This window comes from Somniosus microcephalus, chromosome 4, assembly GCF_052327205.1.
Source record: "Somniosus microcephalus isolate GS21.2 chromosome 4, FLI_Smic_1.0, whole genome shotgun sequence".
Lineage (NCBI taxonomy): Eukaryota > Metazoa > Chordata > Chondrichthyes > Squaliformes > Somniosidae > Somniosus > Somniosus microcephalus.
In genome coordinates this window covers 20,148,634-20,220,722 of record NC_140990.1, presented here as the reverse complement: position 1 = coordinate 20,220,722, position 72,089 = coordinate 20,148,634, and the positions used below count along the sequence as shown (strand labels likewise).

Here is a 72,089-nt window from a genome sequence, read left to right as displayed (position 1 = left end):
AGAAACTGCAAAGTGCTACAGTACAAAGGGATCTGGGTGTCCTGCTGCATGAAACACAGAAGGTTAGTATGCAGGTACAGCAGGTGATCAGGAAGGCCAACGGAATTTTGGCTTTTCTTGCAAGGGGGTTGGAGTATAAAAGCAGGGAAGTCTTGCTTCAGTTATACAGGGTACTGGTGAGGCCACACGTGGAATATTGCTTACAGTTTTGGTTTCCATATTTAAGAAAAGATATACTTGCTCTCGAGGCAGTTCAGAGAAGGTTCACTCGGTTGATTTCGGAGATGAGGGGGTTGACTTATGAGGAAAGGTTGAGTAGGGTGGGCCTCTAATCATTGGAATTCAGAAGAATGAGAGGCGATCTTATCAAAACATATAAGATTGTGAGGGGGCTTGATCGGGTGGATGCGGGGAGGATGTTTCCACTGATGGGTGAGACTGGAACTAGGGGCATAATCTTAGAATAAGGGGCTGCAGTTTCAAAACTGAGATGAGGAGGAACTTCTTCACTCAGAGGGTAGTAAATCTATGGAATTTTCTACCTCAGAGAGCTGTGGAAGCTGCGACATTAAATAAATTTAAAATGGAGATAGACAGTTTCCTAGCTGATAAGGGAATTAGGGGTTACGGGGAGCGGACAGGGAAGTGGACATGAGTCTAGGTTCGGATCAGCCATGATCCTATTGAATGGCGGAGCAGGCCCGAGGGGCCGTATGGCCTACTCCTGCTACTACTTCTTATGTTCTTATGTTCTTATGTAATGCCCAGAATTGGATAAAATACTCCAGCTGAGGCCTAACCAGTGTTTTATAAAGGTTTAGCATAAATTCCTTGCCTTGATTTATAAAGCCAAGTATCCCATCTGCCTTTGTAACAGTATTCTCAAGGAAGGCAAATGGTATGTTGGCTTTCATTGCAAGAGTATTTGAGTACAGGAGCAAGGATGTATTACTACAATGTAGAGGGCCTCGGTGAGACTAATCTTGGAGTACTCTATGCAGTTTTGGTCTCCTCACCTAAGCAAGGACATACTTGCCATAGAGGGAGTGCAGCGAAGGTTCATTAGACTGATTCTTGGGGTGGTAGAGCTATCGTATGAGGAGAGATTGGGTCGACTAGTCCTGTATTCACTAGAGTTTAGAAGATTGGGAGGGGATCTGATTGAAACGTATAAAATTCTGACAGGGCTAGACAGGCTGGACGCATGAAGGAAGTATTCCCTGGCTGGAGGCTTTAGAGCGAGGTCTCACTGTCTCAGGATACGGGTAGGACATTTAGGACTGAGATTAGGAAAAATGTCTTCTCTCAGAGGTGGTGAACCTGTGGAAATCTCTACCACAGAAGGCTGTGGAGGCCAAGTCACTGAATATATTTAAGAAGGAGATAGGCAGATGTCTAGACACAAAAGGCATCGAGGGGTATGGGGAAAGAGCGAGAATATGGTATTGAGATAGAGGATCAGCCATGATCATATTGAATGGCGGAACAGGCTCGAAGGGCCGAATGGGCTAGACCTGCCCCTATTTTTCTATGTTTCTATGTTTCTTAAAGGCGCTGCAATAACAGAGATGCCTGTGCATGTTTGTGCACAAATCTTTGAAACTGGCAGGGCAGGTTAACCAAGCAGTTAATAAATCATATGGAATCAGGGGTTCTATATATAGAGGCATAGAGTACAAAAGCCATGACGTTATGCTAAACCTGTATGAAACATTAGTTCAGCACCAACTGGATTATTTTGCCCAATTCTGGGCACCAGCCATTTGGAAGAACGGGAAGATTTTGGCGAGGGTACGGAGAAATTTAATAGACTTTTTCCAGGGCTGAGGAGTTACCTCACGTGCATAGTCTGGAGAAGCTGGGTTGCTCTCCTTAGAGCAGAGGAGGCTAAGAGGAGATTTGATAGAGGTGTTCAATATCATGAAGGGTTTATATAGAGTAACTAAAGAGAAACTGTTTCCAATGTCTGAAGGTTCGATAGCCAGCCAGCACAGATTTAAGGCGATTGGCAAAAGAACCAGGGGCGACAGGAGGGAAAATATTTTTATGCAACGAGTGCCTGATAGGGGGTGGAAGCATTCAATAGTAGCCTTCAAAAGGAATTGGATAAATACTTGAAGGAGAAATGATTACAGGGACATGAGGAAAGAGACGTGAATGGAACCAACTGGATTTCACTTCGAAGGAGACAACGCAGGCTAGATGGGCAGAATAGCCTACTTCTGTGCTGTGCTATTCTAAGATTCTAAGATTACACTGCCCCTGCTTCAGTCCAGGAATTTCATTCCTAGGGCCGCCTAGATTACAATTCCCCCACCACAGTGCAGGAATTTCATTCCTAGGACCGGCTAGATTACACTGCTCCAGCCGCCGTCCAGGAATTTAATTCCTAGGGCCGCCTAGATTACACTTCTCACGCCGCAGTCCAGGAATTTTGTTCCTAGGGCCGCCTAGATTACACTACTCCTGGCTCAGTCCAAGAATGAATTTGCAGGGCCGCCTAGATTACAATACCCCAGCCGCAGTCCAGGAATTAATTCCCAGGGTATTCTCTATTACCTGAAACTAGAACAAGAGCAACAACAACTTGTTTCTACCCAGCCAGAAATGTTGTGGTGCTTAATAGAGGGGAAGAGAAAATAAAAGGAGCAAAGGGTTGACACCAAGGAATGAAAGGAAACATTTTAAAATATTAGCGAATTACACAAATATCCTTTAAACATCTATACACGCCATGAAACCCACTGGAAACATTCGAATTCTTGCATAAACATACTCAGGGAACCATGCCTATCAGTCAACATGTCCGACATCTCCATCCCCATCGCTGGGTATGCCCTGTTCCACCAAAGGTAGGTGACCAGTGGAATGCTGTCGGGTGGGAGAGACCCTGGGAGTCCTCAACATTGCACCTGGCGATAATGAAGTGTCATGGCTTCAGGTCAGACATAGAGAGGGAAACGGCCTGCTGATTATCACCTACCGCCCTCTCCCAGCTGATGAATCTGCACAACCACATGCTGAACACCTTGATGGAAGCACGGTGAGCGAAAGGCCACAGAATGTACTCTGGATGGTGGTGGGACTTCAGTAATCATCAACAAGTGTAACTCCGTAGTACCAACACTGACCGAGCTGGCGACGGCATGAGCAACATATCTGTCAGACCAGGTTGATGGTAGGACGTGAGAATACTAACATGAGAGAACAGCCTGCTTGACCTCGTCCTCACCAATTTAGCTATTGCAGCTGCATCTGTCCATGACAATATTGGTAGAATTGACCACTGCACAGTCCTTGTGGAGAATACGCCTCACCTTCACACTGAGGACACCCTCCATCATACCGTGTGCCACTACCAGCATGTTCAGTGGGATAAGATCAGAAAGGGCCTAGCGCTACCAGATCTAGCACATCAGCTTAGGTCAAAGCTCTGCAAACCCTGTCATATCCAGGCGTGAATGGTGGTGAAAAATTAAGCAATTTCCCCATAGCCCTGCAAAACGTCACCTTTCCGGGTACAGATCCAATTCCCTTTTGAAAGTGACGATTTAATCTGCTTCCACCACACTTTCAGAGAATTAATTCCAGCTCATAACAACTCGCTGTGATAAAAAGAAATATTCTCGTTTCCCCCATTGCCCTCCTTATTTATTCTATTACAACCCCTCATAATTCGAACACCTCTCCTAAACCTCCACTTAATGTTCTGTGTTGTAAGGGAAAGAACCCCAGCGTCTCCAATCGCTCCACCTGATTGAAGTCCAGCATTCCTGGTGTCATTATGTTAAATACACACTACTCAAGTGCCACACAATGACCAGCACCAACACGTGAGAGTCAAAACCACCTCCACTTCAGATTCAATGGCATTTCCATCTCCGAATCAGCCACCATCAACATCCAACCGGTCGGCATTGATGAGAATCTCAACTGGAACAGCCACATAAATGTAGGCATGACAACAGCAGGTCAGAGGATGGGTATTCTGTGGTGAGTTGCTCACCCCCTGCCTGCCCACCACCTATAAGGCACAGGTCAAGAGTCTGAAGTAAAACTCTCTGTAGACATACCTAACACAAAGGAAGATGGTTGTGGTTGTTGGAGGTCAATCATCTCAGCCTGAGGATATCGCTGCAGGTGTTCCTGGGGCCAGTGTCCGAGGCCCATCCATCTTCAGCTGCTTCATAAATGACCTTCCCTTCAACATAAGGTCAGAAATGGGAATTTTCGCTGATGACTGCAGTATTCAGTACCATTCACAACTCATCAGATAAGGAAGCAGTCCATGTCTGCATACAACAAGACCTGGACGACGTTCAGGCTTGGGCTGATAAGTGGCAGGTTATATTCACGCCACACAAGTGCCACACAATGACTATTTCCAATAAGCGAGCGTCTAACCACCGCCTCTTGACTATCAACGGCATTACCATCGCCGAATCCACCACCATCAACATCCTGAGTGTCACCATTGACCAAACATTTAATTGGACCAGCCACATAACTACTGTAGCAACAAAGGCAGGTCAGAGGCTAGGTATTCTGCGCCGAGTATCTCACCTCCTGACTCCCCAAAGCCTTTCCACCATCTACAAGGCACAAGTCAGGAGTGTGATGTAATACTCTCCACTTGCCTGGGTTTGTGCAACTCAACACTCAAGAACCTCGACACCATCCAGGACAAAGAATCCCGCTTGATTGGCACCCTATCCATCACGTTAAACATTCACTCCTTCGACCACCAGCACACTGTGGCTGCAGTGTGTACCATCTAGAAGATACACTGCAGCATCTCGCCAAGGCTTCTTCGGCAGCACCTCCCAAACCCGTGACCTGTACGACCTAGAAAGACAAGGGCAGGAGGCGCATGGGAACACCATCACCTACATGTTGCCCTGCAAGCCACACACCATTCTGACTTGGAAACAAATCGCCGTTCGTTCATCGTCGTTTGGTCAACATCCTGGAACTCCCTCCCTAAAAGTACTGTGGGGGTACCATCTCCACAAGGGTTGCGTCAGTTCAAGAAGGCGGCTCACCGCCAACATCTCAAGAGCAATTAGGGATGGGCAATAAATTCTGGCCTTGCCAGCGACGCCCACATCCTAGGGACGAATAAAGACAGAGGGAGGACAGGTGGGAAACACCCTAATAATTAGAATAGTTTTATTGAACTTTTTTCAATATTAATGACACTTACACATATTAAACCTAAGAATCTGCAAAATAAGTAGGTTCTAAGACGTCGTAACCTGGACATGATTAGAACCTGCTGAACAGACATTAATGGAGTAATAAACTAGGAATGCACATGGTGCGTTCCAGGCTCCGGGCCAGATAGTCAGGAGAACAACTGGATACAAACGACTTAAAACGTATTAGAAAAGGTGAGACAATGAGGTACTAACCGTGAAAAGAAGAATCGACAAAGAATAGCTAACATCGTGCAGACTCACTAACGAGAATTATAACATTTACGAGGTGACCTCATATGTTAACGTGTTTCATATTAATAAAAAATAACCAGAACGTGTTGACACGTTATCATCACTTTAGCAACACGTTATTTGGACTATCAAAGGTACGACACACAAAAGTTCAGGGGGACTTGAACCTCTAGCTTTGACCACTCGAGGAATATTAAAACTAAAGTCTTAGAACTTTTCCTGGTGAGTCCTCCCATCACCACCGCATGGTCACTGTAGGTAGGGACATGTGCAATATGAATGAAAACCTTAATTCAGACGATTCATAGTTTCCTAGTTTATGAGCTTGTTCGACGGGTTCTGGATACGGACTACACTGCAAAAGTCCAAATGTATATTTAGCCTATTATGGGGCAAAAACCTCATACTCTCCACTTACCGAATGCATGCAGCTGCAACAACACTCAAGAAGTCAGGAGTCAAAATTGGACGCAATACTCAAGCTGTTGGCCTAACTAATGTTTTACTAAAGTTTAACTTAACCTCCTTGCTTTTATATCCTATGCCTCTATTTATAAAGCCAAAGCATTTGTATGCTTTTTTAACAGCCTTCTCAATTTGTCCTGCCACTCTCGAAATGTTGTGCACGTGCATTCCCGGGACACTCTTTTCCTGCACCCGCTTTAAAATTGTACCAATTAGTTTAATTTGCCTCTCCTCGTGCTTCCTTCCAAAATGCATCACTTCACACTTCTCTGCGCTAAATTGCAACATGTGACACCTGTTTATACCTGTATTTTTGTTCGTGGGGTTCAGCAAAGATTCCCTCTCCCTCTTTTTCCGGCAGCTATGCATCGTCACAATCTCTGCCCAGCGCGCGCTATGACTCATTTCCTTATACTGCAAATCTTAAAGCAACTGCGAGTGAAGTTTTTGGCAGTTTTGTAAAGCTCCCGTTTGAAAAATAATATCTTATAGATTGAAATCTGGAATGAAGGACATACTCATGGAGACAGGACTGAAATCCGGATGAGGTGGTTCCCCCGTGGCACTGACCACCTTACCCATGCGATTCATTTCAGCATAGTGGAATGGCGCCTGTTTTAGTTTTAGTCTGATGGTAATCTAACGGGTTCAGCAGATATTTGGTGAAGGTGCTCGTATTTCCCTTCGAGAAATTGCTAACACAGTAGTCTGGTGACGGTACGATATTATTTTGAAGTGACAATATATCGGTTTTAATATAGATGAATATGTTCAGTATATTTCACTCACTCTCACTGAGACTGAGCTCGTTGACGAGTGGTCGGGTTTGATTAACCATCTGTTGGGGACACACAAGGGAAAGACTTCCTTTGGTCTTTCTGTGGAAATCTCGACTGAAAGCTGTTTTAACGAAATCGTAAGCTTATTGTTTTAGAATGCCTTCACCAGCCCGTTAGAAATAGCGACCAGAGGAAATCAGTCGCACACTGCGGAAAGCTCACTGTAACCACGAAATGTACATGACAATGAAGTTCAAGTTCTCGCTGAGCCGTCACACACCGGCAGAGAACCAACAAACACACAGTGTGACAGAGTCGGGCCCATTAAATAAAGCCCCAACCCTCAGCAAACTTAAAGCTTTCCTCACATCAGAGGCTCCCACTGAGTGACTGATTCCACCTTGAGATACTTCAAGCTATGTCTCAAAGGGCTTCAAGTGACACAGGACCATCATTTGAATCTCCTTTCAATATATGGCGGGTGAATTGGAGATTGCCTCATTGGAGCGGAACAATTAGACCAGGAAGTGACGTTGAACCAATAGGAGCCTCTGACGGGGTCTATTCCGGTTCGGGATTGGACTTTTAACCCGACGGACAGGTTCGGGCTCGGCAGCGGCCATGCGGATATTCAGCGCCTGGGTTGTGTTTCGGGTATTTATTGTCGCTAAGGATAACTCCAATCATATCGTATTCAAACTAGGGTGGTAATATTATTTAATTGACAACAATTAATACTCGGTCTTATCTTGTTCCTCAACACATGTTACAGATCAGAGTGATGGAGATTATCTTACTCAGTCCCAGTCTTCAGAGAGCAGGAGAGAAGGTGAAGAAGTGACTATAAGATGTACCTATAGTACCGCAGCCAACATCTATTATTTATATTGGTACCGGCAACAATCGGAGAAGGAGTTCCAGTTTGTAATCAGGATATGGACTTTTAATTCAGAAGAAAAGAAAGGAGAAGGTTTTGGAATCCGTTTCTCTGCTGAGTTCCAGACCTCGTCTAACTTCAGCAGTGTAACCATCTCCGGGCTGCAGCTGACTGACTCTGCCGTGTATTACTGCGCTCTGAGACTCACAGTGATGGAAAGCCGTCTCACCCCCGTACAAAAACTGCCATTGGACTGTAGGGCGGAGCTCCTGTCTGTTGGGGTTGTGTCGAATCGCGGGCAGATGCAGCCACAGTGAGCAGTGCGCCGTCAGGCGCTCAAACACACACCGAGAGGAAACCAAATTAACCTCGGATCAAACTGTCATCCAATTGTTTCCAGGAGCGGCCGAGAAAACAAACTACAGAATCCAATCGGCCCGAAAGATCGATCACAGAATCAACCGACCGCTTAAACTGTCCTTTCTGCTTCTAATCGGCTGTTTCCCTTAAAATTGTGGATCGATTTTCAGATCAGCTCCGAGAAAGAGTTTGGTGGCACCGCCAAAAACTTCCTGTTGGTCGCTCCGCTAATGGGCCGGGCTCTGGTTCCCATATTCTGCCTGTGTTTGCGATTTATTTCGGCGCATTCATTCAATACCGAATATTTAATCTGTTGAGGTGCTCGGGAAATCCGTTGACACTTTACTTTATTTTAGTTTCACCTAATGATAGATCCCAGTTTCTGAACTTGTAAACAGAGCTGTTGGAAACACACACCCGAATGGGAGAGGATATGAAAGGGAAAAATAGTTGAATGTTTCTGGAGGCGTGTGGGGGAAATAGATAGATTTCTGAACCGTTTCACTGTTCTTGCTGTTCGGTCTCTGGCTGCATCATTTAACGTCCGTTCATTAGTTAACCTTCAAATAAATCTGGAATGGTGCTATTGATCTGTAAGGAGAGCGCTGTCCTTGTGGCTGTTTCCCCTCAGGAGGCTGGAATAAATTGGCATTCAGTGGTTCAGTTGAATTACATCCTGTCAGTGATTTGGTGGAATATAAACAAAGACAATGGAAATTCGGTGGACATCTGGAACCTGCGGCAGCCCATGAGGCGGTGCTGTGAATTCACGGTTCCAGGCTCTTTACCACAATAAGGCCCCGTCAAAGCTCAATAGAAATACTGCAGGAAAACTATTCTTTTCATTAAAAACTGTGAGCAATTATCACAGTACAATACAAGTGTGAATTAGTAAACTTTAGAACAACAGCGATTGCCACTAACTAGTGCAAAGTGCAGTGCAGTATTTCTCACCTTTAGTCCTGTCCCTCAACCCCAGTGCATCTCTGGGTAATTGTTCCAAGATTCATCCCATCCTTTCAACACAAATGTTACCGACATAATACCCGATCAATTAGACATTGTACGCAGCTGCTGATAGCTGTTAAAAGACTAAACGCATGCTTCCAAACAAACCATATTGCATCCCCCACCCACGCTGATATACATCCTTGTTTATGTTACTATCTATCCTTCTACCTACCAACTGCCTATGTATCTATATGACAGAGAAATGTTACAGTACAGTAAGAACAGAAGTAGGGCCTAGTGTGATATTGACAGAATCAGGGTTTAATGCAGTAATCGAAGAAACGGGGTCTAGTGTAATATAAAAACAGACATGGTCAAGTGCATTATTAAATGGATACTGTCCTGGTGTGAAATAAAGAGAGACAAGGCTTAGTGTCCGATAAACTGTGTAATATAAAGGTAACCAGGTACCAGGGCAATATTTACAGAGACATGGTCAAGTGCACTAATAACTGAGACAGGGTCTATTGTAATATAAACAGAGACAAGATGTCGTGCAGTAATAAATGAGACAGGGCCGATTGCAATATCAACAGAGATATGGTCTAGTGCAGTAATGGGTTGAGAAGGGGCCAAGTGTAATATAATCAGAAACATGGTCTAGTTTCTTTTCATTCGTTCATGGGACGTGGGCGTCGCTGGCAAGGCCGGAATTTATTGCCAATCACTAGTTACCCTTGAGAAGATGGTGTTGAATCACATTCTTCAACCGCAGAGGGCAGTTAAGAGTCAACCGTGGTGCTGTGAGTCTGGAGTCACATATAGGCCAGACCAAGTAATGACGACAGATTTCCTACCCTAAAGGACATTAGTGCACCAGATGGGTTCTGGATTAGCTAGTCCAGTAACATAACCACAATGCTAGTGTACCCGCTGAAGTCTAGTACAGTAATAGGTTGAGACAGGCTCCACTGCAATACAAGCAGAGACATGGTCTTGTGCAGTGATGACTGAGAGGGGGTAGTGTAATATAAAGAGAGATATAGTCCAGTGCAATAATAACTGAGCGAGGTCCTACTGTAATATAAACAGAATCAGGGTCCCGGGTAATATAGACAGAGACATGGTTTAGTGCAGTAATAACGGAGACAGAGCCTGGTGTAATATAAACAGAAACATGGTCCAGTGTGATAATAACTGAAACAGGGTCTAGTGCAATATAAACAGAGACATGGTCTAGTGTGATAATAACTGAGACAGGGTCCAGTGTAATGTAAGCAGAAACATGGTCTAGTGTATTAATAACAGAGACAGGGGGTAGTGTAATATAATGAGTGACATGGACGAATGAATTAAAGACTGAGTCAGGGGATCGTGTAATTTAAACAGAAACATGTTCTAGCGCAATATATGCAGGGACATAGTGTAGAGCAGTAATAAATTAGACCGGGTCTAGTGTAATATTTAAAAAAATCCAGAAATAGTGGGGAACCAAGGGTTTAGTGAGAATCAGGAACTTAATGAAATTATTATTAGTAAAGAAATAGTACTGGTGAAATAAATGGGACGAAAAGCCAACAAATCCCCTGGACCTGACGCCCAGCATCCTAGGTTTTTAAAAGTTGTGACTGCAGAGACAGTGGTTGAATTGGTTTTGATCTTCCAGAATTCCCTATATTCTAGAACGGTGCACGCGTATTGCAAGATAGCAAATATAACCCCGCTATCCAAGAAAGGAGGGAGACAGAATACAGGGAACTATAAACCAGATAGCCTGACATCAGTAGTCAGGAAAACGCTAGAATCTATTATTAGGGACGTGGTAACAGGGCACTTAGAAAATCATAATATGATTGCGCAGCGTCAACACGGATTTATGAAAGTGAAATAACAACAGAAAATGCTGGAAAAACTCAGCAGGCCAGGCAACATCCCTGGAGAGAGATTAGAGTCGACGTTTCGGGTCTAACCCTTCTTCAAAACTGGAAAGGAAATGAAATAGATCGAACGGCAGGGTTGCGAGAGAGTTTTTTCAGCATTTTCTGTTGTTATTTCGGATTTCCAGCTTCTGCAGTTCTTTGCTATCATATTTATGAAAGGGAAATCGGGTTTGACAAATGTAATAGTGTTGTTTGAGGTTGTAGCAAGCAGGGTAAATAAGTGGCTGCAGTGTATTTCGATTTTCAGAAGGCATTCCATAAAATGCCACACTAGTGGTTATTAGCCAAACTTAGGGCTCATGGGATTGGGGGTAATATATTAGCATAGATTGAAGATTGGTTATCGGACAGAAAACAGAGTAGGAATAAACGGGTCATTTTCGGGTCGGCAGGCTGTAACTAGTGGGGTACTGCAAGGATCAGTGCTTGGGCCTCAGCTATTTACAATTTATATCAATGACTTAGATGAGGGGACGGAGCATAATTTATCCAAGTTTGCTGATGATACAAAGCTACGTAGGAGAGTAAGTTGTGAGGAGGATGCAAAGAGGCTGCAAAGGGATATAGGCAGGTTAAATAAGTGGGCAAGAACATGGCAGATGGAATGTAAACTGGAGAAATGCGAAGTTATCCACTTTTGTAGGAAAAAGAGAAAAGAAGAATATTTTTTATACATTGAGAGATTGGGAAATGTTGGTGTTCAGAGGGATCTGGCTGTCCCTATACACGAATCACTAAAAGTTAACATGCAGGTATAGCAAGCAATTAGGAAAGCAAGTGGTATTTAGCCTTTATTAAAAAGGGATTGAAGTATAAGAGTACTCAGTCTGTAGAATATGTATTTTCTACCTTGTATTTTGTTTGGTATGATTTTCTGATTTTAATCTTAATAAGTCTTACTGCAATTATATAGGGACTCGGTGAGACCACACCAGGAGAACAGTTTGAATCACCTTAACTAAGGAAGTATATACTTGCCTTAGAGGAAGTGCAATGGAGGTTCACCAGACTGATTCCTGGGATGGGGGGATTGTCCTTGAAGAAGGATTGACGATACTAGGCCTATATTCCCTAGAATTTAGAAGAATGAGAGGTGATCTCATTGAAGACTCTAATATTCTTACAGGGTAGATGCAGGGAGGATCTTTCCCCTGGCTGGGGAGACTAGAACCAATGGCCACAGTCTCAGAATGTGGGGTCGGTCATTTAGGACTGAGTTGTGGAGAAATCTCTTCACTCAAGGGTTGTTAATCTTTGTAATTCTCGTCCCCAAAGGGATATGGATGCTCAGTCGTTGAATATATTCAAGACAGAGATCGATAGATTTTTGGATATTAAGGGAATCAAGGGTTTATCACCTGCAGGCTGCAGTTTTCCGTAACACCAGCTACAGAAATGCCTGCAAAGGCAAAATACAGCGGATGCTGGAAATCTGAAGCATTAAAAGAAAATGCTGGAAATACAAAACTGTTCAGGCAGCACCTGTGGCGAGAGAAGCAGAGTTAATGTTTCAGTTCGAAGACCTTTGGTCAGAACTGGAAAATGTCACAGATATTACAGGTTTTAAGCAAGTACAGAGGCAGTGAAAGTGGGGGTGGGGAGGAAGGAACAGAAGGGAAGGTCTGTGATACGGCTGAATGCAGGAGTGGTTAAATGACAAAAAGGATGATGGTGTAAGGCGAAAGGAGGATTTTTTTTAATTAATTAATGGGATGTGAGCATCGCTGGCTGGCTAGGTCTGCATTTAGTGCCCATCCCTATTTGCCCTTGAGAAGATGGTGGTGAGCCGCCTTCTTGAACCGCTGCAGTCCATATAGTGTTGGTACACCCACAATGCTGTTAGGAAGGGAGTTCCAGGATTTTGGCCCAGCGACAGTGATGGAACGGCGATACAGATCCAAGGCAGGATGGTGTGTGGCTTGGAGGGGAACTTGTAGGTGGTGATGTTCCCATGCGTCTGCTGCCCCTGTCCTTCTAAGTGGTAGAGGTCGCGGGTTTGGAAGGTGCTGTTGAAGGAGCTTTGGCGAGTTGCTGCAGTGCATCTTGTAGATGGTACACACTGCAGCCACAGTGCGCCGGTGGTGGAGAGTGAATGTCGAAGGTGGTGGATGGAGTCCCAATCAAGCGGGCTGCTTTATCCTGAATGGTGTCGAGCTTCTTGAGTGTTGTTGGTGCTGCACTCATCCAGGCAAGTGGAGAGTATTCCATCACACTCGTGACTTGTGCCTTTTAGATGGTGGAAAGGCTTTTGGGGAGACAGGAGGTGAGACACTCGCCGCAGAATTCACAGCCTCTGGCCTGCTCTTGTAGCCTCAGTATTTATATGGCTGGTTCAGTTCAGATTCTGTTAAATGGTAACCCCCAGGATGTTGATAGTGGGGGATTCAGCGATGGTAATGCCATTGAATGTCAAGGGGAGATGGTTAGAGTCTAGCTTGTTGGAGATGGTCATTGCCTGGCACTTGTGTGGTGCGAATGTTACTTGTCACTTGTCAGCCCAAGTCTGAATGTTGTCCAGGTCTTGCTGCATATGGACACGGACTGCGTCAGTATCTTAATAGGACATTAAAAAAATAAAAGATGAGTCTAGAGGAGGTATAAATGGATGCAGAAGAATTAATACCAGCATCTGCTGTCCTTTAAAATGGGAGCAGTGGTTATGATCTGAAATTTTTGATCTCAGCGTTGAGTCCGTAAGGTTATAATGTGCCTTATCGAAACGGAACTATCCCTTTGTATCTACTGTTCGCTTTTACTGCCACCATGTGGCCAAAGACTACTATTGCGCCTAATGTGAGCATGGCGATGCCAGTAACTGTTTCTGATATTAATGTATCAAGAAACAGCTTACCCTGATGTACCACCTCATCACCTTCTCCGGGAGGTCGCAAAGGAGTTAAAGTGCAACTAATTGCAGATGTACGGGGCCGATCTGCGCGCAGAAAGATCAGCAAAAGAGCAAAGTGGCTCGATTCCTGTTAATGTATTTCTGCTGAACTTGGTTGAAGGTAGGAATGTTGACCGGGACACAGTGTGGGACCGTGGGAGCTTTAATGTCCACTTCAGTAGACAAGGTTCGCGGGGAATAGGTTATTGGTTCATGATATTACGCGAAAGATAGGGCCTTTTTAGCATTACAACGATTGCAAGTCTCGTTAATAAGCTCGGGTTCTGAAGATGAAGCGGAATCCACAAGGTACTGATTCTGAAACCAGATTCAATTAACTTTAGACAAGATGCACCTAAAATGCGAAATTGGTTCACGTGACATTTTGAAACCATTGTGTTAAAATAATATCGGATAATATCGTTACCAAAAAGAAGGCTGAGGGGTGACCTAATAGATGTCGAAAAAATTATGAACGGTTTTGGGAGAGTGGATACAGCAAGAATGTTTCCACTTGTGGGGAAGAGCATAACTAGAGGCCATCAACATATGACAGTTACCAAGAAATCCAATAGGGAATTCAGAAGAAACCTCTTTATCCAAAGGAAGGCTAGAATGTGGAACTCACTACCACAGGGAGTGGTTGAAGTGAATAGTATAGATGCATTTAAGGGGAGGATGGGCAAACAAATGAGGGAGAAGGAAATAGAGGGTTACTTTGATAGATTTTGATGAGGAAAGTGTGAGGTTATGCACTTTGGCAGGAAAAATCGTAGAGCAAGTTATTACCTTAATGGCAAGAAACTGGAAAGTACTGAAGTACAAAGGGATCTGGGGGTCCTGGTGAACGAAACTCAAAAGGTTAGTATGCAGGTGCAGGAAGTGATTAAGAAGGCCAATGGAATGTTGGCTTTCATTGCTAGGGGGATAGAATATAAAAATAGGGAGGTATTGCTTCAGTTGTACAAGGTATTGGTGAGGCCGCACCTGGAATACTGCGTACAGTTTTGGTGTCCATACTTAAGAAAGGACATACTTGCTCTCGAGTCAGTACAAAGAAGGTTCACTCGGTTAAACCCGGGGATGACGGGATGGACATATGAGGAGAGGTTGAGTAGATTGGGACTCTACTCAATGGAGTTCAGAAGAATGAGAGGCGATCTTATTGAAACATATAAGATTGTGAAGGGGTCGGATCGGGTGGATGCGTGGAAGATTTTCCCGATGGTGGGTGAAACTAGAACTAGGGGGCATAGTCTTAGAATAAGGGGCTGCTCTTTCAAAACTGAGATGAGGAGGAACTACTTCACTCAGAGGGTGGTAGGTCCATGGAATATGCTGCCCCAAAAAGCTGTAGAAGCTACATCATTACATAAATTTAAAACAGAAATAGACAGTTACCTAGAAGTAAAGGGAATTAAGGGTTACGGGCAGCGGGCAGGAATTTGGACATGAGTCTAGGTTCGGATCGGTCATGGCCCTGTGGGTAGTGGAGCGGGCCCAGGGGCCGTGTAGCCTGATCCTGCTCCTATTTCGTGTGTCTAATTCTGTTAGATTCAGGAGATGGTTCTGTGATAGTGGATTGGCGGTTAGGATCAGATCAGCCATGATCTTATTGAATGGCGGAGCAGGCTCGAGGGGCCGATTGGCCTACTCCTGCTCCTATTTCTTATGTTCTTATGTTCTTATGAAAGACGGGAGGGGTCTCGAGTGAAGCATGTACAACGGTATGGATTGGTTGGGCCGAAAGGCCTGTTTCTGTAATAAAAACCGAAAATGCTGGAGAAACTCAGCAGGTCAGGCAGCATCTGTGAAGAGAGAAACAGAGTTTACATTTCAGGTCGATGATCTTTCGTCAGAACGCTCATCGAACTGAAACGTTAACTCTTTTTCTCTCTTCAGAGGTGCAGCCTTAACTGCCGAGTTTCTCCACCATATTCTGTTTTTATTTCATATTTCCAACATCTGCAGTATTTTCTTTCTGTGTTGTTGTAAGCCTGTTTCTAGGCCGTATAACCTATGTAACCCTATGTAATCCATTAAGCATACATATACTAATATCACACATAGCAACTTCAAGAGTACAATTACAAAAATTTTGATTAGTACAATTTTAATTCATAGAATCTTGAGTCTTATGGCACAGACAGAGGCCATTTCTCCGATCGTGCCAGTGCTGGCACTTTGAAACAGCTATCCGGTCAGTCCCACTCCCCTGCACTTTCTCCAAAGTCTTGTAAATCTTTCCTTTTCAAGTCTTTACCCAGTTCCCTTTTGAATTTACTTTTGAATCTTGAGGCAGTGCATTCCAGATTATTACTCGCTGCGTAAAAACATATCCTCATCACACCCCTAGTTATTTTTCCAATTAGCTTAAATCTGTGTCCTCTGATTACCGCCCCTCCTGCCAGTGAAAGCAATATTATGGCCCGAATTTACGAACCCTACGGGTGTGTGCGAGCTGTGTACACACCCGTAGGGATGTCGCAAGAGCCGGTTTCAGGCATACGAAGCGCATGCGCTGAAAACCAGCACTTCCGTTCTGTCAAGAATCTTCGTGACAGATCACACGCCTGCCGTGAAGAAGGGCCTCTGCGGGTGGAGAGTTCCGCTTTCTGCAGAACCTCCGCCGGCTGCAATCCCTTAAAAATCTTACGCCTGGTAAAAGGCGAAAGGCCTGCTTTTACCAGTATAAGAGTTTAGAAAGTAAAAAATAAATTCACTCATTTATAATTGTAAAATACTTTTTAAAAAGGTGAGTTTATTACATTTTTGTTTAAAATATTTAATTTTATGTAATTTTAAAAACGTGATTTGTTTTTAAATTTATTTAATGTTTTGATGTGTTTTTGTAGTAATCTCCATTCATACTTTTGATAGGTCTAAGCTGTCAAAAGTATGAAGGGAGATCCCCTTCTTTCATTGGTTTCCCCATGGCCCACGTGATCCCAGGGAGGCTTGTGAACTGCATGCGCCCCTGGGATACCTGGGCCGTGCGCATTCCGCAGAGCAGAGGACCAGGAGCGGAAATGGCCGGACCTCTAGGGCCCTCAGGTAAGGGCGTAGATTTTTTCCAGATCGGAGACCTCCGCACGCAAGAAGCCTCCGATCGGAAAATACGGGCCTTTATCTCATTGTCAAGTCTATCACAATGCTTCATAATTTTGTACACCTCTATTAGCGCTCCATTTAAGCTTCACTGCTCTAAGTCGAACAATCACAACTTCTCTAGTCTCCGCATAACTGAAATCCCCATCCCTTGTACAATTCTAGAAGATCTCCCCTGTACCCTATCCAAGGAGATGACATCCATCCTGAAGTGTGGCGGAAATAAATTGAAGCAATATTTCTCCTAGAGATTATTCCTCCGGATATATGATCTCTGAAAATTGGACTGAGACGCAATCTGAGTATTATTAATATTGATAATAAAATTAATTGATATGATAGGGTACACAGTGCCCTAGGTACTCAGCAATATCGGCCTCTGCATGTTTCATGTTTCAATAAGATCACTGTCGCCACCTGCTACAAGACGCTGAGATTTTGTTAAAACAAGATTCATAATTTCGTACACAACAACATACATTTACCCAGTGACGTTCACCGATAGGAGTTTCTCAGAGTAAACCACAAGAGTGACAAGAGATCAGGAGGAACTATGCGCGGAAGGAACAAAACCACTGTTACAAATTCTGAGGAATTTCTTATGGGAATGTGTAAAATTATTTAGGAAGAAGCTGGAAAAGAAGAAGGGAATCTCAGCAGCAAAAATAGCACACAACCGCCTCTAATGATGGAGTACGAGGATCAGCTACATCTGAGTTTCCAGAGGGCGGCTGCGCAGCTGCGCCGCTCTTACGCCGGGTTGAAACTTGCTGCAATGAGCGCAGAGCGCATGAAACCATTCACATTTCACATGCGTTTACGTGACGTTCAGTCGGCAATTTTGCTGTGACGTGCGGCGGCCATGCTTGTGTGACGTACTTCCGACCATGTTTTTGGGACGTGCCGTCGGCCATGTTTGAATGACTTACTGCCGGCCATGATTGGGCCACGTACTATCGCCCGTGTTTCTGTGACGTCTCGTCAAGTGAAACTATGTTTATAATTTAATAAAACAACACGGTTGAAATAAAACATGATCTCAATTTTCACCAAAGAAGCATTCTCACTTTCTTAATAAAAATAAGAGAATTTGCTGCAGTCATAAAGATGCAGACAGCGAGGATTAAAACCGGTGGCGAGTTGCGCATGTGCGAAAAGTGCTCCCAAAGTGCAACGCAGCCGAGATCCACACCGGGGCATTTGTGATCCGCTTAGCATTGTGGGAATCTCTGTCCTTCAATCATTGACAGGCTGTAATGCAACTGAAACACTTTTGCCAATTTAGTCCAGCCTCCTGAGGGGCTCCTGCCACACGGACCGAGCGCTCCTTATTGACTAATAGAACTTGGTCAGATTATCCCAGGTAATCTAATGCACGGAAGTTTTAAATGATGCGGCCAGAGACCAGAACAGCAAGAACACTAAAGGAGCTCAGAAATCACTCTATTTTCCCCGCAGGGCTGCCGAAACATTCAACTACTTTTCTCTGTCATGTCCTCTCCCATTCGGTTGTGTGTTTCCAACTCCTCTGTTTCCAAGTTTGGAAAGTTGCAACTATCTTTCCGTGGAACTAAAAGAAAGTAATATCAGAGAATTTCCCCAGCACCACAACTCATTAAATATCCGGCTTTGAAGGAATACACGGGTTGAAATAACAAACACTGGAGGAACATGGGAAACAGATCCTGTCCTATTAACGAAGCGACCAGCAGGAGGTTCCTGAAGCTCTCAGCAAACGTCTTTCTCGGAGCTGATCGGAATTTCGATCCATAACTTTAAGGGAAAAGAGCTGATCAGAAGCAGAAAGGACAGCTTAACCGATCGATTCATTCTGTGATCGATCTTTCGGAACGATTGGATTCTGCAGTTTGTTTTCTCGGCCGTTCCTGGAAACAGTTGGGTGACAGTTTGATCCGAGGTTAATTTGGTTTGCTCTCGGTGTGTGTTTGAGCGCCTGACAGCGCGCTGCTCATTGTGGCTGCACCTGCCCGCGATTCCACACAACCCCAACAGACAGGAGCTCCGCCTACAGTCCAACGGAAGTTTTTGTACGGGGTGAGACTGCTTTCCATCACTGTGAGCCCCAGGGCGCAGTAATACACGGCAGCGTCAGTCAGCTGCAGCCCGGAGATGGTTAAACTGGTGAATTTAGTCGAGTTCTTGAGCGCTACAGAGAAACGGATTGTAGCAAAATCTGCTTTACTTTCACCACCGCCCGAGAATTTGCTCAGTATAAACTCGGGCTGTGTGTTTGAGTGTTGCCGGCACCAGTGTAAATAATACTAGCTCACTGCAGTTTCATAGGTACAGCTTAAAGTCACCGCTTCTCCTTCTGTCTTAACTCCTGAGGACAGCGGCTGAGTGACAGAATCTCCAAGACTCAGATCTGAAAAACATGTTCAAACAGCAAAAGATCAGACCGGCGGGTGCTCAAAATTCAGATTGAAAACATGTTTGGAAAAGACGGTAAAGATGAAATGTGTTTGGTCCACAACTGCGTGTCAGAAATGCCCCCCACACAGCCCAGATGCTGAGTAGCCGCAATGACGCAGTCCGCTCTGTAAAAGGGGGGTAGGATATTTGAACACACCCGTTCTAAACCCCGCCCTCAATAATCTGCTGTCGTGTCTCAGGGTGCTCTCACTCACTTCCTGGCGTCCCCAGTGGTGCTGTGAGACCGGTAGGTGGTGAGTTGGCTGCCAGTGTACGGAAGGACCCCGAGCTGGGCTACAGTCACTGTCCTTATAGGGGATTGGTGAGAGGCCATGTGTGGGAACGAACCCCTTGTCTGATAATTGTAACCGGGAAGCTCAGGGATTGTTAATGCTAACAGAAATCATTCCAGCATCAGAGGGACATTCTGAAGGGCATTGGACTTTGGGGGAACGTTGTGCTTAGGGCTTGTTTTAAAGAACACAATCACTACCTTGTGAAATCTGTTCATTGTGTATAAACTGTCTCTGGCCCAGCTACATACACTGATCAAATAAACGCTGTGTACAGGCCGCGATAAAAGGGACCGGGAAACTGACAGGGGAGATGTATAAAGGGCTGCACACTTATTGCATGCTGGCACCGAAAGTGCATCAAAAGACAAAAGGGGAGTTAAGGCGCCACAAATGGATTTAGTGGACCACACCTGCTGTTGCTGAGAATTGTTGTTTTTTTGCCCTTTTAAGATTCTCCCTGCGACTCTCGCAGTGGAGGCTGAATTCTCAACTCTGTTTATCGGTGTGAGAGCGCCCTCTGGTGAGCACTAACTGCAACTCTCAGTGAGGGTTTTTGTGCGGGATCCGCTATATCTCTGTAGCAGTGTAGGGCTCCTGGCGCATAAGTACACGGCGGTGTCGGAGATCAGGGCCTTGCTGATCGTTAGTTCGGTAATCTTGGTAGTTTGATTGAGCGTAGAGATAATCGGTCAGTGAAGTCGGGGTTCAGGATTATTATACCTGCATAGAGATAAAACACGTACTGTGGAGACTGCCCGGGGTGCTGACTGTACCGGAACACAGAACGGGTAGAATAGCTTGTTTTCAAGATGCAGTTTAGTTTGCCATTACTTTCCTCTTCAACCGTCATTTCAGGATCCGGCTGTTCCACTATGTCTTGGTGGCTCCATTCTAAAATAAAATAATAGTAATAGTCAACATCTTCATCACAATACTCATCATCATTTAACCAATAATAACATGTGGGAAACATCAATCAATGGGCGAATAGATTTTTACTGGGGAGGAAATACTTACTGAGAAGTGATAAAATGATCAGGTGCAGTGCGAGATGGTTCCGCATGATAGTCCCTGAGTCTGTAATTCTATAGTCGTGGAAAACATCTGTCGGAGAAGAAAGGTAGGTCCATGCCCTATTGCACTGCTATTCCAACCAATGCCAAATAAGGAACACCGGCAGAAATCTCACCAATAACACAGGGCAGGCAAGGCGGGTCAGAGCGAGAACAGAAAACGGAAGCTGCAGGCGGGGCTGTGGCGGGCATTGTTACACCAAGTTTTGTCTTTATCATTTGCAGTTGATAACAGCGCCCTCTGGCGGTGACTCTGAGAACTTTACACTATTAGGGTAATGTGCAGAGTAACGTGTAAGTTCATCCATGGCACAGTTTCCAGCGGCCTGTTATTGGGAGAGGGGTTCCAGACACTTCATCTTTGTAAATAGGGGTGTGGAAATAGGAGTGGGCTTAATGGAAAGGGCATTTTATTTTATTTCTGCATCTCTTTCTTTATGGCGTTATCTTACCTTTTAGCCTTGTGTTTTGCACTCGTTATTTCTCACTTTCTTTCATTTCTCTTACCCTCCTTACCTAATCTGCTGTCCTCTACATTCATTATTACACTGTTTCTATATTTCCCTTTCTCTCTCTCGTTCATTTTTTCATGCTTTCTCTTTCTTTTCCTCTTTCTATGGTCCCAACTCTCTTCATTTCAGATTTCCTTTAAAGCATGCTCTTCTCTATGTCCTACCAGTTCCCTGCTCATTCCTTCTAACAACCGAGTATTAAACCGGCCACTCCCAATCCCATTACTCCAAACACAGCAGAGCGGCGCTCCCCCTCGGTGCAGCTTTCTGTGCCGACTCTCCGCCTGTTTGTTACACTGTGGGCTGACGGCGCAGAGATAGGTGGCGCTGTCTGTCACTCGCGCGTCACTCACAGTCAGGGCACTGAGTTTATTGCCTCCCGAGATTGAAGCAGTGACCATCCCGTCTTGATCGGTCTCATTTGTGGCCATTGCCAGATGTTGGAGGGACTGATTCGGGTGCTGTCTGCACCAGTGCAGGACGCCAAACGCCGCGGTAGCGGAGCAGTTGATGAATACAATTCCTTCTTCACTAACACCCACCCGCCGAGGGAGCTAATCACTTCATTTTCACCCCTCACATCCGTGCAGAGCAGCGTGTAAGTGAGCAGGCAAATTCTGTAAATACCGGTCCATTATCGGATCAGGTGAAAAGGAGGCTGAAAGAATGCTGCACAGAGGTCTGGTTAGGACTAGAACTCGGCTATTCTATTGAGGAGAATTAACAACGAGATAAATTCTCGCTTCATGCCCCATTCCAAAGGCTTCCTCCTGTCGAAATAATGCAACACACTGTGTCTCGGGATTTACCCAGCCGGGGCAGCACACACTCAAACTTTCGCACTGACACAAGCTCACACTGTCTCTGAGATCTCACAGAGCCGCCCACATTCAGTGTTTCTCATTCTTTGCTATAACTCCCTCTGTTGGCGTCTCTCTGTATTACTGTGCTCTGTTACATCGTTATCTCTCTCCCCCTGTTGGTGTCTCTCTGTATCACTCTGCTCAGTCACACCTTTATCTCTCTCCCTCTGTTGGTGTCTCTCTATCACGGTGCTCAGTCACACCTTTATCTCTCTCCCTGTGTTAGTGTCTCTCTGTAGCACTGTACTCAATCACACCTTTATCTCTCTCCCTCTGTTGCTGTCTCTCCGTATCACTCACTGTATTCAGTTACACGTTCATATCTCTCCCTCTGCTGGTGTCCCTCTGTATCACTGTACTCAGTGACACCTTTAGCTATCTCCCTCTGTTGCTTTCTCTCTGTATCACTGTGCTCAGTCACAGCTTTTTCTCTCTCCCTCTGTTGGTGTCTCTCTATGTCACTGTGCTCAGTCACACCTTTATCTCTCTCCCTCTGTTGGTGTCTCTCTGTATCACTGTGCTCAGTCACAACTTTATCTCTCTCCAACTGCTGATGTCTCTCTGTATCGCGGATTGTACTCAGACACACCTTTATCTCTCTCCATCTGTTGATGCCTCTCATTTTCTCTGATTGTACTCAAACACACTTTTGTCTCTCTCCATCTGTTGATGTCTCTTTGTATCAGTGATTGTACTGAAACACACCTTTATCTCTCTCCTTCTGTTGATGTATCTCTGTATCACTCATTATACTCAGACACACCTTTATCTCACTCCCTCTGTTGGTGTCTCTCTGTATCACTGTACTCAGTCACACCTCTATCTCTCCATCTGTTGATGTCTCTCTGTATCACTCATTGTACTCAAACACACCTTTATCTCTCTCCCTCTGTCGGTGTCTCTGTGTCACAGTACTCAGTCACACTTTTATCTATCTCCCTCTGTTGGTGTCTCTCTGTACCACTGTGCTAAGTCACACCTTTGTCTCTGTCCCTCTGCTGGTGCCTCTCTGTATCACTCACTGTACTCAATCACACCTTTATCTGTCTCCCTCTGTTGGTGTCACTTTGTTATTCTTCTTCTTAGGCAGCCCCTCGGAACCGACGATGACTTGCTTCCACACTAAAAATTAATTCTCAAATGAATGATGAGTTCAATTTGGGATCTACAGACTCTGTCACTGGTGGGGCAGATGGTGGTTTAAGGGGCGGCTGTGTGGGGTGCTTGGGTTGACCTCAGCTCCTTCCACTGTTTGCGTTTGGCTTCCGGTTGCTCCCGGCGAAGAGATTGAGGTGTTCGGTGTCTTCATTCACCTTGTGCTGACTTGGGCCAGGGATTCCCAGGTGTCGATGCGGATGTTGCCCTTTTTCAAGGAAGCTTTGAGATTGTCCTTGAAGCGTTTCCTCTGCCACCTGGGGCTCTCTTGCTGGTTCCGAGCTCCAAGTAGTGCGCTTGCTTTTGACGTCTCATATCGGGCATGCAGATGATGTGACCCGTCCATCGCAGCTGATCGAGCCTGGTCAAAGCTTCGATGCTGGGAATGTTGGCTTGAGCGAGAACACTGATGTTGGTTTGCCTATTCTGCCAATGGATTTGCAGGATCTTGCGGAGGCAGCGTTGGAGGTATCTCTCCTGTGCTTTGATGTGCCTGATGTACATGGTCCATGTCTCTGAAGCATACAGGAGGGCGGTTATCACTACTGCTCTGTAGACCATGAGCTTGGTGCTGGGTTTGAAGTCCTGGTCTGCAAGCACTCTCTTCCTGAGGCGGCCGAAGGATACACTGTCACACTAAAGGCAGTGATCGATATCGTCATTGACATCTGCCCTTGTTGGCAGTAGGCTCCCGAGGTATGGGAAGTGGTCCACGTTGTCGAAGGCCTCATCATGGAATTTGTTAATCGGGGAGCAGTACTTTGTGGCAGGTTGGTAGAGGACCTTTGTCTTACGGATGTTTAGTGTAAGGCCCATGCTCTTGTATGCTTCGGTGAAGGTGTTGACGAAGGTTTGGAGTTTGACCTCCGAGTGAGCGAAGACGCAAGCGTCGTCTGCATACTGTAATTCGATGACAGAGGATGGGACGACCCTGGCTCTGGGCTGAAGGTGACGGAGGTTGAAAAGTTTCCCGTTCGTTCTGTTGATTAGCTCCACTCCAGCGCGGAGCTTACTGAGGGTGAGATGGAGCATTGCATCCAGGAAGATCGAGAAGGGCGTTGGTGCAATAAGACAGCCTTGCTTGACCCCGGTCTTTACGTGAATTGGGTCTGTGGTGGGTCCATTGGTCAGGATCATGGCTTGCATGTTGTCATGAAGCACACGGAGGATGGTGACAAACTTTTGAGGCCAGACGAATTTGAGGAGGACACTCCATAATCCATCACATTTCACAGTGTTGAAGGCCTTTGTGAGGTCAAAGAAGGCCATGTACAGCAGTTGATGCTGTTCCCTGGATTTCTCTAGCAATTGACGCGCAGTGAGTATCATGTCCACATTGCCCCTTAATGGGCGGTATCCATATTGCGACTCTGGGAGGAGCTGTTCAGCCACTAGGAGGAGGTGATTGAGGAGGATTCTTGCGATGACGTTCCCTGTGGCAGACAGCAGGAATACACCTCTGTAATGACCGCAATCGGACATTTCACCTTCCTTGAGGATGGACATGATTACGGCTTAACTGAGATCCCGTGGCATGCTCTCCTCCTTCCAAATAAGAGAAATGAATTCATGTATTCACGCCAGTAGTGCTTCTCCACCTTGATTTAGCACCTCGGCGGGGGTTCCACCTGCCCCTGAGATACAGAGAGACATCAACAGGGGGAGATAGATCAAGGTGAGACTGAGTACAGTGATACAGAGAGACACCAAAAGAGGGAGAGAGACAATGGTGTGACCGAGCACAGTGTTACATCTCACTTTGTTGATGTCACTTTGTATCACTGTACTCACTCTCAGCTTTATCTCCCTCCCTCTGTTGGTGTCTCTATATCATTGTACTCAGTCACGCCTTTATCTCTCTCCCTCTGTTGGTGTCTCTGTATCACTGTACTCAGTCACGCCTTTATCTCTCTCCCTCTGTTGGTGTCTCTCTGTATCACTGTGCAAGTCACACCTTTATCTCTCTCCCTCTGTTGGTGTCTCGATAATACTGTACTTAGTCACACCTTTATCACTCTCCCTCTGTTGATGTCACTCTGCATCACTGTGCTCAGTCACACCTTTATCTCTCTCCCTCTGTTGGTGTCTCTGTATCACTGTACTCAGTCACACCTTTAACTCTCTCCCTTTGGTGGTGTCTCTCTGTATCACAATGCTCAGTTACACCTTCATCTCTCTCCCTCTATTGGTGTCTCTCTGTATCACTGAGCTCAGTCACACTTTTACCTCTCTCCCTCTGTTCGTGTCTCTCTGTTTCACAGCGCTCAGGTAAACCTTTTTCTCGCACCTTCTGATGGTATCTCTCTGTATCACTGTGCTCAGTCACAACTTTATCTATCTCCCTCTCTTGGAACCTCTCTGTATCACTCTCAGTATTCAGTCACACCTTTTTCTCTCGCCCTCTGTTGCTGTCTCTCTGTATCGCTCTACTCAGCCGCAACTTTATGTATCTCCCTTTGTTGGTGTCTCTCTGTATCACTGTACTCAGTCACACCTTTATCTCTCTGCTTCCGTTGCTGTTTCTCCCTATCATATCAGGCTACAGGAAGATAGAGACGGGTTGGTTAGATGGACAGAACAGTAGCAAATTGAATTTAACCCTGAAAAATGTGTGGCAATGCATTGTGTGAGGGCTAACAAGGCAAGGGAATACACAATGAATGATAGGACCCTCGGAAGTACAGAAGATCAGAGGGACCTTGGTGTGCATGTATATAGATCCCTGAAGGCAGCAGGACAGGTAGATAAGTTGGTTAAAAAGCCATATGGGATACTTGCCTTCATTAGCCGAGGCATAGTATATAAGAGCAGGGCGGTTATGATGGAGCTGTACAAAACGCTTGTCAGGCCACAGCTGGAATAGTGTGTGCAGTTCTGGTCGCCACACTATAGGACATATGTGATTGCATTAGAGAGGGTGCAGAGGAGATTCACCAGGATGTTACCTGGGCTGGAGCGCTTCAGCTATGAAGAGAGTCTTGACAGGCTGGGGTTGTTTTCCTTAGAGCAGAGAAGGCTGAGGGGTGACCAGAAAGAGGTGTACAAAATTATGAGGGGCATAGATAGGGTTGATAGAAAGGAACATTTCCCCTTAGCAGGGGGGTCAATAACCAGGGGGCATAGTTTCAAGGTAAGGGGCAGGAGGATTAGAGGGTATTAGAGGAAAAAAAAATTCACCCAGAGGGTGGTTTGAATCTGGAGCGCACTGCCTGAAATGCTGGTAAAGGTAGGAACCGACACAACATTCAAGAAGCATTTAGATGAGCACTTGAAACGGCATAGCATACAAGGCTACGGACCAAGTGCTGGAAAATGGGATTAGAATAGATAAGGCTTGCGGCCGGCGCCGTCACGATGGGCCGAAGGGCTTCTTTCTGTGCTGTATTACTCTATGACTCTATAGCTGCACTGCCCTCGTCCACACACCTAGTCACCCCCTCGAAACATTCAATCAAATTGGTTAGACTTGATCTCCCCCTGAGAAAGCCAGGCTGAATATCCTTGATTAATTCTTGCCTCCCCACGTGGAGACTGATTCTGTCCCTCAGACTTTTTTCCAGTAAGGTCCCTACCGCTGATGTTAGGCTCACTGGCTTGTAGTTCCCTAGTTTATCCCTACTACCCTTCTTGAAATGTAATAAGACATTAGCTGTCCTCCAATTCTCTGGCACCTCCCCTGTGGCCAGAGAGGTTCTGAACATGTGTGTCAGAGCCCCTGTAATCTCCTCCCTTGCCTCACACAGCAACCTGAGATACATCACGTCTGGGTACTGGGGATTTATCAAATTTTAAGCCCGCTAAAACCACTAGTACCTCCTCCCTCTCAATAAAAATTTGATCACGTATATAAAAATCTCCCTGCCTGATTCTGTGCCTACATCGTCCTTCTCCATAGTGAACACAGATGTAAAATATTCTTCCCTCCAGGGCCGCCAACCTCATAGTCCCCCAACCACGCACAGCCCGCTTCTACCTCCTTCCCAAGATCCACAAACAGGACTGCCCTGGTCGACACATCGTGTCAGACTTTCTTGCCCCACGGAACTTACCTCTTTCTATCTCGACTCTATTTTTTCTCCCCTTGTCCAGTTTGTTCCCACCTACATTTGAGTCTCTTCCGACGCCCTCCGTCACTTCAACAGATTCCAGTTTCCTGGCCCGAACAATCTTCGTTTCACTATGGACGTCCAATGCCTCTACACCTCCATCTCCCACCAGGACGGCCTTCGGACGCTCCGTTTCTTCCTTGAACATTGGCTCAACCAGTCCCCATCCACCTCCACCCTCCTCCTGCCTGGCTGAAGTTGTTCCCACATTGAACAACTTCTACTTTGACTCCACTCACTTCCTCCAAATTAAAAGTGTTGCTATGGGAACCCGCATGAGCCCTAGCTGTGCCTGCCTGTTCATGGGATATATGGAACACTCTTTGTTCCAGTCCTACTCAGGTCCCATCCCTCACCTCTTTTTCTGGTACAATGATGACTCTATTGGTGCCATTTCCTGCTCTCGCCCTGAACTAGATAAGTTCATTCACTTTACTTCAAATTTCCACCCTTCCCTCACCTTCACATGGCCCATCTTCGAAACTTTCCTTCCTTCCTGGACTTCTCCGTCTCCATTTCTGGCGGTCGGCTTTCAACAAACATCCACTACAAGTCCATTGGCTCCCACAGCTACCTGGACTAGACTTCCTACCACCCCGCTTCCTGTAAGGACTCTATTCCATTCTTCCAGTTTCTCCATCTCTGCTGCATCTGTTCTGACGATGCCACCTTCCACACCAGTGCTTCCAACATGTTTTCCTTTTTCCTCAACCGTGGATTCTCCTCTACTCTGGTTGACACAGCCTTTGACCGTGTCCATTCCATTTCCCGCACTTTTGCTCTCACCCCTAGCCCTCCCTCCCAGAACCACGATAGGGTTCCCCATGTTCTATCATTTCACCCCACCAGATTTCACATTCAACGGATCATCCTCCGCCATTTACACCACCTCCAGCGTGATCCCACCACCTCACCATTCAGCATTCCGAAGGGACTGCTTCATCCCGACACCTTGGCCCTCTCCTCAATCAACCCCAACAGCCGTTCTCCTTCACCTGGCATATTCCCTTGCAAGCCCTTTTAGCTCCTCCCTTCCCACTGTCCAGGGCCCCAAACACCCCTTCCAGGTGAAACAGCGATTTACTTGTACTTCTTGCAATTTAGTATACTGTATTCGCTGCTCACGATGTGGTCTCCTCTACATTGGGGAGACCAAACGCAGATTGGGTGACTGCTTTGTGGAACACCTCCGTTCAGTCCTTAAGTGTGACCCTGAGCTTATGGTCACCTGTCACTTTAATTCTCTGCTTCACTCCCACTCTGATCTCTCTCTCTTCGGCCTATTACATTGTTCTAGTGAAGCTCAACGTAAGCTCGAGGAACAGCACCTCATCTTTCGATTAGGCACTTTACAGCCTTCTGGACTCAATATCGAGTTCAACAATTTCAGATAATAATCCCTGCATCCATTTTTCATGCTGTATGATTTTACCATTCCCATTTGCAACATTTTCAAAGTATGTTCTTTCAATTCCTTCATCCCCTCCTAACCCCAGCCGCCTCCCACCACCCCCCGCCTCTGCACCTGCTTAATATCTGTTACATTTCCAGCTTTTTCCAGTTCTGATGAAGGGTCCCAGACCTGAAAAGTTAACTCTGTTTCTCTCTCCACGGATGCTGCCTGGCCTGCTGAGTATTTCCAGCATTTTCTGTTGTTATTGCAAAATATTCATTTGAAACCTCATCTACATCTTCAGGCTCTACACACAGATTGCCATTTTTGTCCCTAATGTGCCCTACTCTTTCCCTGGTTATCCTCATGCCCTTAATATACTTATAAAACACCTGGGGATTTTCCTTTATTTTGTGCGCCAGTGTTTTTTCATGACCCCTCTTCGCTTTCGTAATTTCTTTTATAATATCCCTCTGCACTTTTTATACTCCTCTGGGGCTTCCACTGTTTTTAGTACTTTGTATCTGCCAAATGCTTCCCTTTTTTTCCTAATCCATTCTTGTATATCCCTTGACATCCAGGGATCCCTGGACTTGTTTGTCCCACCCTTGACTATTACGGGAGCATGTTGGTGCTGTATTCTATCTATTTCCTTTCAGAATGACTCCCACTGCTCTGATGTTGATTTTCCTACAAGTAGCTGATCCCAGTCCACTTTAGCCAGATCCTGCCTTACCATATTAAAATCGGCCTTCCCCCAATTTAGAACCTTTATTTCCGGTTCATCTTTGTCCTTTACCATGACTACCTTAAATCTCACTGAATTATGGTCACTGTCACCAAAATGCTCACCTACTTACACTTCTACCACGTGCCTGGCTACATTCCCTAGAATTAGGTCCAGTACCGACCCCTCTCTTGGAGGATTTTCTACATGCTGACTCAAAAATTTCTGCTGGATGCACTTTAAGAGTTCCGCACCTTCTAAGCCTTTCATACTCTGACTATCCCAGTTAATATTGGGGAAGTTGAAATCTCCTACTATTATTACCCTATTATTCCTACACTTCTCTGAGATTTGCCTCCATATCTGTTCCTCTATCTCCCCCTGACTGTTTTAGGGCCTACAGCACACTCCCAGCAAAGTGCTTTTCCCGTTTTTGTTTTTAATTTCTACCCATATGGCCTCATTAGAGGAACCTGCTAAGATATCATCCCTCCTTACTGCAGTATTTGACTCCTTGATTAATACTAAGACACCCCCTCCTCTGTTACACCACCCTCTGTCTCGCCTGAAGCTTCTATATCCCGGAATATTGAGCTGCCAGTCCTGCCCCTCCCTCAACCATGTCTCTGTGAAAGCAACAATATCATACTCCCATGTGTACATCAACACCTTCAATTCATCTGCCTTACTCGTAAGACATGTTGCATTAAAATAAATGCCATCCAGCCTCGCCATACTTCCTTGCGCTGTTACATATTTGCACTGAATTCCAGACTGACTTGTTTTTTCCTCTATATTTGGCTGTCTATCACACCTACTATAGCTCCATTCCGTAGCCCATCCCCCTGCCAAGTTAGTTTGACACCCCCGCAAAAGCACTAGCAAACCTCGCCGCAATGATGTTGGCCCCGTTCCGGTTCAGCTGCAACTCGTCCGACTTGTACAGGTCCCACATTCCACAGAAAGAAATGCAGTAATCCAGGATACTAAAGCCCTCCCTCCTGCACCAACACTTTAGCCATGCATTCATCTGCTCTATCCTCCTATTCCTATATTCACTAGCACGTGGCACCGGGAGTAATCCAGAGATTACAACATTTGAGGTCCTGCTTTTTAATCTGCTACTTAGCTCCGTAAATTGTTGTTGTAGGAGCTCATCCCTCTTTCTACCTATGTCGTTGGTACCAAAGTGAAACACGACCTCTGACTGTTCGCCCTCCCCCTTCAGAATGTCCTGCAGCCTCACAGTGACATCCTTGACCCTGGCACCAGGGAGGCGATTTACCAACCTGTAGTCGTGTTTGCAGCCGCAGAAACGCCTGCCTGCACACCTCACTGTTGAGTTTCCAACCATTATTGCCCTTCCACTCTTACTCCTCCGTCCTTGTGCAGCTGAGCCACCCACAGTGCTGTGAACTTGGCTCTGGCTGCACTCCGCAGAGGAACCGTCACTTTCACCGTTTTCCAACACAGACAAACGGTTGTTGAGTGAGATGCACTCTGGGGCTTTCCTGACTGCCTGTTCTGTGTCTCTCTTTATCAATCAGACTTTCCCCAAATCATGTCCGCTAGAAGTGCCAGTGATATTCTGAAATATTACATTTCCGTGTTTAAAATGCACCCCCAACACCCCTTCCCCTGCGCACGGCACCCTCCCGTGCAAGCGCAGGAGATGCAACACATGCCCTTATACTTCCCCCCATCCCACTGTCCATGGCCCCAAACACCCCTTCCAGGTGAAACAGCGAATTACTTGTTCTTCTTGCAATTTAGTCAACTGTATTCGCTGCTCATGATGCGGTCTCCTCTATATTGCGGAGACCAAACGCAGATAGTCTGACCACATTGCCGAACACGTCCGTTCAGTTCCGTAAGGGGGGCCCCGAGCTTCCAGTCACCTGTCAATTTAGTTCTGCGCTCCAGTCCCACTCAGACCTAACTGTCCTCGGCCTCTTGCATTGTTCCATTGAAGCTCAGCGTAAGCTCGAGGACCAGCACCTCATCTTCCGATTAGACACTTTACTGCCTTCTAGACTCAACATAGAGATCAACAATTTCAGATCATAACCTCGGCCCCTAACATATATATCATTTTTTATCCACACTTTTTGTCTGTATCTTTTTTTCTTATTTTCCACATGGCAGCTGTCTTTAATTCTGCGAGTGCAATGTACACTTCATCTAGAGCCATCCTTTGTTTCTTAACCTGTTCCATTACCATCTCCTTTTGCCTTGAATATCTCTTAATGTCTCTTAACATCGCCTGCCTTCTATCCTAATACAGACCTTCCCTTTTGTTCTTTCATCCCCTCCCCCCTTACCCAGCCCCTACACTAGCTTAAATATCTGTGCCATTTCCTGCTTTTTCCAGTTCTGACGAAAGGTCATCGACCTGTTTCTCTCTTCACAGATGCTGCCTGACCTGCTGAGAATCTCCAGCATTTTCTGTTGTTATTCAAGATTTCGTGCATCTGCAGTATTTTCTTTTGTTTTAATAATGTCCGGGACACTGCTCTGTGCAAATGAACTCGATCACTTAAAAGTAATCAATCCCAACTCTAAGCTTCAGTCACACGGAGCAGTTACGGCTGCAGTCTGCAGCGTCTTGCTGAATACAATGTCTGTGACAGGTGACACAAGGTTCCGATACACACAGATGCAGGAGTGTAGTAATTATGGAAGTAGAGTGGCAACGCTGATCTGATGAGTTTTCATCCCACGTTGGCAAGTTAGAACATTGAGTTCAATGAGTCAGATAAGACTTGCATTTATATAGAAATTTTCACGACCTCAGGACGTCCTAAATAGCTTTACAGCCACTTTACCAAGTATAGTTACTGCTGTAATGCAGGAATTGCGGCAGGCGATTTCTGCACAGCAAGATCACAAAAACAGCAATGTTCTAATGATCAGATACTCTGGTTTAGTGATGTTGATTCAGGGATAACTATTGCCTCCAGGGCGAGCTCACCTCCTCTTCTTCGAAATGGTGGCCGTGGGATCTATTAAGTGTATCTTGATGGGGCAGAGCAGGCCTGGGCTCAGTGCCCCATCTGAAGGAGAAAGAAACATAGCAACATAGAAGATAGGAGCAGGAATAGGCCATTCGGCCCCTCGAGCCTGTTCCGTCATTTAATGAGTTCATAGCTGATCACACAAATTCAGTACACTGTCCCTGCTTTCTCGACATATCCCTTGATCCCTTTAGCCTTAAGAAATATATCTAACTCCTTCTTAATTAGATTTAATGAATTGGCCTCCACTGCCTTCTGTGGTAGAGAATTCCACAGGTTCACCACTCGCTGGGTGAAGAAAGTCCTCCTCATCTCAGTCCTAAATGGCTTACGCCTTATCCTTAGACTGTGACCCCTGGTTCTGGAATCCCCGGCTATCAGGGACATCCTTCCTGCATCTAGTCTTTCCAATCCTGTTAGAATTTTATATGTTTCAATGAGATCCCCTCTCATTCTTCTAAACTCCAGCGAGTATAAGCCCAATCGACCCAATCTCTCCGCATACGTTATTCCTGCCATCCCAGGTATCAGTCTGGTGAATCTTCGCTGCACTCCCTCCATGGCAAGAACATCCTTCCTCAGATAAGGCGACCAAAACTGCACACAATACTCAAGATGTGGTCCCTCCAAAGCCCTGTACAACTGCAGCAAGACATCCTTGTTCCTGTACTCGCACCCTCTCGCTAAAAAGGCCAACATACCATATTTTGCCCAATTCTGGGCACCCGCCATTAGGAAGAACGGGAGGATTTTGGCGAGAGTACGGAATGATTTATTAGACTTTTTCCAGGGCTGAGGAGTTAAAGTCACGTGTATAGTCTGGAGAAGCGGGGCTGCTCTCTTTAGAGCAGAGAAGGCTAAGAGGAGATTTGATAGAGGTGTTCAAAATCATGAAACGTTTATATAGAGTAAATAAAGAGAAACTGTTTCCAATATCTGAATGTTCGATAGCCAGGCGGCACAGATTTAAGGCGATTGGCAAAAGAACCAGCGGCGACAGGAGGGAAAACATTTTTACGCAACGAGTGCCTGATAGGGTGGTGGAAGCAGATACAATAGTAGCCTTCAAAAAGGAATTGGGTAAATGCTTGAAGGAGAAATTATTGCAGGGATATGAGGAAAGAGCCGGGAATGGAACCAACTGGATTACTCTTCGAACGAGATGACGCAGTCTAGATGGGCAGAATAGCCTACTTCTGTGCTGTGCTATTCTAAGTTACTATGATTACACTGCTCCTGCTTGAGTCCAGGGATTACATTCCTAGGGCCGCCTAGATTAAACTGCTCCCGCCGCAGTCCAGGAATGTCATTCCTAGGGCAACCTAGATTACACTGCTCCCGCCTCTGTCCAGGAATTAATTCCCATGGTATTCTGTATTGCCGGAAACTAGAACAGCAACAACAACAACTTGTTTCTACCCAGCCAGAAATGTTGTGGTGCTTAATAGAGGGGAAGGCAAAATAAGAGGAGCAAAGATTTGACACCAAGGAATCAAAGCAAACAACTCAAATTATTTGCGAATTACACAAATACCCTATAAACATCTATACACGCCTTGAAACCCACTGGAAACATTCGAACTCTCGCATAAACATACTCACAGAACCATGCCCATCAGTCAACATGGCCGACTTCTCCATCCCCATCGCTGGGTATGTCCTGTTCCACCAGAGGTAGGTGCCCAGTGGAATGCTGTCGAGTGGGAGAGACCCTGGGACTCCTCAACATTGCACCTGGCGATAATGAAGTGTCATGGCTTCAGGTCAGACATAGACAGGGAAACGTCCAGCTGATTACCACCTACCGTCCGCTGCCAACCGATGAATCTGCACAACCTCATGCTGAACACCTTGATGGAAGCACGGTGAGTGAAAGGGCACAGAATGTACTCTGGATGGTGGTGGGACTTCAGTGGTCATCAACAAGTGTAAATCTGTAGTACCAACACTGACCGAGCTGGCGACGGCATGAGCAACATATCTGTCAGACTAGGTTGATGGTAGGACGCGAGAATGCTAACATGAGAGAACAGCCTGCTTGACCTCATCCTCACCAATTTAACTATCGCAGCTGCATCTGTCCATGACAATATTGGTAGAATTGACCACTGCACAGTCCTTGTAGAGAATACGTCTCGCCTTCACACTGAGGACACCCTCCATTATACCATGTGCCATTAACAACATGTTCAGTGGGATAAGATTACAAAGGGTCTGGCGCTACCACACCTAGCAGATCAGCTTAGATCAAAGATCTGCAAACCCTGTCATATCCAGTCCTGAATGGTGGTGAAAAATTAAGCAATTTCCCCATAGCCCTGCAAATGTCACCTTTCCGAGTACAGATCCAATTCCCTTTTGAAAGTGACTATTTCATCTGCTTTCAGAGAGCAAATTCCAGATCACAACAACTTGCTGTGATAAAAAAAATATTCTCGTCTCCCCCATTGTTCTTCTTATTTATTCCATTAAAACCCCTCATAATTTGAACACCTCTACTAAACGTGCACTTAATGTTCTGCGTTGTAAGCGAAACAATCCCAGCATCTCCAATCTCTCCACCTGATTGAAGTCCCTCATCCCTTGTGTCTTTATATTAAATACACACCACTCAAGTGCCAAACAATGACCAGCACCAACAAGTGAGAGTGAAGACCATCTCCACTTCAGAGACAATGGCATTTCCATCTCCGAATCAGCCACCATCAACATTCAACAGGTCGGCATTGATGAGAAACTGAACTGGAACAACCACATAAATGTAAGTGTTACCAGATCTGTTCAGAGGATGGGTATTCTGTGGTGAGTGGCCCAAAGCCTCTCCACCACCTATAAGGCAGAAATCAAGAGTATGATGTAATACTCTCTGTAGACATACCTAGCACAAAGGAAGACGGTTGTGGTTGTTGGAGGTCAATCATCTCAGCCCCAGGACATCACTGCAGGAGCACCTCAGGGCAGTGTCCTAGTCCCAAGTATCTTCAGCTGCTTCAGCAATGCAACAAGACCTGGACGACGTTCAGGCTTGGGCTGGTAATTGGCTGGTAACATTCACGCCATAATAGTGACACAATGACTATCTCCAACAAGCGAGCGTCTAACCACCGCCCCTTGACTATCAACGGCATTACCATCGCCGAATCCCCCGTCATCAACATCCTGGGGTCACCATTGATCAGAAAGTTAACTGGACCAGCCACATAACTACTGCAGCAACAAGCACAGTTCAGAGGCAAGCTATTCTGCGGCGAGTGTCTCACCTTCTGACTCCCCAAAGCCGTTCCACCACCGACAAGTCACAAGTCAGGAGTCTGATGGAATACTTTCCACTTGCCTGGATTTGTGCAGCTCAACACTCAAGAAGCTCGACACCATCCAGGATAAAGCATCCCACTTGATCCCACCCCATCCAGCACCTTAAACCTTCACTCTCTACACTACCAGCGCACTGTAGCTGCAGTGTGCACCACCTACCAGATGCACTGCTGCCAAGGCTTCTTCGGCAGCACTTCCCAAACCCGCGACCTGTACGATCTAGAAGGACAAGGGCAGGAGGCGCTTGGGAACACCGTCTCCTGCATGTTCCCCTGCAAGTCACACACTATCCTGACTTGGAAATTAATCGCCGTACCTTCATCGTCGCTGGGTCAAAATCCTGGAACTCCCTCCCTAACAGCACTGTGGGAGCACCTTCACCACAAAGACTGCAGAGGTTCAAGAAAGCGTCTCACCACCACCTTCTCAAGGGCAATTAGGCATGGACAATCAATGCTGGCCTTGCCAGCGACGCCCACATCCCAGGAGCGAATGAAGACAGAGGGAGGACAGGTGTGTAAGACTCTAATAATTCTAATAATTTTATTGAACTCTTATGTATGTTCTTATAATGTAACTCCGCCCCGTGTAATTTCCACAAATGTAAGTCTGCCCCTGTGTAATTTCCCCCAATTTAACTCCGCCCCCTGTGTAATTTCCCCCAATGTAAGTCTGCCCTTGTGTAATTTCCCCCAGTGTAACTCCACCCCGTGTAATTTCCCCAATGTAAGTCTGCCCCTGTGTAATTTCCCCAATGTAACTCCGCCCCCTGTGTAATTTCCCCCAATGTAACTCCGCCCCTGTGTAATTTCCCCCAATGTAAATCCGCCCATGTGTAATTTCCCCAATGTAACTCCGCCCCGTGCATTATCCCCCAATGTAACTCCACCCCTGTGTAATTTACCCCAATGTAACTCCGCCCCTGTATAATTTCCCCCAATGTAAATCCGCCTCTGTGTAATTTCCCCCAATGTAACTCCACCCTGTGTAATTTCCCCCAATGTAAGTCAGCCCCTGTTTAATTTCCCCAATGTAACTCCGCCCCTGTGTAATTTCCCCCAATGTAACTCCGCCCCCTGTGTAATTTCCCCCAATATAACTCCGCCCCTGTGTAATTTCCCCCAATGTAACTCCACCCTGTGTAATTTCCCCCAATGTAAGTCTGCCCCTGTTTAATTTCCCCAATGTAACTCCGCCCCCTGTGTAATTTCCCCCAATATAACTCCGCCCTGTGTAATTTCCCCCAATGTAAGTCTGCCCCTGTTTAATTTCCCCAACGTAACTCCGCCCCTGTGTAATTTCCCCCAATGTAACTCCGCCCCCTGTGTAATTTCCCCCAATATAACAACGCCCCTGTGTAATTTCCCCCAATGTAAATCCGCCCTTGTGTAATTTCCCCCAATGTAAATCCGCCCTTGTGTAATTTCCCCAATGTAACTCCGCCCCGTGCAATTTCCCCCAATGTAACTCCGCCCCTGTGTAATTTACCCCAATGTAAGTCCGCCCCTGTATAATTTCCCCCAATGTAAAACCGCCCCTGTGTAACTTCCCCCAATGTAACTCTGCCCTTGTGTAATTTCCCCCAATGTAAGTCTGCCCCTGTTTAATTTCCCCCAATGTAAACCCGCCCCTGTGTAATTTCCCCCAATGTAACTCTGCCCTTGTGTAATTTCCCCCAATGTAAGTCCGCCCCTGTGTAATTTTCCGCAATGTGACTCCGCCCCTGTGTAATTACCCCCAATGTAAGTCCGCCCCTGTGTAATTTCCCCAATGTAACTCTGCCCCTGTTAAATTTCCCCAATGTAACCCCGCCCCGTTCAATTTCCCCCAATGTAACTCCGCCCCTGTGTAACTTCTCCCAATGTAACTCCGCCCCTGTGTAATTTCCCCAATGAAACTCTGCCCCCTGTGTAATTTCCCCCAATGTAACCCTGCGCCTGTGTAATTTTCCCCAATGTAACTCCGCCCTTGTGTAATTTCCCCAATGTAACTCCGCCCCTGTGTAATTTCCCTCAATGTAACTTCGCCCCTGTGTAATTTCCCCCAATATATCCCCACCACCGTGTAAGTTACCCCAATATTACTCCGCCCCTGTGTAATTTCCCCAATGTAACTCCACCCCTCTGTAATTTCCACCATTGTAACTCTGCCCCTGTGTAATTTCCCCCAATGTAAATCCGCTCCTGTGTAATTTCCCCCAATGTAACTCCGCCCCTGTGTAATTTCCCCCAATATATCTACACCACCGTGTAATTTACCCCAATATAACTCGGCCCCTGTGTAATTTCCCCAATGTAACACCGCCCCGTGTAATTTCCCCAATGTAACTCTGCCCCTGTGTAATTTCCACCAATGTAACTCCGCCCCTGTGTAATTTCCCCCATTGTAACTCTGCCCCTGTGTAATTTCCCCAATGTAACTCCGCCCCTGTGTAATTTCCACCAATGTAACTCTGCCCCTGTGTAATTTCCCCAATGTAACTCTGCCCCTGTGTAATTTCCCCAATGTAACTCCGCCCCTGTGTAATTTCCCCCAATGTAACTCCGCCCCTTGTGTAATTTCCCCCAATGTAACTCCGCCCCTGTGTAATTTCCCCCAATGTAACTCCGCCCCTGTGTAATTTCCCCAATGTAACTCCGCCCCTGTGTAATTTCCCCAATGTAACTCCACCCCAGTGTAATTTCCCCCAATGTAACTCCGCCCCTGTGTAATTTCCCCAATGAAACTCCGCCCCCTGTGTAATTTCCCCAATGTAACTCCGCCCCTGTGTAATTTCCCGCAATGTAACTCCGCCCCTGTGTAATTTCCCCCAATGTAACTCCGCCCCTTGTGTAATTTCCCCCAATGTAACTCCGCCCTTGTGTAATTTCCACAATGTAACTCCGCCCTTGTGTAATTTCCCTCAATGTAACTCCGCCCCTGTGTAATTTCCCCAATGTAACTCCGCCCTTGTGTAATTTCCCTCAACGTAACTCCACCCCTGTGTAATTTCCCTAATGTAACTCCGCCCCTGTGTAATTTCCCTCAACGTAACTCCGCCCCTGTGTAATTTCCCCCAATATATCTCCACCACCGTGTAATTTCCCCCAATGTAACTCCGCCCCTGTGTAATTTCCCCCAATATATCTCCACCACCGTGTAATTTTCCCCAATGTAACTCCGCCCCTGTGTAATTTCCCCCATTTTAACTCCGCCCCTGTGTAATTTCCCCCATTGTAACTCCGCCCCTGTGTAATTTCCCTCAACGTAACTCCGCCCCTGTGTAATTTCCCCAATATATCTCCACCACCGTGTAATTTCCCCCAATGTAACTCCGCCCCTGTGTAATTTCCCCCAATGTAACTCCGCCCCTGTGTAATTTCCCCCAATGTAACTCCGCCCCTGTGTAATTTCCCCCAATGTAACTCCGCCCCTGTGTAATTTCCCCAATGTAACTCCGCCCCTGTGTAATTTCCCGCAATGTAACTCCGCCCCTGTGTAATTTCCCCCATTGTAACTCCGCCCCTGTGTAATTTCCCCCATTGTAACTCCGCCCCTGTGTAATTTCCCCAATGTAACTCCACCCCAGTGTAATTTCCCCCAATGTAACTCCGCCCCTGTGTAATTTCCCCAATGAAACTCCGCCCCCTGTGTAATTTCCCCAATGTAACTCCGCCCCTGTGTAATTTCCCGCAATGTAACTCCGCCCCTGTGTAATTTCCCCCAATGTAACTCCGCCCCTTGTGTAATTTCCCCCAATGTAACTCCGCCCTTGTGTAATTTCCACAATGTAACTCCGCCCTTGTGTAATTTCCCTCAATGTAACTCCGCCCCTGTGTAATTTCCCCAATGTAACTCCGCCCTTGTGTAATTTCCCTCAACGTAACTCCACCCCTGTGTAATTTCCCTAATGTAACTCCGCCCCTGTGTAATTTCCCTCAACGTAACTCCGCCCCTGTGTAATTTCCCCCAATATATCTCCACCACCGTGTAATTTCCCCCAATGTAACTCCGCCCCTGTGTAATTTCCCCCAATATATCTCCACCACCGTGTAATTTTCCCCAATGTAACTCCGCCCCTGTGTAATTTCCCCCATTTTAACTCCGCCCCTGTGTAATTTCCCCCATTGTAACTCCGCCCCTGTGTAATTTCCCTCAACGTAACTCCGCCCCTGTGTAATTTCCCCAATATATCTCCACCACCGTGTAATTTCCCCCAATGTAACTCCGCCCCTGTGTAATTTCCCCCAATGTAACTCCGCCCCTGTGTAATTTCCCCCAATGTAACTCCGCCCCTGTGTAATTTCCCCCAATGTAACTCCGCCCCTGTGTAATTTCCCCAATGTAACTCCGCCCCTGTGTAATTTCCCGCAATGTAACTCCGCCCCTGTGTAATTTCCCCCATTGTAACTCCGCCCCTGTGTAATTTCCCCCATTGTAACTCCGCCCCTGTGTAATTTCCCCCAATGTAACTCCGCCCCTGTGTAATTTGCCCCAATGTAACTCCGCCCCTGTGTAATTTCCCGCAATGTAACTCTGCCCCTGTGTAATTGGCCCAAATGTAACTCCGCCCCTGTGTAATTTCCCCCATTGTAACTCCGCCCCTGTGTAATTTCCCCCAATGTAAGTCCGCCCCGTGTAATTTCCCCAATGTAACTCCGCCCCTGTGTAATTTCCCCCAATGTAACTCCGCCCCTGTGTAATTTCCCCCAATGTAACTCCGCCCCTTGTGTAATTTCCCCAATGAAACTCCGCCCCTGTGTAATTTCCCGCAATGTAACTCCGCCCCTTGTGTAATTTCCCCCAATGTAACTCCGCCCCTGTGCAATTTCCCCCAATGTAACTCCACCCCTTGTGTAATTTCCCCCAATGTAACTCCGCCCTGTGTACTTTCCCCCAATGTAACTCCGCCCCTGTGTAATTTCCCCCATTGTAACTCCGCCCCTGTGTAATTTCCCGCAATGTAACTCCGCCTCTGTGTAATTTCCCCCATTGTAACTCCGCCCCTGTGTAATTTCCCGCAATGTAACTCCGCCCCTCTGCAATTTGCCCCAATGTAACTCCGCCCCTGTGTAATTTCCCGCAATGTAACTCCGCCCCTGTGTAATTTCCCCCAATGTAACTCCGTCCCTGTGTAATTTCCCCCAATGTAACTCCGCCCCTGTGTAATTTCCCCCAATGTAACTCCGCCCCTTGTGTAATTTCCCCCAATGTAACTCCGCCCCTTCTGTAATTTCCCCCAATGTAACTCCGCCCCTGTGTAATTGCCCCCAATGTAATTCCGCCCCTTGTGTAATTTCCCCCAATGTAACTCCGCCCCTGTGTACTTTCCCCCAATGTAACTCCGCCCCTGTGTAATTTCCCCCAATGTAACTCCGCCCCTTGTGTAATTTCCCCCAAAGTAACTCCGCCCCTGTGTAATTTCCCCCAATGTAACTCCGCCCCTGTTTAATTTCCCCCAATATACCTCCGCCCCTTGTGTAATTTCCCCCAATGTAACTCCGCCCCTGTTTAATTTCCCCCAATATACCTCCGCCCCTTGTGTAATTTCCCCCAATGTAACTCCGCCCCTTGTGTAATTTCCCCCAATGTAACTCCGCCCTGTGTACTTTCCCCCAATGTAACTTCGCCCCCGAGTAATTTCCCCCAATTTAACTCCGCCCCTTGTGTAATTTCCCCCAATATAACTCCGCCCCTTGTGTAATTTCCCCCAGTGTAACCCCGCCCCTGTGTAATATCCCCCAATGTAACTCATGATAAAAATTGGCCCTTAGTGTTAGGGGGGATTAAATATGTGGGGTTACGGGGTTACTGGGATAGGGCTTGGGTGGGATGGCTGTCGGTGTAGGGACCGGGTGCTGGGGTTTGTCTGATCAGCCATGATCTCGTTGAATGGCGGAGCTGGCTCGAAGGGCCGAATGGCCTACTCCTGCTCCTAGTTTCTATGTTTCTATGTTTCTGTTAATATTAATGACACTTACACATATTAAACCTAAGAATCTACAATATAAGTGGATTCTAAGACGTCGTAATCTGGAGAATATTAGAACCTGCTGAACAGACTTTAATGCAATAATAAACTGTCGTAATGCACAAGGTGCTTTCTTGGCTCCGGGTCAGATGGTCAGGAGAACAACTGGATACAATCGACTAAAAAGTATTAGAAAATGTGAGATAATGAGGTACTAACCGTAATAAGAAGAATCGACAAAGAACAGAAAACATCGTGCAGACTCGCTAAAGAGAATTATAACATTTACACGGTGACCTCATATGTTAACATGTTACATATTAATCAAAAATAATCAGAACGTGTTGACACGTTATCATCACGTTAGCAACACGATATTTAGACTATCAAAGGTTCGACATGCAAAAGTTCTAGCGGACTTGAACTTCTAGCTTTGCCCACTCTAGGTATATTAAAATTAAAGTCTTAGAACTTTTCCTGGTGAGTGCTCCCATCACCATCTGTCGGTACCGGTAATCGCTTGGTCACTGTAGGTAGTGACACGTGCAATATGATTGAAAACCTTAATTCAGACGTTTCAGAGTTTCCTAGTTTATGAACTTGTTCGATGGGTTCTGGATACGGACTAGACTGCAAAAATCCAAATGTATATTTAGCCTATTATGAGGCAAAAACCTCATACTCTCCACTTACCGAATGGATGCAGCTGCCAGAACATTCAAGAAGTCAGGCGACAAAATTGGACGCAATACTCTAGCTGGGGCCTAACCAGTGTTTTACTGAAGTTTATCTTAACTTCCTTGCTTTTGTACTCTATGCCTCTATTTATAAAGCCAAGATATTTGTATGCCTTTTTAACAGCCTTATCAACTTGTCCTGCCACTCTCAAAATGTTGTGCTCGTGCATCCCCAGGACTCTCTGTTCCCGCACCCGCTTTAAAATTGTACCAATTACTTTAATTTGCCTCTCCTCGTGCTTCCTTCCAAAATGCATCACTTCACACTTCTCTGCGTTAAATTGCAATATGTGACACCTGTTTATGCCTGTATTTGTGTTCGTGGGGTTCAACAAAGATTCCCCCTCCCTCTTTTCCGGCTGTTATGCATCGTCACAATCTCTTCCCAGCGCGCGCTATGAATCATTTCCTTACGCTGCAAATCTTAAAGCAACTGAGAGTGAAGTGTTTGGTAGTTTTGTAAAGCTACCGTTTGAAAAATAATACCTTATAGATTGAAATCAGGAATGAAGGACATACTCATGGAGACAGGACTGAAACCCGCATGAGGTGGTTCCCCCGTGGCACTAACCACGCTATCCATGTGATTCATTTCAGCATAGTGGAATGGCGCCGTCTGTTAGTTTCAGTCTGATGGTAATCTAACGGGTTCAGCAGATATTGAGCAGGTGAAGGTGCTCATATCCCTCCGAGAAATTGCCAATAAAGTCGTCTGATGACGGTAAGTTATTAACCTGAAGTGACAATATATCGGTTTTAATATAGATGAACACGTTCAGTATATTTCACTCACTCTCACTGAGACTGAGCTGGTTGACGAGTGATCGGGTTTGATTAACCATCTGTTGGGGACACACAAGAGAAAGGCTTCCTCTGGTCTCTTTGTGGAAATCTCGACGGAAAGCTGTTTTAACGAAACCGTAAGCTTATTCTTTTAGATTGCCTTCACCAGTTCGTTAGAAATAGCGGCCAGAGGAAATCTATCGCACACAGCGGAAAGCTCACTGTAACCACGAAATGTACCTGACAATAAAGTTCAAGTTCTCGCTGAGCCGTAACACACCGGCAAAGAACCAACACTCAGTGTGACAGATTTGGGCCCATTAAATAAAGCCCCAAACCTCAGCAAACTTAAAGCTTTCCTCACATCAGAGGCTCCCACTGAGTGACTGATTCCACGTTGAAGTATCAAGCTGTGACTCAAAGGGCTTCAAGTGACCCAGGACCATCATTTGAATCTCCTTTCAGGATATGGCGGGTGAATTGGAGATTCCGTCTTGGAGCGGAACAATGAGACCAGGAAGTGACGTTGAACCAATAGGAGCCTCTGACGGGGTCTATTCCGGTTCGCGATTGGACTTTTAACCGGACCGACAAGTTCGGGCTCGGCAGCGGCCATGTGGATATTCAGCGCCTGGTGTGTGTTTGGGGTGTTTATTGTCGGTAAGGATGAATCCAATCATGTCGTGTTCAAAGTAAAGTGGTAATATTATTTAATTGACACCTATTAATACTCGGTCTTATCTTGTTCTTCAAAACATGTTACAGGTCAGAGTGATGGAGATTCTGTTACTCAGTCCCAGTCTTCAGAGAGCAGGAGAGAAGGTGAAGCGGTGACTATAAGATGTACCTATAGTACCGCAGCCAACGACTATTATTTATATTGGTACCGGCGGCAACCAGAGAAGGGGCTCCAGTTTGTAATCAGGAGACGGGCCTTGTATACAGAAGAACGGAAAGGAGAAGGTTTTGGAATCCGTTTCTCTGCTGAGCTCCAGACCTCGTCTAACTTCACCAGTTTAACCATCTCCGGGCTGCAGGTGACTGACGCTGCCATATATTACTGCGCCCTGGGACTCACAGTGATGGAAAACAGTCTCAGCCATGTACAAAAACTGCCATTGGACTGTAGGGCGGAGCTCCTGTCTGTTGGGGTTGTGTGGAATCGCGGGCAGATGCAGCCACAATGAGCAGCGCGCTGTCAGGCGCTCAAACACACACCGAGAGGAAACCACATTAACCTCGGATCAAACTGTCACCCAACTGTTTCCAGGAGCGGCCGAGAAAACAAACTGCATAATCCAATCGGCCCGAAAGATCGATCACAGGATCAACCGACCGGTTAAACTGTTCTTTCTGCGTCTGATCGGCTGTTTCCTTTAAAATTGTGGATCGATTTTCAGATCAGCTCCGAGAAGGAGGATGTTAATAGGACAAGTAAAAAAATAAAAGATAAGTCTAGAGGAGGTGAAAATGGATGCAGTAGAATTATTACCAGCATCTGCTGTCCTTAAAAATGGGAGCAGTGGTTATGATCTGAAATTGTTGAACGTAGTGCGGAAGGCTGTGAAGTGCCTTATCGAAACCGAACTATCCCTTAGTTTCTACTGTTCGGTTTTACTGCCACCATGTGGCCAAAGATAACCATTGCACCTAACGTGAAAATGGATGCCTGTAACTGTTTCTGATATTAATGTGTCAAGAAACAGCTTACACTGATGTACCACCTCATCACCTTCTCCGGGATATCGCAAAGGAGTTAAAGTGCAACTAATTGCAGATGTACGAGGCCGATCTGCGCGCAGAAAGATCAGCAAAAGTGGCTCGATTCCTGTTAATGTATTTCTGTTGAACTTGTTTGAAGGGAGGAATATTGACCGGGACACAGTGTGGGTCCCTGTAAGCTTTAATGTCCAGCTCAGCAGACAAAGTTCGGTGGGAATAGGTTATTGGTTCATGATATTACCTGGAAGATAGGGCCTTTTCAGTACTGCACCGATTGTAAGCCTCATTAATAAGCTTGGGTTCTGAAGATGAAGTGGAATCCACAAGATACTGATTCTGAAACTAGATTCAATTCACTTTAGCCAAGATGCTCGTAAAATGCGAAATGGGTTCTGTTGCCATTTTGAATCCACTGTGTTAAAATAATACCGGTTAATATCGTTACCAAAAAGAAGGCAGAGGGGTGACCTTGTAGATGTCTATAAAATTAAGAACGGTTTCGAGAGAGTGGATACAGAGAGAATGCTTCCACTTGTGGGGAAGAGCTTAACTACAGGCCATCAATATAAGATAGTCACCAAGAAATCCAATAGGGAATTCAGCAGAAAACTCATTATCCAAAGAGTGGTGAGAATGTGGAACTTGCTACCACAGGGAGTGGTTGAAGCGAATAGTATAGATGCATTTAAGGGGAGGCTGGGCAAACAAATGAGGGAGAAGGGAATAGAGGGTTACGCTGATAGATTTAGATGAGGAAAGACGGGATGAGGCTCGAGTGGAGCACATACAAAGGCATGGACTGTTCGGGGCGAATGGCGTGTTTCTGTCCCGTGTAGCCTGTGTAATACTATGTAATCCATTAAGCATACATATATTAATGTCACAAATAGCAACTTCAAGAGTGCAATTACAAAACTTGTGGTTAGTGCAATTTAAATTCATAGAATCTTGAGTCTTATGGCACAGACGGAGGCCATTTCTCCCATCGTGCCTATGCTGGCTCTTTGAAGCAGCTATTCAGTCAGTCCCAGTCCCCTGCACTTTCTCCAAAGCCTTGTAAATCTTTCCTTTTCAAGTATTTATCTAGTTCCCTTTTGAATTTAATATTGAATCTTGAAGCAGTGCATTCCAGATCATTACACGCTGCGTTAAAACATCTCATCACCCCCCTGGTTATTTTTCAAATTAGCTTAAATCTGTGTCCTCAGATTACGGCCCCTCCTGTAGGGACACCCGTCGGGACCTCGCAAGTGCCGGTTTCAAACAATGGAAGCGCATGCGCTGAAAACCAGCACTTCCGATCTGTCAAGAATCTTCTTGGCAGATCGCACGCCTGCCCTGAAGAAGGGCCTCTGCGGGTGGAGAGTTCCTCTTTCTGCAGAACCTCCGCCCGCTGAAATCCCTTAAAAATCTTACGCCTGTTAAAAGCAGGCGAAAGGCCTGCTTTTACCAGTATAAGAGCTTAAAAGGTGAAAAATATTTTTTTCACTCATTTATAATTGTAAAATACTTTTTTAAAAAGGGAAGTTTATTTTTAGCACTGCAAACGTTTTTTATTGAAAAAAATTAATTTTTGTTTAAAATATTTAATTTAATGTAATTGTAACTAATTTTAAAAACGTGATTTGTTTTTAAAGTTATTTAATGTTTTGATGTGTTTTTGGAGTAATCTCCATTCATACTTTTGATAGGTCTAAGCTGTCAAAAGTATGAAGGGAGATTCCCTTCTTTCATTGGATCCCCATGGCCCACGTGATCCCAGGGAGGCTTGCGAACCGCATGCGCCCCTGGGATACCTGGGCCCTGCGCATTTCGTAGAACAGAAGCCCAGGAGCGGAAGTGGCCGGACCTCTGGAGCCCTCAGGTAAGGGCGTAGATTTTTTCCAGATCGGAGACCTCTGCACGCAAGAAGCCTCCGAACGGAAAATACGGGCCTTTATCTCACTGTCAAGTCTATCACAACCCTTCATTATTTTGAACACCTCTATTAGATCTCCCTTTAATCTTCACTGCTCTAAGTCGAACAATCACAAGTTCTCTAGTCTCCGCATAACTGAAGTCCCCCATCACTTGTACAATTCTATAAAATCTCCCCTGTACCTTATCCAAGGAGCTGACATCCATCCTGAAGTGTGGCTGAATTAATTTGAATCAATATTTCTCCTAGAGATTATTCCTCCGGATAGATGATCTCTGGAAATTGGACTGAGACGCAATCTGAGCATGATTAATATTGATAATAAAATTAATTGACATGATAGGTTACACAGTGCCCTAGGTACTCAGCAATATCGGCCTCTGCATGTTTCATGTTTCAATAAGATCAATGGCGCCACCTACTGCAAGACGCTGAGATTTTCTTAAAAAAGGATTCATAATTTCGTACACAACAACATACATTTACCCAGTGAAGTTCACCGATAGGAGTTTCTCAGAGTAAACCACAAGAGGGACAAGAGATCAGGAGGAACTATGGGCGGAAGGAACAAAACCATTATACAAATTCTGAGGAATTTCTTATGGGAATGTGTAAATTTATTTAGGAAGAAGCTGGAAAAGAAGAAGGGAATCTCAGCAGTAAAAATAGCACGCAACCGCCTCTAATGGTGGAGTACGAGGATCAGCTTCACCTGAGTTTCCAGTGGGCGGCTGCGCAGCTGCGCCGCTCTTACGCCGGGTTGAAACTTGCCACAATGAGCGCAGAGCGCATGAAACCGTCCACATTTCACATGCGTTTACGTGACGTACAGTCGGCCATTCTGCTGTGACGTGCGGCGGCCATGTTTCTGTGATGTACAGCCGGCCATGTTTTTGGGACGTGCCGTCGGCCATGTTTGAATGACTTACTGTCGGCCGTGATTGGGCCACTACTGTTGCCCGTGTTTCTGTGACGTCTCGTCACGTGCAACTATGTTTATATTTTAGTAAAACAGCACGGTTGAAATAAAATATGATTTCAATTTCCACCAAAGAAGCCATCTCACTTTCTTAATAAAATTAAGAGAATTTGCTGCAGTCATAAAGATGCAGACAGCGATGATTAAAACCAGTGGCGAGTTGCGCATGTGCGGAAAGTGCTCCCAAAGTGCAACGCGGCCGAGATCCACACCGGGGCATTTGTGTGCCGCTTAGCATTGTGGGAATTTCTGTCCTTCAATCATTGACAGGGTGTAATGCAACTGAAACACTTTATCCAATTTAGACCAGCCTCCTGAGGGGCTCCTGCCACACGGACCGAGCGCTCCTCATAGACTAATAGAACTTGGTCAGATTTATCCCAGTTAATCTAATGCACGGAAGTTAACTGAGGCGGCCAGAGACCACAAGCAACAAGAACACTAAAAGAGCTCGGAAATCTCTATTTCCCCCGCAGGTCTGCAGAATCATTCAACTACTTTTCTCTTTCATGTCCTCTACCATTCGGTTGTGTGTTTCCAACTCCTCTGTTTCCAAGTTTGGAAAGTTGCATCTATCTTTCCGTGGAACTACAAGAAAGTAATGTTAGAGAATTGCCCCAGCACCAGAACTCATTAAATATCCGGTTTTCAAGGAATACACGGGATGAAATAACAAACACAGGAGGAACATGGGAAACAGATCCTGTCCTATTAACGGATCGACCAGCAGGAGGTTGCTGACGCTGTCAGCAAACCTCTTTCTCGGGGCTGATCGGAACATCGATCCATAACTTTAAGGGAAGTCAGCTGATCAGAAGCAGAAAGGACAGCTTAACCGATCGATTCATTCAGTGATCGATCTTTCGGGCCGATTGGATTATGCAGTTTGTTTTCTCGGCCGCTCCTGGAATCAGTTGGGTGACAGTTTGATCCGAGGTTAATTTGGTTTCCTCTCGGTGTGTGTTTGAGCGCCTGACAGCGCGCTGCACATTGTGGCTGCATCTGCCCGCGATTCCACACAACCCCAACAGACAGGAGCTCCGCCCTACAGTCCAATGGCAGTTTTTGTACAGGGTGAGACTGCTTTCCATCACTGTGAGCGCCAGAGAGAAGGCGCAGCAATACACGGCAGCGTCAGTCAGCTGCAGCCCGGAGATGGTTAAACTGGTGAATTTAGTCGAGGTGTTGAGCGCTACAGAGAAACGGGTTTTAGCAAATTCTGCTTTATCTTCAGCACCGTCCGAGAATTTGCTCAGTATAAACTCGGTCTGTGTGTCTGGGTGTTGCCGGTACCAGTGTAAATAATAATAGCTCACTGTAGTATCATAGCTACAGTTTAAAGTCACCGCTTCACTTTCTGTCTTAACTCCTGAGGACGGCGGCTGAGTGACAGAATCTCCAAGACTCAGATCTGAAAAACATGTTCAAACAGCAAAAGATCAGACCGGCGGGTGCTTAAAATTCAGATTCAAAACATGTTTCGAAAAGAGGGAAAAGGTTAAATGAGTTTGGTCCACAATTACCTTTCAGAAATGCCCCCCACATAGCCCAGATGCTGAGTAGCCGCATTGTCGCAGCCCGATCTGTAAAAGTGGGGTAGGATATTTAAACACACCCGTTCTAATCCCCGCCCTCAATAATCTGCTGTCGTATCTCGGGATGCTCTCACCTCACTTCCTGGTGTCCCCAGTGGTACTGTGAGACCGGTAGGTAGTGAGCTGGCTGCCAGTGAATGGAAACACCCCGAGCTGGGCTAAAGTCAATCTTCGTGTAGGGGATTGGTTAGAGGCCATGTGTGAGAACGAACCCCTTCTCTGATCATTGTAACCGGGAAACTCAGCGATTGTTAATGGTGACAGAAATCATTCCAGCATTAGAGGGACATTCTGAAGTTCAATGGACTTTGGGGGAACTTTGTGTTTCGGGGAGATGTATAAAGGGCTGCACACTATTGCAGGCAGGCACCGCAGGTGCATCAAAAGACAAAAGGGGAGTTAAGGCGCCACAAATGGATTTAGTGGGCCACACCCGCTGTTGTTGAGAATTGTGTTGTGTTTGCCCTTTTAAGAATCTCCCTGCGACTCTCGCAGTGGAGGCTGAATTCTTAATTCTGTTTATTGGTGTGAGAGCGCCCTCTGGTGAGCACTATCTGAAACTCTCAGTGTGGGTTTTTGTGCGGGATCCGCTATATCTCTGAAGCAGTGTAGGGCTCCTGGGGCATAATACACGGCGGTGTCGGAGATCAGGGCCTTGCTGATCGTTAGTTTGGTAATCTAGGTAGTTTGATTGAGCGTAGAAGAGAATCGGTCAGTGAAGTCAGGGTTCAGGATTATTATCCCTGCATAGAGATAAAACATGTACTGTGGAGACTGCCCGGGGTCCTGACTATACCAGAAATCAGAAAGGGTAGAATAGCTTGTTTTCAAGATGCAGTTTAGTGTGCCATTACTTTCCTCTTCAACCGCCATTTCAGGATCCGGCTGTTCCACTGTGTCTTGGAGGCTCCATTCGAAAATAAAATAATAGTAATAGTCAACATCTTAATCACAATGCTCATCATCATTTAACCAATAATAACATGTGGGAAACATCAGTCAGTGGGTGAATAGATTTTTACTGGGGAGGAAATACTTACTGAGGAGTGATAAAATGATCAGGTGCAGTGCGAGATGGTTCCGCATGATAGTCCCTGAATCTGTAATTCTACAGTCGTGGAAACCCTCTGTCGGAGAAGAAAGATAGATCCATGCCCTATTGCAATACTATTCCAACCAATGCCAAACAAGGAACACCGGCAGAAATCTCACCAATAACACAGGGCAGGCAAGGCGGGTCAGAGCGAGAACAGAAAACGGAAGCTACAGGCGGGGCTGTGGCGGGCATTGTTACACCAAGTTTTGTCTTTATCATTTGCAGTTGATAACCGCGCCCTCTGGCGGTGACCCTGAGAAATTTACACTATCAGGGTAATGGGCAGAGTAACGTGTAAGTTCATCCATGGCACCGTTTCCAGCGGCCTGTTATTGGGAGAGGGGTTCCAGACAATTCATCTTTGTAAATAGGGGTGTGGAAATAGGAGTGAGCTTATAGGAAAGGGCATTTTATTTTATTTCTGCATCTCTTTCTTTAGGGCGTTATCTTACCTTTTAGCCTTGTGTTTCTCACTCATTATTTCTCACTTTCTTTCATTTCTCTTCCCCTCCTTGCCTAATCTGCTGTCCTCTACATTCATTATTACACTGTTTCTATATTTCTCTTTCTCTCTCTCGTTCTTTTTTTCCTGCTTTCTCTTTCTTTTCCTCTGTCTATGGTCCCAACTCTCTTCATTTCAGATTTCCTTTAAAGCATGCTCTTCTCTTTTTCCTAACAGTTCCCTGCTCATTCCTTCAACCACCCGAGTATTAAACCGGCCACTCCCAATCCCGTTACTCCAAACGCAGCAGAGCGGCGCTCCCCCTCGGTGCAGGTTTCTGTGCGGACTCTCCTCCTGTTTGTTACACTTTGGGCTGACGGCGCAGAGATAGGTGGCGCTGTCTGTCACTCGCGCGTCTCTCACAGTCAGGGCACTGAGTTTATTGCCTCCCGAGATTGAAGCAGTGACCATCCCGTCTTGATCGGTCCCACTTGTGGCCATTGCCAGGTGTTGGAGGGTCTGATTCGGGTGCTGTCTGCACCAGTGCAGGACGCCAAACGCCGCGGTAGCGGAGCAGTTGATGAATACAATTCCTTCTTCACTAACACCCACCCGCCGCGGGAGCTGAATCACTTCATTTTCACCCGTCACATCCGTGCAGATCAGAGCGTAAATCAGCAGGCAAATTCTCTAAATCCGGACGATTAACGGATCAGATGAAAACGAGGCTGAAAGAATTGTGCACAGAGGTAAGGTTAGAACTAGAACAAGGCTATTATATTCAGGAGAATTAACAAGGAGACAAACTCTCGCTTCATGTCCAACTCAGAAGGCTTTCTCCTGTCGATATAATGCAACACACTGCGTCTCGGGATTTACCCAGACGGGGCAGCACACACTCAATCTTTCTCACTGACAGCAGCTCACACTGTCTCTGAGATCTCACAGAGCCGCCCACATTCAGTGTTTCTCACTCTTTGTAAAAGCTCCCTCTGTTGGTGCCTCTCTGTATTACTGTGCACCGTCACACCGTTATCTCTCTCCCTCTGTTGGTGTCTCTCTGTATCACTCTACTCAGTCACACCTTTATCATTCTCCCTCTGTTGGTATATCTCTGTATCACTGTGCTCAGTCACAACTTTATCTCGCTCCCTCTATTGGGGTTTCTTTATCACGGTGCTCAGTCACACCTTTATCTTTCTCCCACTGTTGGTGTCTCTCTGTTTCACTGTACTCAGTCACACCTTTATCTCTCTCCCTTTGTTGGTGTCTCTCTGTATCATTGGACTCAATCACACCTTTATCTCTCTCCCTCTGTTGCTGTTTCTCCGTATCACTCACTGTACACAGTTACACGTTCATATCTCTCCTTCTGTTGGTGTCCCTCTGTATCACTGTACTCAGTGACACCTTTAGCTCTCTCCCTCTGTTGGTGTTTCTCTGTATCACTGTGCTCAGTCACACATTTTTCTATCTCCCTCTGTTGGTATCCCTCGGTGTCACTGTGCTCAGTCACACCTTTATCTCACTCCCTCTGTTGGTGTCTCTCTGCATCACTGTGCTCAGTCACAGAATTCCCCCCCCCACCCTCTGTTGGTGTCTCTATATATCACTGTGGTCAGTCACACCTTTATCTCTCTCCCTCTGTTGGAGTCTCTCTGTATCGCTGTGCTCAGTCACAGTTTTTTCTCTCCCCCTCTGTTGGTGTATCTCTGTTTCACTGTGCTCAGTCACACCTTTATCTCACTTCCTCTGTTGGTGTCTCTCTGTATCACTGTGCTCAGTCACAGCGTTTTCTCTCCCCCTCTGTTGGTGTCTCTCTATATCACTATGCTCAGTCACAATTTTATCTCTCCCCAACTGCTGATGTCTCTCTGTATCGCAGATTGTACTCAGACACACCTTGATCTATCTCCATCTGTTGATGCCTCTCTGTATCACTGATTATACTCAAACACACTTTTGTCTCTCTCCATCTCTTGATGTCTCTTGGTATCAGTGATTATACTGATCACACCTTTATCTCTCTCCCTCTGTTGGTGTCTCTCTGTATCACTGTGCTCAGTCACACCTTTATCTCTCTCCCTCTGTTGGTGTCTCTCTGTATCACTGTACTCAGTCACACCTCTATCTCTCTCCATCTGTTGATGTCTCTCTGTATCACTGATTGTACTCAAACACAACTTTATCTCTCTCCACCTGTTGATGTCTCTGTATCACTGATTGTACTCAAACACACCTTTATCTCTCTCCCTCTGTAGGTGTCTCTGTGTCACAGTACTCAGTCACACTTTTATCTATCTCCCTCTGTTGGTGTCTCTCTGTATCACTGTGCTCAGTCACACCTTTATCTCTGTCCCTCTGCTGGTGCCTCTCTGTATCACTGTACTCAGTCACACCTTTATCTCGCTCCCTTTGGTGGTGTGTCTCTGTATCACAGTGCTCAGTTGCACCTTTATCTCTCTCCCTCTGTTGGTGTCTTTCTGTATCACTGAGTTCAGTCACAGTTTTAACTCTCTCCCTCTGTTCGTGTCTCTCTCTTTCACTGCACTTGGGTAAACCTTTTTCTCGCACCCTCTGCTGGTCTCTCTCTGTATCACTGTGCTCAGTCACAACTTTATCTATCTCCCTCTCTTGGAACCTGACTGTATCACTCTCAGTACTCAGTCGCACATTTTTCTCTCTCCCTCTGTTGCTGTCTCTCTGTATCACTCTACTCAGCCGCAACTTTATGTATCTCCCTCTGTTGGTGTCTCTCTGTATCACTGTACTCAGTCACACCTTTATCCCTCTGCTTCTGTTGCTGTTTCTCTCTATCATAACAGGCTACAGGAAGCTAGAGACGGGTTGTTTAGATGGACAGAACAGTAGCAAATTGAATTTAACCCTGAAAAATGTATGGCGATACATTTTGGGAGAACTAACAAGGCAAGGGTATACACAATGAATGATAGGACCCTAGGAAGTACAGAGGATCAGAGGGACCTTGGTGTGCATGTACATAGATCCCTGAAGGCAGCAGGACAGGTAGATAAGTTGGTTAAAAAGGCATATGGGATACTTGCCTTCATTAGCCGAGGCATAGAATATAAGAGCAGGGAGGTTATGATGGAGCTGTACAAACCGCTAGTTAGGCCACAGCTGGAATATTGTGTGCAGTTCTGGTCACCACACTATAGGATATATGTGATTGCATTAGAGAGGGTGCAGAGGAGATTCTCCAGGATGTTACCAGGGCTGGAGCGCTTCAGCTATGAAGAGAGTCTTGAGATGCTGGGGTTGTTTTCCTTAGAGCAGAGAAGGCTGAGGGGTGACCATATAGAGGTGTACAAAATTATGAGGGGGATAAATAGGGTTGATAGAAAGGAATATTTCCCCTTAGCAGGGGTGTCAATAAGCAGGGGGCATAGTTTCAAGGTAAGAGGCAGGAGGATTAGAGGGGATTAGAGGAAAAACTTTTTCACCCAGAGAGTGGTTTGAATCTGGAACGCACTGCCTGAAATGGTGGTTGTGGGAGGAACCCACACAACATTCAAGAAGCATTTAGATGAGCACTTGAAATGGCATAGCATACAAGGCTACGGACCAAGTGCTGGAAAATGGGATTAGAATAGATAGGGCTTGATGGCCGGCGCGGTCTTGATGGGCCGAAGGGCTTCTTTCTGTGCTGTATTACTCTATGACTCTATAACTGCACTACCCACATCCACACACCTAGTCACCCCCTCGAAACATTCAATCAAATTGGTTAGACATGATCTCCCCCTGAGAAAGACAGGCTGAATATCGTTGATTAATTCTTGCCTCCCCAAGTGGAGACTGATTCTGTCCCTCAGATTTTTTTCCAATCATACCCCTACCACTGATGTTAGGCTCACTGGCTTGTAGTTCCCTAGTTTATCCCTACTACCCTTCATGACATTAGCTATCCTCCAATCCTCTGGAACCTCGCCAGTGGCCAGAGAGGTTCTGAATGTTTGTGTCAGAGCCCCTGTTACCTCCTCCCTTGCCTCACACAGCAGCCTGGGATGCAGCTCGTCTGGGCCTGGGGATTAATCCACTTTTAAGCCCGCTAAAACCGCTTGTAACTCCTCCATCTCAATAAATATTTGGTCAAGTATATCAAAATCTCCCTGCCTGATTCTATGCCTACATCGTCCTTCTCCACAGTGAACACAGATGCAAAATATTCTTCCCTCCAGGGCCGACAAACTCACATTCACCCAACCCCGCACAGCCCGCTTCTACCTCCTTCCCAAGATCCACAAACAGGACAGCCTTGGTAGACACATCGTTTCAGGCTATTCTTGCCCCACGGAACTTATATCTTCCTATCTCGACTCTATTTTTTCTCACCTTGTCCAGTTTCTTCCCAACTACATTTGCGACTCTTCCGACACCCTCTGTCACTTTAACAGATTCCAGTTTCCTGGCCCGAACAATCTCCGTTTTACTATTGACGTCCAATGCCTCTACACCTCCATCCACCACCAGGACGGCCTTCGGGCGCTCCATTTCTTCCTTGAACAGTGGCCCAATCAGTCCCCATCCACCAACACCCTCCTCTGCCTGGCTGAACTTGTTCGCACATGGAACAACTTCTCCTTTGACTCCATTCACTTCCTCCAAATTTAAAGTATTGTTATGGGAACCCGCGTGAGCGCTAGCTATGCCTGCCTGTTCATGGGATATTTGGAAAACTCTTTGTTCCAGTCCTACTCAGGTCCCCTCCCTCAACTCTTTTTCCGGTACATCGATGACTGTATTGGTGCCATTCCCTGCTCTCGCCCTGAACTAGATAAGTTCATTCACTTTACTTCGAATTTCCACCCTTCCCTCACCTTCACAAGATCCATCTCTGAATCTTCCCTTCCTTCCTTGACTTCTCCATCTCCATTTCTGGCGATCGGCTTTCAACAAACATCCACTACAAGCCCACTGACCCCCACAGCTACCTGGACTACACTTCCTACCACCCCGCCTCCTGTAAGAACTCTATTCCATTCTTCCAGTTTCTCCATCTCCATCGCATCTGTTCTGACGATGCCACCTTCCATAGCAGTGCTTCCGACATGTCTTCCTTTTTCCTCAACGGAGGATCCCCCTCTACTATGGTTGACATGGCCCTTGACCATGTCAATTCCATTTCCATCACTTCTGCTCTCACCCCTTCCCCTCCCTCCCAGAACCACGATAGCGTTCCCCTTCTCCTAACCTTTCACCACACCAGCCTCTACATTCAACGGATCATCCTCTGCCATTTACACCACCTCCAGCGTGATCCCACCACCTCACCCTTCAGCATTCCGAAGGGACTGCTTCATCCCCGACAACTTGGCCCACTGCTCAATCAACCCTAACAGCCCTTCTCCTTCACCTGGCATCTTCCCGTGCAAGCACAGAAGATGCAACACATGCCCTTTTACCTCCTCTCTTCCCACTGTCCAGGGCCCCAAACACCCCTTCCAGGTGAAACAGCGATTTACTTGTACTTGTTGCAATTTAATATAATGTATTCGCTGCTCACGATGTGGTCTCCTCTCCATTGGGGAAACCAAACGCAGATTGGATGACCGCTTTGTGGAACACCTCCGTTCAGTCCGTAAGTGTGACCCTGAGCTTCTGGTCACCTCTCACTTTAATTCTCCGCTTCACTCCCACTCTGATCGCTCTGTTCTCGGCCTATTACATTGTTCAAATGAAGCTCAACGTAAGCTCGAGGAACAGCACCTCATCTTTCGATTAGGCACTTTACAGCCTTCTGGACTCAATATCGAGGTCAAAAATTCCAGATAATAATCCATGCACCCATTTTTCATGCTGTATGATTTTACCATTCCCATTTGCAACATTTTCACAGTATGTTCTCTCAATTCCTTCCTCCCCTCCTAACCCCAGCCCCCTGCCTCTGCACCCGCTTAATACCTCTTACATTTCCAGCTTTTTCCAGTTCTGATGAAGGGTCCCAGACCTGAAACGTTAACTCTGTTTCTCTGTCCAAAGATGCTGGCTGGCCTTCTGAGTATTTCTAGCATTTTCTGTTGTTATTGCAAAATATTCATTTAAAACCTCACATACATCTTCAGGCTCTACACACACATTGCCATTTTGGTGCCAATGTGCCCTACACTTTCCCTGGTTATCCTCATGCCCTTAATATAATTATAAAACACCTTGGGATTTTCCTTTATTTTGCGCGCCAGTGTTTTTTCATGACCCCTCTTCGCTCACCTAAGTTCATTTTTATATATCCCCCTGCACTTCTTATACTGCTCTAGGGCTTCCACTGTTTTTAGTCCTTTGTATCTGCCAAAAGCTTCCCTTTTTTACCTAATCCATTCTTGTATATCCCTTGACATCCAGGGATCCCTGGAATTGTTTGTCCAACCCTTTAATATTACGGGAGCATGTTGGTGCTGTATTCTCTCTATTTCTTTTCAGAATGGCTCCCACTGCTCTGATGTGGATTTTGCTACAAGTAGCTGATCCCAGTCCACTTTAGCCAGATCCTGGCTTATCTTATTAAAATCGGCCTTCCCCCAATTTAGAACCTTTATTTCCGGTCCATCTTTTTCCTTTTCCATGACTACCTTAAATCTCACCGAATTATGGTCACTGTCACCAAAAAACTCGCCTCATGACACTTCTACCACTTGCCCGGCTACATTCCCTAGAATTAGGTCCAGTACCACCGCCCCCCCCTCTTGTAGGACTTTCTACATGCTGGCTCAAAAAGCTCTCCTGGATGCACTTTAAGAATTCTGCTCCCACTAAGCCTTTCACACTCTGACTATCCCAGTTAATATTGGGGAAGTTGAAATCCCCTACTTTTATTACCCTATTATTCCTACACTTCTCTGAGATTTGCCTACATATCCGCTCTGCTATCTCTCCCTGACTGTTTGGGGGACTACAGTACACTCCCAGCAAATTGCTTGCCCCGTTTTTGTTTTTAAGTTGTACCCATTTGGCCTCATTAGAGGAACCTGCTAAGATATCATCCCTCCTTACTGCAGTATTTGACTCCTTGTTTAATATTACGACACCCCCTCCTCTTTTACACCCCTCTCTGTCTCGCCTGAAGACTCTGTACCCCGGAATATTGAGCTGCCAGTCCTGCCCCTCCATCAACCATGTCTCTGTGATAGCAACAATATCATACTCCCATGTGTACATCAACATCTTCAATTCATCTGCCTTATTCATAAGACTGGTTGCATTAAAATAAATGCCATCCAGCCTCGCCATACTTCCTTGCCCTGTGATATATTTGTTCTGCCTTCCAGACTGACTTGTTTTTCCTCTGTATTTGGCTGTATATCACACCTACTATAGCTCCATTCCGTAGCCCATCCCCCTGCCAACTTAGTTTAACACCCCCGCAAAAGCACTAGCAATCCTCCCCGCAAGGATGTTGGCCCCGCTCCGGTTCAGGTGCAACTCGTCCGACTTGTACAGGTCCCACATTCCAGAAAGGGACGCAGTGATCCAGGAAACTAAAGCCCTCCCTCCTGCACCAACACTTTAGCCACGCGTTCATCTGCTCAATCCTCCTATTCCTATACTCACTAGCACGTGTCACCGGGAGTAATTCAGAGATTACAACATTTGAGGTCCTGCTTTTTAATCTGCTCCCTAGCTCCGTAAATTCTTGTTGCAGGACCTCATCCCTCTTTCTACCTATGTCGTTGGTACCAATGTGAAACACGAGCTCTGACTGTTCGCCCTCCCCCTTCAGAATCTGCTGCAGCCTCACAGTGACATCCTTGACCCTGGCACCAGGGAGGCAAATTACCAACCTGGAGTCACGTTTGCGGCCGCAGAAACGCCAGCCTGCACACCTCACTATTGAGTCTCCATCTACTATTGCCCTTCCACTCTTACTCCTCCATCCGTGTGCAGCTGAGCCACCCAGAGTGCTGTGAACTTGGCTGTGGCTGCACTCCGCAGACGAACCGTCACTTTCACCGTTTTACAACACAGAAAAACGGTTGTTGAGTGAGATGCACTCTGGGGCTTTCCTGACTACCTGTTCTGTGTCTCTCTTTATCAATCAGACTTTCCCCAAATCATGTCCTCCAGAAGTGCCAGTGATATTCTGAAATGTTACATTCCCGTGTTTAAAATCCACCCCCAACAGCCCTTCCCCTTCACCTGGCACCTTCCCGTGCAAGCGCAGGAGATGCAGCACATGCCCTTATACCTCCTCCCATCCCACTGTCCATGGCCCCAAACACCCCTTCCAGGTGAAACAGCGATTTACTTGTTCTTCCTGCAATTTAGTATACTGTATTCGCTGCTCACGATGCGGTCTCCTCTATATTGGGGAGGCCAAACGCAGAAAGCCTGACCACTTTGCGCAACACCTCCGTTCAGTTCGTAAGGGGGGCCCCGAGCTTCCAGTCGCCTGTCAATTTAATTCTGCGCACCAGTCCCACTCAGACCTAACTGTCCTCGGCCTCTTGCATTGTTCCACGGAAGCTCAGTGTAAGCTCGAGGAACAGCACCTCTTTCGATTAGGCACTTTACTGCCTTCTAGACTCAACATAGAATTCAACAATTTCAGATCATAACCTCGGCCCCTATCATATATATCATTTTTTATCCACACTTTTTGTCTGTATCTTTTTTTCTTCTCTCCCACATAGCAGCTGTCTTTAATTCTGCGAGTGCAATTTACACTTCATCTAGAGCCATCATTTGTTTCTTAACCTGTTCCATTACCATCTCCTTTTGCCTTGAATATCTCTTAATGTCTGTTAACCTCTCCTGCCTTCTACCCTATCACAGACCTTCCCTTTTGTTGTTTCAGCCCCTCCCTCCTTACCCAGCCCCTACACTTGCTTAAATATCTCTATCCTTTCCTGCTTTTTTCCAGTTCTGACGAAAGGTCATCGACCTGTTTCACTCTTCACAGATGCTGCCTGACCTGCTGAGAATCTGCAGTATTTTCTTTTGAATTAACAATGTCCGGGACACTGCTCTGTGCAAGTGAACTCGATCACTTAAAAGTAATAAATCCCAACTCTGAGCTACAGTCACCCGGAGCAGTTAGGGCTGCAGTCTCCAGCACCTTGCTGTATACAGAGTATGTGACAGGTGGCACAAAGTTCCGATACACACAGATTCAGGAGTGTAGTGATTATGGAAGTAGAGTGGCAACGCTGATCTGATGAGTTTCCATCTCACGTTCGCAAGTTAGAACATTGACTTCAATGAGTCAGATAAGCGTTGCATTTATATAGAAATTTTCACGACCTCAAGTCGTCCTAAATCGCTTTACAGCCACTTTATGAAGTATAGTTACTTCTGTAATGCAGGAAATGCGGCAGCCAATTTCTGCACAGCAAGATCACTAAAACAGCAATGTTCTAATGACCAGATCCCCTGGTTTAGTGATGTTGATTGAGGGATAAATATTCCCTCCAGGGTGAGCTCACCTCCTCTTCTTCGAAATTGTGGCCGTGGAATCTATTACGTGTATCTTTAGGGGGCAGAGCAGGCCTGGGCTCAGCGCCCCATCTGAAGGAGAAAGAAACATAGCAGCATAGAAGGTAGGAGCAGGAATAGGCCATTCGGCCCCTCAAGCCTGTTCCTGCATTTAATGAGATCATGGCTGATCAACCAAATTCAGTACACTGTCCCTGCTTTCTCCACATATCCCTTGATCGCTTTAGCCTTAAGAAATATATCTAACGCCTTCTTGAATATATTTAATGAATTGGCCTCCACTGCCATCTGTGGTAGAGAGTTCCACAGGTTCACCACTCTCTGGGTGAAGAAATTCCTCCTCATCTCTGTCCTAAGTGGCTTGCGCCTTACTCTAAGACTGTGACCCTGGTTCTGGACTCCCCGGCCATCAGCAACATCCTTCCTGCATCTAGTCTGTCTAGTGCTGTTAGAATGTTATACGTTTCAATGAGATCCCCTCTCATTCTTTTAAACTCCAGCGAGTACAAGCCCAATCGACCCAATCTCTCCTCATACGTCATTCCTGCCATCCCAGGTATCAGCCTGGTGAATCTTCGCTGCACTCCCTCCATGGCAAGAACATCCTTCCTCAGATAAGGCGACCAAAACTGCACACAATACTCAAGGTGCGGTCTCACCAAAGCCCTGTACAACTGCAGCAAGACATCCTTGTTCCTGTACTTGAACCCTCTTGCTACGAAGGCCAACATACCATATTTTGCCCAATTCTGGGCACCAGCCATTAGGAAGAATGGAAGGATTTTGGCGAGGGTATGGAGAGATTTATTAGACTTTTTCCAGGGCTGAGGAGTTAAAGTCAAGTGCACAGTCTGGAGAAGCTGGGCTGCTCTCCTTCGAGCAGTGAAGGCTAAGAGGAGATTTGATAGAGGTGTTCTAAATCATGAAGCGTTTATCTAGAGTAAATAAAGAGAAACTCTTTCCAATGTCTGAATGTTCGATAGCCAGACGGCACAGATTTAAGGCGATTGGCAAAAGAACCAGCGGCGACAGGAGGGAAAACATTTTTATGCAACGTGTGCCTGATAGGGTGGTCAAATGTAAGAAGTCACACAACACCAGGTTATAGTCCAACAGTTTTATTTGAAATCACAAGCTTTCGGAGCGCTGCTCCTTCTTCAGGTGAAGTGGAGAAATGCATAGAGACACAGCTTTTATAGTCAGAGAATCATGTCAGATGTTTACAGGTAACCTTTCCAACTGCCATTTATCACACCTCGGCAGAGAGATAATCACAGCAGTCAAAGGTGTGAATGGTGTCCAAACAGGTCAGTCAGGGAAACATTACATCAAAGAACAATGAGGTGGGGTCACAAGGGGTCAAATATTGCAGATGCTGGGGTCTGTATGAAAAAGCAAGAAAACAGACAAAAAACATTTTTTTTGGCTGGAAATCACAGCAGGTCTGGCCGCATCTGTGTAGAGAGAACAAGCCAATGTCGACTCGAGTCTGGATGACCCTGCATCAGGTGGGGTTACATGTAGCGTGACATGAACCCAAGATCTCGGTTGAGGCCGTCCTCATGGGTGCGGAACTTGGCTATCAGTTTCTGCTCGACGATTTTGCGTTGTCGTGTGTCTCGAAGGCCACCTTGGAGAATGCTTACCCGAAGATCAGAGGCTGAATGTCCTTGACTGCTGAAGTGTTCCCTGACTGGGAGGGAACACTCCTGCCTGGTGATTGTTGCGCGGTGTCCGTTCATCCGTTGTCGCAGTGTCTGCATGGTCTCGCCGATGTACCATGCTCCGGGGCATCCTTTCCTGCAATGTATGAGGTAGACAACGTTGGCCGAGTCACATGAGTATGTACCATGTACCTGGTGGGTGGTGTCCTCACGTTTGATGATGGTATCTGTGTTGATGATCTGGCATGTCTTGCAGAGGTTGCTGTGGCAGGGTTGTGTGGTGTCTTGGTCGCTGTTCTCCTCCAAGCTGGGTAATTTGCTGCGAACGATGGTCTGTTTGAGGTTAGAGGTGTGATAAATGGCAGTTGGAAAGGTTACCTGTAAACATCTGACATGATTCTCTGACTATATAAGCTGTGTCTTTATGCATTTCTCCACTTCACCTGAAGAAGGAGCAGCGCTCCGAAAGCTTGTGATTTCAAATAAAGCTGTTGGACTATAACCTGGTGTTGTGTGACTTCTTACATTTGTCCACCCCAGTCCAACTCCGGCATCTCCACACCATGATAGGGTGGTGGAAGCAGATACAATAGTAGCATTCAAAAGGGAATTGGGTAAATACTTGAAGGAGAAATGATTGCAGGGATATCAGGAAAGAGCCGGGAATGGAACCAACTGGATTGCTCTTCGATGGAGATGATTAGATGGGCAGAATAGCCTACTTCTGTGCTGTGCTATTCTAAGTTACTATGATTACACTGCTCCTGCTTGAGTCCAGGAATTTCATTCCTAGGGCCGCCTAGATTACAATGCACCCGCCACAGTCCAGGAATTTTATTCCTAGGGCCGCCTAGATTACACTGCTCCCGCCGCCATCCAGGAATTTAATACCTAGGGCAACCTAGATTACACTGCCCCCACCGCAGTCCAGGAATTTAATTCCTAGAGCAACCTAGATTACACTGCTCCCGTCTCAGTCCAGGAATTAATTTGCAGGGCCGCCTAGATTACAATACCCCCGCCGCAGTCCAGGAATTAATACCCATGGTATTCCCTATTGCCTGAAACTAGAACAACAACAACAACTTGTTTCTACCCCGCCAGAAATGTTGTGGTGCTTAATAGAGGGGAAGGAAAAATAAAAGGAGCAAGGGTTTGACAACAAGGAATCAAAGGAAACATCTTAAATCATTATCTAATTAAACAAATACCCTTTAAACATCTATACACGCCTTGAAACCCACGGGAAACATTCGAATTCTCGCATAAACATACTCACAGAACCATACCTATCAGTCAACGTGTCCGACATCTCCATCCCCATCGCTGGGTATGTCCTGTTCCACCAGAGGTAGGTGCCCAGTGGAATGCTGTCGGGTCGGAGAGACCCTGGGAGTCCTCAACATTGCACCTGGCGATAATGAAGTGTCATGGCTTCTGGTCAGTCATAGACAGGGAAACGTCCAGCTGATTATCACCTACCGACCTCTGCCAGCTGATGAACCTGCACAACCTCATGCTGAACACCTTGATGGAAGCACTGTGAGTGAAAGGCCACAGAATGTACTCTGGATGGTGGTGGGACTTCATTGGTCATCAGCCAGAGTAACTCCGTAGTACCAACACTGACCGAGCTGGCGACGGCATGAGCAACATATCTGTCAGACTAGGTTGACGGTAGGACGTGAGAATGCGAACATGAGAAAACAGCCTGCTTGACCTCATCCTCACCAATTTACATATCGCAGCTGCATCTATCCATGACAATATTGGTAGAATTGACCACTGCACAGTCCTTGTAGAGAATACGTCTCGCCTTCACACTGAGGACACCCTCCATCACACCGTGTGCCACTACCAGCATGACCAGTGGGATAAGATTACAAAGGGTCTAGCGCTACCACATCTAGCAGATCAGCTTAGATCAAAGATCTGCAGCCCTGTCATATCCAGGCGTGAATGGCGGTGAAAAATTAAGCAATTTCCACATAGCCCTGCAAATGTCACCTTTCCGAGTACAGATCCAATTTCCTTTTGAAAGTGACGATTTAATCTGCTTCCACCACACTTTCAGAGAGTAAATTCCAGATCATAACAACTCGCTGTGATAAAAATAATATTCTCGTCTCCCCCATCGCTCTCTTTATTTATTCTATTAAAACACCTCATAATTTGAACACATCTAATAAACCTGCACTTAATGTTCTGTGTTGTAAGGGAAACAATCCCAGCGTCTCCAATCTCTCAACCTGACTGAAGTCCCCTTATCACTGGTGTCATTATGTTAAATACGCACCACTCAAGTGCCAGACAATGAGCAGCACCAACAAGTTAGAGTGAAAACCATCTCCACTTCAGAGTCAATGGCATTTCAATCTCCGAATCAGCCACAATCAACATTCAACCGGTCGGCATTGATGCGAAACTCAACTGGAACAACCACATAAATGTAAGTGTTACCAGAGCAGGTCAGAGGATTGGTATCCTGTGGTGAGTGGCTCACCTCCTGACTGCGCAAAGCCTCTCCAGCACCTCTAAGGCAGAAATCAAGAGTGTGATGAAATACTCTCTGTAGACATACCTAGCAGAAAGGAAGATGGTTGTGGTTGTTGGAGGTCAATCATCTCAGCCGCAGGACATCGCTGCAGGAACACCTCAGGGCAGTGTCATAGTCCCAGGTATCTTCAGCTGCTTCAGCAATGCAACAAGACCTGGACGATGTTCAGGCTTGGGCTGGTAATTGGCTGGTAACATTCACGCCATAATAGTGACACAATGACTGTCTCCAACAAGCGAGCGTCTAACCACCGCCCCTTGACTATCAACGGCATTACCATCGCTGAATCCCCCGCCATCAACATCCTGGGGTCACCATTGATCCGAAACTTAACTGGACCAGCCACATAACTACTGTAGCAACAAGAACAGTTCAGGGGCAAGCTATTCTGCGGCGAGTGTCTCACCTCCTGACTCCCTGAAGCCGCTTCACCACCTACAAGACACAAGTCAGGAGTGTGATGCAATACTTTCCACTTGCCTGGATTTGTGCAGCTCAACACTCAAGAAGCTCGATAACATCCAGGACAAAGCATCCCACTTGATCCCACCCCATCCAGCACCTTAAACATTCACTCCATACACTACCAGCGCACTGTGGCTGCAGTGTGTACCATCTACCAGACGCACTGCAGCAACTCGCCAAGGCTTCTTCGGCAGCACATCCCAAACCCGCGACCTGTACGACCTAGAAGGACAAGGGCAGGAGGCGCATGGGAACACCATCACCTGCATGTTCCCCTGCAAGTCACACACCATCCTGACTTGGAAACTAATCGCCATTCCTTCATCGTCGCTGGGTCAAAATCCTGGAACTCCCTCCATAACAGCACTGTTGGAGTACCTTCACCACAAAGACTGCAGCAGTTCAAGAAATCGACTCACCATCACCTTCTCAAGGGCAGTTAGGCATGGGCAATAAATGCTGGCCTTGCCAGCGATGCCCACATCCCAGGAACGAATAAAGACAGAGGGAGGAAAGGTGGGTAGGACCCTAATAATTCTAATAATTCTATTGAACTTTTTTCAATATTAATGACACTTACACATATTAAACCTAAGAATCTACAATAGAAATGGGTTCTAAGACGTCGTAATCTAGACAAGATTAGAACCTGCTGAACAGACTTTAATGCAATAATAAACTGTAGGAATGCATAAGGTACGTTCTAGGCTCCGGGTCAGATAGTCAGGAGAACAACTGGATACAAACGACTAAAAAGTATTAGAAAATGTGAGATAATGAGACACTAAACGTAATAAGAAGAATCGACAAAGAATAGATAACATCGTGCAGACTCACTAAAGAGAATTATAACATTTAAACGGTGACCTCATATGTTAACGTGTTACATATTAATCAAAAATAATCAGAACGTGTTGACACGTTATCATCACGTTGGCAACACGTTATTTGGACTGTCAAAGGTACGACACGCAAAAGTTCTGGGGGACTTGAACTTCTGGCTTTGATCACTCTAGGTATATTAAAACTAAAATCTTAGAACTTTTCCTGGTGAGTCCTCCCATCACCACCTGTCGGTACCAGTAATCGCTTGGTCACTGTCGGTAGTGACACATGCAATATGATTGAAAACCTTAATTCAGACGTTTCAGAGTTTCCTAGTTTATGAGCTTGTTCGACGCGTTCTGGATACGGACTATACTGCAAAAATCCAAATGTATATTTAGCCTATTATGAGGCAAAAACCTCATACTCTCCACTTGCCGAATGGATGCAGCTGCAACAACACACCAGAAGTCAGGCGCCAAAATTGGACGCAATACTCTAGCTGGGGCCTAACCTGTGTTTTACTGAAGTTTATCTTAAGTTCCCTACTTTTGTACTCTATGCCTCTATTTATAAAGCCAAGATATTTATATGCCTTCATAGCAGCCTTCTCAACTTGTTCTGCCACTCTCAAAATGTTGTTCACGTGCATCCCCAGGACAATCTGTTCCTGGGCCCGCTTTAAAATTGTACCAATTAGTTTAATTTGAGTCTCCTCGTGCTTCCTTCCAAAATGCATCACTTCACACTTCTCTGCGTTAAATTGCAACATGTGACACATGTTTATGCCTGTATTTGTGTTCGTGGGGTTCAGCCAAGATTCCCCCTCCCTCTTTTTCCGGCAGTTATGCATCGCCACAATCTCTCCCCAGCACGCGCTATGAATCATTTCCTTACACTGCAAATCTTAAAGCAACTGCGAGTGCAGTTTTTGGTCGTTTCGTATTGCTACCGTTTGAAAAATAATACCTTATAGATTGTAATCTGGAATGAAGGACATACTCATGGAGACAGGACTGAAACCCGGATGAGGTGGTTCCCCCGTGGCACGAACCACGCTACCCATGTGATTCATTTCAGCATCGTGGAATGGCGCCTCCTGTTAGTTTCAGTCTGATGGTAATCTAACGGGTTCAGCAGATATTGAGCAGGTGAAGGTGTTCATATCCCTCCGAGAAATTGCCAACAAAGTCGTCTGATGACGGTAAGATATTAACTTGAAGTGACAATATATCGGTTTTAATATAGATGAATATGTTCAGTATATTTCACTCACTCTCACTGAGACTGAGCTGGTTGACGAGTGGTCGGTTTTGATTAACCATCTGTTGGGGACACACAAGGGAAAAACTTCCTCTGGTCTCTCTGTGGAAATCTCGACTGAAAGCTGTTTCAACGAAATCGTAAGCTTATTCTTTTAGATTACCTTCACCAGTTCGTTAGAAATAGCGGCCAGAGGAAATGTGTCGCACACAGCGGAAAGCTCAGTGTAACCACGAAACGTACATGACAATGAAGTTCAAGGTCTCGCTGAGCCGTCACATACCAGCAGAGAACCAACAAACAGTCAGTGTGACAGATTCGGGCCCATTAAATAAAGCCCCAAACCTCAGCAAACTTAAAGCTTTCCTCACATCAGAGGCTCCCACTGAGTGACTGATTCCACCTTGAGATACTTCAAGCTGTGGCTCAAAGGGCTTCAAGTGACCCAGGACCATCATTTGAATCTCCTTTCAATATATGGCGGGTGAATTGGAGATTACGTCTTGAAGCGGAACAATGAGACCAGGAAGTGACGTTGAACCAACAGAAGCCTCTGACGGGGTCTATTCCGGTTCGGGATTGGACTTTTAACCCGACCGACAGGTTCGGGCTCGGCAGCGGCCATGCGGATATTCAGCGCCTGGTTTGTGTTTGGGGTGTTTATTGTCGGTAAGGATAACTTCAATCATATCGTGCTCAAACTAAAGTGGTAATATTATTTAATTGACGCCAATTAATACTCGATCTTATCTTGTTCCTCAACACATGTTACAGATCAGAGTGATGGAGACTCTTTTACTCAGTCCCAGCCTTCAGAGAGCAGGAGAGAAGGTGAAGCAGTGACAATAAAATGTACCTATAGTACCGCAGCCAGCAACTATTATATATATTGATACCGGTAACAATCGCAGAAGGAGTCCCAGTTTATAATCAGGAGATGGACTTTTAATTCAGAAGAAAATAAAAGAGAAGGTTTTGAAATCCGTTTCTCTGCTGAGCTCCAGACCTCGTCTAAATTCACCAGTTTAACCATCTCCGGGCTACAGCTGACTGACGCTGCCGTGTATTACTGCGCCCTGAGACTCACAGTGATGGAAAGCCGTCTCACCCCCGTACAAAAACAGCCATTGGACTGTAGGACGGAGCTCCTGCCTGTTGGGTTGTGTAGAATCGCGGGCAGATGCAGCCACAATGAGCAGTGCGCTGACAGGCGCTAAAACACACACCGAGAGGAAACCAAATTAGCGTCGGATCAAACTGTCGCCCAACTGTTTCCAGGAGCGGCGAGAAAACAAACTACAGAATCCAATCGGCCCGAAAGATCGATCACAGAATGAATCGACCGCTTAAACTGTCCTTTCTGCTTCTAATCGGCTGTTTCCCTTATAATTGTGGATAGATTTTCAGATCAGCTCCGAGAAAGAGATTGCTGACACCGCCAAAATCTTCCTGCTGGTCGCTCCGCGAATGGGCGGGATCTGGTTCCCATATTTTGCCTGTGTTTGTGATTTAATTCGGCGCATTCATTCAATACCGAATATTTAATCTGTTGAGGTGCTCGGGAAATCCGTTGACACGTTACTTTATTTTAGTTTCACCTAATGATAGATCCCAGTTTCTGAACTTGAAAACAGAGCTGTTGGAAACACACACCCGAATGGGCGAGGATATGAAAGGGAAAAATAGTTGAATGTTTCTGGAGACGTGTGGGGGAAATAGGTAGATTTCTGAACCGTTTCACTGTTCTTGCTGTTTGGTCTCTGGCTGCATCATTTAACGTCTGTTCATTATTTAACCTTCAAATAAATCTGGCATTGTGCTATAGGTCTGTAAGGAGAGCGCTGTCCTTGTGGCTGTTTCCCCTCAGGAGGCTGGAATAAATTGGCATTCAGTGGTTCAGTTGAATTGCATCCTGTCAGTGATTTGGTGGAGTATAAACAAGGTCATGAAACTGGGTGGACATCAGGACCCTGCGGCCGCCCATGACGCGGTGCTTTGAGGTCACGGTTCCAGGCTCTGTCACACAATCAGTGGGCCCCGTCAAAGCTCAATACAAAATACTGCAGGAAAACAATCCTTTACATTAAAATCTGTGAGCAATTATCACAGTACAACACAAGTGTGAATTAGTAAACTTTAGAACAACAGCGATTGCCACTAACTAGTGCAAATTGCAGTGCAGTATTTCTCACCTTTAGTCCTGTCCCTCAATTCCAGTTCATCTCTGGGTGATTGTTCCAAGATTCATCCCATCCTTTCAACACAAATTTTACCGACATAATACCCGATCAATTAGACATTGCACGCAGCTGCTGATAGCTGTTAAAAGACTAAACGTATGCTTCCAAACAAACCATTTTGCATCCCCCACCCACGCTGATATACATCCTTGTTTATGTTACTATCTACCTTTCTACATACCAACTGCCTATGTATCTATATAACAGAGAAATGTTACAGTACAGTAAGAACAGAAGCAGGGCCTAGTGTGATATTGACAGAATCAGGGTCTAATGCAGAAATCGAAGAAACGGGGTCTAGTGTAGTATAAAAACAGACATGGTCAAGTGCATTATTAAATGGATACTGTCCTGGTGTAAAATAAACAGAGACAAGGCCTTGTGTCCGATAAACTGTGTAACATAAAGAGAAACAGGTACCAGGGCAACATTTACAGAGGCATGGTCAAGTGCACTAATAACTGAGACAGGGTCTATTGTAATATAAACAGAGACAAGATCTAGTGCAGTAATAACTGAGACAGGGCCGATTGCAATATCAACGGAGATATGGTCTAGTGCAGTAATGGGTTAAGACGGGGCCAAGTGTAATATAATCAGAAACATGGTCTAGTTTCTTTTTCATTCGTTCATGGGATGTGGGCGTCGCTGGCGAGGCCGGAATTTATTGCCAATCAGTAGCTACCCTTGAGAAGATGGTGGTGAATCACATTCTTCAACCGCAGAGGGCAGTTAAGAGTCAACCGCGGTGCTGTGAGTCTGGAGTCACATATAGGCCAGACCATGGTAAGAACGACAGGTTCCTTCCCTAAAGGACATTAGTGCACCAGATGGGTTCTGGATTAGCTAGTCCAGTAACATAACCACAATGCTAGTGTACCCGCTGAAGTCCAGTACATTAATAGGTTGAGACAGGCTCTACTGCAATACAAGCAGAGACATGGTCTTGTGCAATGATGATTGAGAGAGGGTAGTGTAATATAAAGAGGGATATAGTCCACTGCAATAATAACTGAGAGAGGACCTACTGTAATATAAACAGAGTCAGGGTCCCGGCTAATATAGGCAGAGACATGGTTTAGTCCAGTAATAACGGAGACAGACCCTGGTGTAATATAAACAGAGTCATGGTCTAGTGTGATAATAACTGAGACAGGGTCCAGTGTAATGTAAGCAGAAACATGGTCTAGTGTATTAATAACAGAGACAGGGGCTAGTGTAATATAATGAGTGACATGGACAAATGAATTAAAGACTGAGTCAGGGGATAGTGTAATTTAAACAGAAACATGTTCTGGCGCAATATATGCAGGGACATAGTGTAGTGCAATAAAAATTAGACCGGGTCTAGTGTAATATTTAAAAAAATCCAGAAAAAGTGGGCAACCAAGGGTTTAGTGAGAATCAGGAACTTAAAGAAATTATTATTAGTAAATAAATAGTACTGGTGAAATGAATGGGACTAAAAGCCAACAAACCCCCTGGACCTGACGCCCAGCATCCTAGGCTTTTAAAAGTGGTGACTGCAGAAACAGTGGTTGAATTGGTTTTGATCTTCCAGAATTCCCTATATTCTAGAACAGTGCACGCGGATTGCAAGATAGCAAATATAACCCCGCTATCCAAGAAAGGATGGAGACAGAATACAGGGAACTATAGACCAGATAGCCTGACATCAGTAGTCAGGAAAACGCTAGAATCTATTATTAGGGACGTGGTAACAGGACACTTAGTAAATTATAATATGATTGGGCAGCGTCAATACGGATTTATGAAAGGGAAATAACAACAGAAAATGCTGGAAAAACTTAGCAGGTCAGGCAACATCCGTGGAGAGAGATTCGAGTCGACGTTTCGGGTGTAACCCTTCTTCAAAACTGGAAAGGAAATGAAACAGATCGAAAGGCAGGGCTGAGAGAGAGTTTTTCCAGCATTATCTGTTGTTTTTTCGGATTTCCAGCTTCTGCAGTATTTTGCTATCGTATTTCTGAAAGGGAAATCAGGTTTGACAAATCTAATAGTGTTGTTTGAGGTTGTAGCAAGCAGGGTAAGTAAGTGGCTGCAGTGTATTTCGATTTTCAGAAGGCATTCCATAAAGTGCCACACTAGAGGTTATTACCCAAACATAGGGCTCATGGGATTGGGGGTAATATATTAGCATAGATTGAAGATTGGTTAACGGACAGAAAACAGAGTAGGAATAAACGGGTCAATTTCGGGTCGGCAGGCTGTAACTAGTGGGGTACTGCAAGGGTCAGTGCTTGGGCCTCAGCTATTTACAATCTATATCAATGACTTAGATGAGGAGACGGAGCGTAATGTATCCAGGTTTGCTGATGATACAAAGCTACGTAGGAGAGTAAGTTGTGAGGAAGGATGCAAAGAGGCTGCAAAGGGATATAGGCAGGTTAAATAAGTGGGCAAGAATATGGCAGATGGAATGTAAACTGGAGAAATGCGAAGTTATCCACTTCTGCAGCAAAAAGAGAAAACAAGAATATTTTTTATACATTGAGAGAATGGGAAATGTTGGTGTTCAGAGGGATCTGGCTGTCCCTGTACACGAATCATTAAAACTTAACATGCAGGTATAGCAAGCAATTAGGAAAGCAAGTGGTATTTTAGCCTTTATTAAAAAGCGATTGATGTATAAGAGTACTCAGTCTGTAGAATGTGTATTTTCTACCTTGTGTTTTGTT

The 72,089-nt window shown here is 45.8% G+C and overlaps 2 pseudogenes; both read left to right on the top strand.

Moving 5' to 3' along the window:
• The first annotated feature begins 7,456 nt into the window (after positions 1-7,456).
• On the top strand, positions 7,457-19,576 carry LOC147118370 (uncharacterized; annotated as a pseudogene).
• A 24,212-nt stretch (positions 19,577-43,788) lies between these two features.
• LOC147118369 (uncharacterized) lies at positions 43,789-49,611 on the top strand (annotated as a pseudogene).
• The last annotated feature ends 22,478 nt before the right edge of the window (positions 49,612-72,089 follow it).